The sequence below is a fragment of the Equus quagga genome, chromosome 12 (genome assembly GCF_021613505.1).
Source record: "Equus quagga isolate Etosha38 chromosome 12, UCLA_HA_Equagga_1.0, whole genome shotgun sequence".
Lineage (NCBI taxonomy): Eukaryota > Metazoa > Chordata > Mammalia > Perissodactyla > Equidae > Equus > Equus quagga.
Window position 1 is genome coordinate 84,739,627 of NC_060278.1, and position 69,833 is coordinate 84,809,459.

At 41.6% G+C, this 69,833-nt stretch overlaps 2 protein-coding genes across 5 annotated transcripts in view; both read left to right on the forward strand.

Annotated features, from left to right (window-relative positions):
* The first annotated feature begins 1,294 nt into the window (after positions 1 to 1,294).
* On the forward strand, positions 1,295 to 60,548 carry TPX2 (TPX2 microtubule nucleation factor). 4 transcript variants are annotated; one of them, XM_046679826.1, is made up of 18 exons: positions 1,295 to 1,671; positions 4,521 to 4,637; positions 14,033 to 14,209; positions 17,270 to 17,392; positions 23,469 to 23,595; positions 29,922 to 30,047; positions 30,944 to 31,072; positions 33,141 to 33,262; positions 34,240 to 34,391; positions 35,672 to 35,843; positions 38,293 to 38,434; positions 39,098 to 39,314; positions 47,856 to 47,951; positions 48,994 to 49,170; positions 49,552 to 49,698; positions 51,781 to 51,892; positions 52,574 to 52,761; positions 54,342 to 60,548. In XM_046679826.1, the coding sequence occupies exons 3-18, from the start codon at positions 14,104 to 14,106 to the stop codon at positions 54,450 to 54,452; spliced, it is 2,247 nt and encodes a 748-aa protein (XP_046535782.1). In that variant the 5' UTR covers positions 1,295 to 1,671; positions 4,521 to 4,637; positions 14,033 to 14,103; the 3' UTR covers positions 54,453 to 60,548. The 4 variants fall into 4 exon arrangements, with proteins under 4 accessions (XP_046535782.1, XP_046535781.1, XP_046535785.1 ...); XM_046679825.1 differs by having other exon boundaries at positions 1,295 to 1,666; XM_046679829.1 differs by having other exon boundaries at positions 1,295 to 1,666; positions 52,595 to 52,761.
* An 8,252-nt stretch (positions 60,549 to 68,800) lies between these two features.
* MYLK2 (myosin light chain kinase 2) overlaps positions 68,801 to 69,833 on the forward strand; it is a 14,294-nt gene continuing 13,261 nt past the window's right edge. The window contains exons 1-3 of the mRNA XM_046677997.1: positions 68,801 to 68,935; positions 69,033 to 69,132; positions 69,609 to 69,801. Coding sequence (XP_046533953.1) covers positions 69,081 to 69,132; positions 69,609 to 69,801 — 245 coding nt within the window. The 5' untranslated portion in view covers positions 68,801 to 68,935; positions 69,033 to 69,080. The remainder of the gene's footprint in view (positions 68,936 to 69,032; positions 69,133 to 69,608; positions 69,802 to 69,833) is intronic.

Consider the following 69,833-nt stretch of genomic DNA (forward strand, 5'->3'; position numbering starts at 1 on the left):
AGAATCAAATCAGATTAAGTAAAGGTTGGAAAGGTTAGAAGCCACCACCCTAAATCAGTTACATGAGATTGCCAGACAGCAACCAACTTAAGTTCTTGCCTTCCCCATTAAGAGTTTCTAGGGACAAGGTCATCTCTCTTCTTCTTCCTGGTACAGAGAGGGAGGGACCTTTTACAGACAGAGATTTATCTTACAAACGTAAATGTGTCCCAACAAGGGCAAGTTCCATTCCTCAGAGCCTCCCTCCCTGTCCCTGTGATCAAAAGCAATCAGCCCCAAACAATCCCGATGCCAAAGAGACATATCCTGGGGTGGCCAATTTCAGGTCCCTACAAGGTCATCCCCCGTTCCTTCACAAATGCAAATGTCTCTCAAAAGGGCAAGCAAAATTCCAGTCCTCGGAGCCTGCTTCTCATCTGCAGTTTTAAAAGTAACCAGCCTAAAATCCTCATCAGCTGTGATGCTGAAAGCTATACCATCCGGTATTTCTAATACTAGCAGGGTCATCCATGGTGGACAGGTTTCAGTGGAGCTTCCAGATTAGGAAGGACCTGACCACCCACTTCCAAAAAAATTGGCCAAGAAAACCCTATGAATAGCTGCCGAGCATTGTCTGATACAGGATGGGATGGTCAGAGTATGGTGCAAAAAGACTCAGCAGGGTTCCACTCTGCTGTATACAAAGTCACTAGGGAGTCATAACGGACTCAAGGGCGCTAACAACAATCCATTAATAGGATTTATAACCTCATTTAATTATCTTTATAGTTATTCGACGAAGTTTTGCAGTTTTCCCATAAAAATCTTAGGCTTGTGGTTTTTAAAAAACTTTGTAGTGTTTGTTGTTACTATGAACAGCAATTTTTTTTTTTTTTTTGCTCTTATTTTGTAATTTATTATTGATGATGTATAGGAGCAGACGTTCTTAATTCAAACCCCATTTCCTCAACTTATTATGTGATTTTGGACAAATTTACTCAAATTCTCTGAGCCTTTGTTTTCTCTTCCATAATATGATGACAAAACCAGGGGTGGACCAGTCTGAATCAAAACGGAGGAGGAAGTACCCAATAAACCACATTTCTAAGCCTGTAACACCAGGGTGTGGACGCGATAAAAGTTTGAAAGACTCCTTCACGTTTGGTAGAGAAGCTGAGGGAGAGTCTATGTTTCATACAGGGGACTCCATGTTAAAACGTAGTGAATTCCTATGAACATTTAAGGCACGATGCACAACTACATGGAGAATAATAAAATAATAAAATAAATTATTTTCTTTCGGGGAAGTTTTAGGGAGGCTCAGGATGCGCACCGTTCTGTTATCTAAATCAACTCCCCCATCTCTTCAGTTGGTACCACCTTTTCCAATTGGTTTGCAGCCGAGCATTCTGGGCTTTGTAGTAATTTCCTTACTAGAGTTGTTCCAATGGGCTCACGCAGCCGCGTGAGACTACATTTCCCAGGAGCCTTCCGGGCCGGCTGTTTGCCTGTCCGTCGCCCTGACTTCCGGCGTCGCTGCGATCTCTAGGGCCAATCGGAAGGCTGGGATTGGCCATTTCCGGCACCCTGATTGGTGCGTTCGACTAGAGCGCCTGGTTTCAAATTTTCAACGGTACTGACTGAATCCCGCGGCTGGTGTTGCGGGCGCCCGGTTGTCAGAGCCGAGGTGAGGTGAGCCGTGGGGAGAAACCGGCGCAGCTGGGGCGCGGGGCTGCCTCTCTCTAATTTTTGAACGGCCGGAGGTCGTCTCCAAGCCCTTGGCGGGGTTTGCGCCTCTAGGCCCGGGCTTCTCTGGCGGTTGGGACGCCGTCCTGGCGGGCGGAATGGGAGCCGGGCTTCGGGCCGCCCTTCTCTTCGCGACAGGATTTTCCCTGGAAGTCTGTCGGGCGCGGGTCTAGCGGGCTGTGTGGAGGTGGAGGCGGAGGCCGACCATGGGGAATAGCGGGAAGAAGGAGTTGCAGGAGGCTGTGGGCAGATAATAACGGCAACGACAGTTATTATAGTTCTTACCACGCACCCATGAACCAAGCACCTGCGTGCGTTTCTCGAGTAGTTTTCACACCAAGCCAACGAAGCAGGTGCTGTTCCTAGCCCCCCGTTATAGAAGGGGAAGCCAATGCCCGCAGTGTAGACCTGTTTCGAGAAATGGGCGAAACGGTAGCCCCGCCCTCAAGAAGTGTGGCATTTGTGGAGGAAAACAGATGTGGTCACAGACAGCTACATTTCAGAACCTTTGTGTGAGATAGAAAGGTCAGTGAGGTGGAATGAGAACATAATCGAGGGAGAGTTTAATGCCTCTTGGAGTTGTCTTTCTATTCGCGATTTTGAATTCATTCTGTTTTATCCACATCTGCTCAGCCCTTCCCTTTTGTATCGAATCACTAGGTATTATTGCCTAATTTACTATTATTTATAACATTTATAGATTGGAGAGGGAAGGAAAAGTGTAAATCAGATTATTATATGGTAGGATTGTTTTGCATCCCCTATTTTCCTGATATATGGGTTTTTTTTTCTCACATACAATTTTCTATTATAGTAGTTAAATACCAAGGACTTCCCCCAAATTGGTCCTCCTTAGGACAAGATAGCATCTGAGTGCTGTACTGATTTTGCTGTAAGGTCGTTGCTTGGTGTACTTCCAGGTTCAGCCTTGCCTTGTCTTGAAATCCTCTGATTTTTCTTTGGATCTGTCTCTCTCATCTCATGTCAAAAATCAAACTATTTGCTGCTGTAATAAAGATATTCTTGTGTTGTGGGCTCAGTGGATCACACCCCCTGTCGAGCCACCCCTGAATTGAACTTGAGTGCCCTTGGTTGCTTTGGAGTAGTACTCTCAGGTGGATCAGTTCAGTCTTTGTCACTCTTGGGATCAAAATTATTGTGGCTCCCAGCTCACTTAGTTAATTAATTGACCTTTGATGGTGTACTGTGAGCTCTGATTGGTGTGAGATACTGGGGGTGTACACACGTATGATGTACTCAAGGGGTTTCTGGTTTGCTTGAGGATGACAGACTGATTCAAACTGACAAGTGACAATCAGAACAAGACATGATGGCATCTGGCACCTGAGTGCTCTACTGTTTAGTATTGTAAGTGCCCTAGCAGTTTAGAGGTGAGGGAGGTCAGCGAGGCTTAGAACAGGCAAGGGTGGCTTTGTGAAGCAGGTGGGACACAAACTGGCTCTCGATAAGCAGCGTTTGGTGAGACAGGGACTAGAACAGTCCTGGTGCACAGAAATCACCCACTAAATATCTGTTGAATTGGATAAGCAGGAGGGCGTTATCTAAATTGACTATAAAATTGCAGGTATGGAAAACTGGATGTATTCAGTTAGGTTGGTAAATTTGTTTAAATTTTAAAATTATTTAAATAAAATAGAGTTATTTTGGCCAGCCTTATACTTAAGTCTTATACCTTGATAAAGTTTATTTATCCTATGGTTGCAGTTAAGCTTCTCCAGGAGACAGGATTATGTGGGAAAGTCCTTCATTTCTTGTTTAGGTACCAGGAGAGGTTCATAGTTCTATATCCCCTATATGTTTTTTTTTTCAGCCTCTCCTGGGTCTCCTTTTTTCACTTTGTGAAAAAAGTATAGATAACTGGAAGGGGTTCTGTTTTTGTATGTTTGCACAGAGAAACTTGATTAAGGGGATTAAGATTAGTGAGGAAGGTATAAAATTGTATGGGGGAGGGGCCCGCCCCGTGGTGCAGTGGTTAAGTTTGCACGTTCTGCTAGAGGAAGATGGGCACGGATGTTAGCTCAGGGCCAGGCTTCCTCAGCAAAAAGAGGAGGACTGGCAGTAGTTAGCTCAGGGCTAATCTTCCTCAAAAAAAAAAAAAGAAAAAAAATTGTATGGGGGAGCTTACTTTGGAAATTTTTTTTTAATGCTGTTTCTACTTTTTTAAATTAATAAAAAGTAGGCACAAATAGTGCCTACTATTTGTCTGGATGTTTGAATAGGATAGAAGTACATACTACCACCCTTGGTGTCAGTGTTCCTAAATTACAGGTTTTGAAAAGATTACTTTAAAGTGGGATTATGTAATATCAAAGACACCAGGAGACAGCAAATGTACACCAAAAAATTTAAGAACTTTTTTTTTTGAGGAAGATTAGTCCAATCTTCCTCTTTTTTTTTTTGGCTGAGGAATACTGGCCCTGAGCCAACATCCGTGTCCATATTCTTCTATTTTATACGTGGGACACCTGCCCCAGCATGGCTTGACAAGCAGTGTGTAGGTCTGCACCCGGGATCTGGCCTGTGAAACACAAGGTGGAAACTTAACCGCTATGCCACCGGGCTGGCCTTAACATTTTTACACTGGTGAAACAACAATCTGTTAAGAAGTTTGGCGTTTGGGGACAATCCATGCCATTTAGACCTTAGCTCTCAGAAGCACTCTTGGGTTTTGAGGGTGGGCATCCTTGGTCTTTTCTAGCCCCTTCCTGTTCTCTGTTAACCTTTGTAACTACAGAGAACTTGAACCTGTTTCATCACCTCTCTGCTTCTTTCAGATTCTTTACAAGAAGTACTTGCTAGACTTCAAGATTTCAGAAGAGAGGTGAAAGAGTAAATTGCAACTTTGAGTCAAGCCTGTAGTGAGGGGGACTGACTGACTGATTAAACCACAGGTAAGGCTGTGTCCACGGTAAATTACATTAAAAAGGAATGAGGAGGACATTAATATTAATATATCAGCTTCAAAAGTTTTTAAATAACTTTAACATCTTTATAAAGTAGCACATATTTTGGAAGAAAATTTATTTTATATGGAAAAGCAAAAGAATAATATTACCCACTATCCCACCTCTCAGATAAACTATGGCTAATATTCTGATAGATTTCTTTCCAATTTTTGTCTGTGCCTATATTTGATTTAAAAAATCATATACTAAAAACCATTTTTTTCCACTTAATAATTAGATTATGAACATTTTTTCACATCATTAAATTTTTTTACAACATAATTTTAATGGCCTTAATGGTAGTCTATCATATGGTTGTAGTGTAGTATTTTGCCACTGGTAAAGAAGAATGTGTATATATATATATATATATATATTTTTTTTTTTTTTTTGGAAGATTAGCCATGAGCTAACTGCTGCGGATCCTCCTCTTTTTGCTGAGGAAGACTGGCCCTGAGCTAACATCCGTGCCCATCTTCCTCCACTTTATATGTGGGGCGCCTACCACAGCATGGCTTGCCAAGTGGTGCCATGTCCGCATCCGGGATCCGAACCAGCGAACCCTGGGCCGCCAAAGCGGAACGTGCGCACTTAACCACTGCGCCATTGGGCCGGCCCCAAGAATGTGTATTTTTAAGACTTTTGATACATAATGCCAAACTGCTCCAAGAGAAAATTATGCTGATTTACATAATAGTGTATATTCACAAAGGCACAAATATATATATTTAAAATATGTAATATGTTTACATGGTGCAGAAATCAAAATAATATAGGGGCCAGCCCCGTGGCTGAGTGGTTAAGTTCTTGCGCTCTGCTTCGGCAGCCTAGGGTTTTGCCAGTTCTAATCCTGGGTGCAGACGTGCCACCACTCATCAAGCCATGCTGAGGTGGCATCCCACATGCCACAACTAGAAGGACCCACAAGTAAAACTATACAACTATGTACCCAGGGGCTTTGGGAGAAAAAGGAAAAATAAAAAACAATCTTTAAAAAGAAAAATAAAATAATATTAAAAGATTTATAGTTAAAAAAATCTTCCAACCCTGTCACTGTCTACCTCACTCCCTACTGCCCCATAGATAATCACTTTTTTAGGTTCTTGGGTTTGTGTTTGTGTGTCTGTTTCCCAAACTAGATACCTTTTGAAGGACATAAATTTCTACAAGATGGAGTGATTGAGATTTGAGTAGGATTGTAACCTCTTGCAGCCCCACCGTCAACCCTTACAAACTCTTTCGGCTTCTTACTAATAGAACATCAGAACATTTTGATATAAAACAAAGATTTCCTTTTAGTAGTCTACAAAGATCTTTGTCATTATTTGACCTGGAGGTGAACAGCATCATTGATTTCTATCCAGGTCCTATTGGTGGCATAAGAGTGGATTGTTGTTTATAGAGTTCTATGGATAAATTAAATACAGCAGAACTGAGTTTGTAATCTTTACGAAAGAGTGCTATGAAACTCACTAGTTTGGGAGAGAAATGATAGAAAAATATATTTGCTTGAGGTTTCTGGACAGTGATGAATTAGAACAAGTGTTCATGTGTCCTGTGCTGACTTCTGAGTGTTTGGACAGTGAGGGATTGTCATTGGATTTTAAATTGACCCAATTTTGGAAGCTTCATAGATCTGTTTCTGTAAACAGATCCAATTTCAACATAGAAGTTAGCAAACAAATGTGGAAACACAAAGTCCATTAACTTCCTTCAGACTTAGTTTGTGACTTTAACAGTTAAAATTGCACGCTGGATTATCTTGCCATTTACTAACTCCTGCTAATCCCTCATGTACAAAAAAAAAAAAAGTAGGTGTTTTCTCCCTGAGTAAGATGAAAATAACTCTATTTAACTTGTGGTTTTGTAACAGGATCTCTATCCCTTGTAAAAGTAGGAGAGGGTATCCCTGGGGAAATGGCACTGCTAGGATGGGACCATCTTAACTGACTACGGTTCTAATTAATAAAGTCTTCACTTACTCTGGTTATTCTCTCACATTACCAAGTGCTTAATTCCTGATTTTTCCTCTAATAGAAGTAGGCAAGTCACAGCTCATGAGCTGGAGAGTGAGCTGCTCGAGAGCATCTACCACACCAATGTCTTTGTTTTGCTTAGGAGCTGCTAGTCCACTGTTTGGGCCCTGCTTAGAATGCACCCTTTTGCAGCTTTCCCCCACCCCCTCTGACCCTGCACCTTTTGATTTATAGAGCTTGTCACGGCTAGTTATTTTTGGTTTGAGAGTGAAGAGAGACGTGGCAATGGAGGTTAATTTCAGATGAATGTGGAAACAGGTTCCATTGCTGCTTCTGCAATCTTCCGCAGTTGTGTACTCTTCCTCCATTCATTTCCCCTTTCCATTGATCTCTTCCCCTAGGAAAAGTCAACATTCATTCTTAGCCTGTGCAACTCTGCAGGTCTGTCTGTATCTTTAAGGTGTCACTTCCCCCAGGAAGCCTTCCCTGACCCTCCTTCACCCTGTTCCCCTTCTCTGCACTTCCATGGTGCCCTTTGCTTATCCCCCTTCCAGCAAGGATCACCCTCTATCATAATTGTCTGTATTCTCATTCAGTTGTGAGTCTCTTAAGGGAAGGAACTTATATATATCCTTTCAGTCTTTGTTTTTTGGAAACAAAAATGAGCTATATGATATGATGGATGGCACTTAATAGGCAGTTTTAAAAGGAACCTAACTACTTCGTAATGTATGAGAGAGGCTTTTTCCTCAGGTCTGTTGTAGGATTATTGGTCAGAAAGAGCTATTTCTTCACTCAGAATGTTTCTAGTTTTTTTAGGAGTCTGAAGCTATAGTGGATTGAGATAATTTTGAAATGTGAAGCTGATTCTCTTGCTTGGCAGCTTGATCTGTGGAGGGGAATGTGTTTGACGCATGTGCTTTTTTTTTTTTTTTTTTAGAGAGACCTGTTGACAGAAATTCAATCTTGATTAAGGGGTGCAGGAAGGCATCCAGTTCCCACCGTGCTGGGGCTCTCTCATTAAACAGTTGGGCTTGGCCCTGACCTGTTCCATTTCCCACTAGGCCTTGTGCTTTTTATTTTTTGAAGGTTTCACATCCAGATATTTATTATTTGTGGGAGAGGCAGGATGGTGAAATTGGCATAACCCAGTAGTTACTTTTGGTTTTGTTCATGTATTTGTGCTGTCACCGTTTAGTGAGGAGAGTCAGACTTCTTCGTGGATATGTATTTAGTTACTTATTTGTTTCCTTTTGGGGGGGGTAGGGGTGATGGGTATTGTCTCCTGAATTGGCCATATTAGGCCAAAAGAGAGCTCAAAAGAAGCTTTGTTAAAAAAATAGTATTTTGGTTTTAAAATTTCACCTAAATAAAGATTAGGTGTATTTAGGTTTGAGCCATTACCTTTTAACCTCTACCAATCAGATGCAGTTCTAGACCTCAGAGGACATCCCTCCTCTGGTCCTTGAGTGCCCTCTTCACAGTCTCTTCTACTCTAGAATATCCACTAAGAGGTTCAGACTAAGCTGCATCTTATATGTAGCAAAAGCTTTATATGCAAGAGTACAAACTTAAAAAAAGGGAAATTAAGGTGTGATGTTTTACTTTATGGGAAGATTGAGCTCAGCTTTCTCGGTATATTTAGAAGAGAGTTTTTAATTTTCCGAAGTGTTCTTTATGAACAACCTGTCAGAGAGCCTTAGTTTTTGTATAGAGCAGAGTTTACTTTTGCATTTGTCTAATAGGTTAGTATGATTTGGTTATCTATGTCATTTTTGTTTTTTAAAGATTTTGTTTTTTCCTTTTTCTCCCCAAAGCCCCCCAGTACATAGTTGTATATTCTTTCATTGTGGGTCCTTCTAGTTGTGGCATGTGGGATGCTGCCTCAGCGTGGTTTGATAAGCAGTACCGTGTCCGCGCCCAGGATTTGAACCAATGAAACACTGGGTCGCCTGCAGCGGAGCGCGCGCACTTAACCACTCGGTCACGGGGCCAGCCCCTATCTATGTCATTTTTCACGGAATATTTATGGAAAAACTCTATATTATAGTGACTCCAGATTTTAAAGTCCTATAGATCTGGTCTTAAAACTCATCTCTGCTACCCATCTTGATGATCTCAGAGTAGTTCAGCTTTTTGGAGCCTGCTTCCTTATTTGTAAAACGGTAATGATGATATCTATCTTCTATATTGTTAATGCAGTTTAAGTGAGATGATTTATGTGAAGTGTCTGGTAAGGTGCTTGGACAGTAGTAGACAGTCGGTGTTTGGAAGTTGTTATTATCCATAAATGGGTTTTATCTCTTACTCCTTGACGTTTGATCTTGATCTATATACATGTCTATTTTTAACTAAATATGAGAGGCAGTGGATAGTGCACTGGATGAGAACACACCCTTTAGGGCCTCTCTTAAGTTCAAGTCCTGGCTTGACTACTTCTTAGCTGCGTGACCATGAACAACTAGTAAATCTCTCTGTGCCTCAGTTTCCTCATCTGTAAAGTGAAGATAATAACAGTACCTACTTCATAGGATTATTGTGAGGATTTGGTGAGTTAATACTTGTAAAACACTGCCAACAGTGTCTGGCATGTCATAAGTATTCAGTAATTAATAGCTATTATTTTTAACTTCTTTTTTAAGTTTAAATACCTTTTTATTAAGTCAATACCCAGGAACATTTTGTTCTTATACAAAAACATTAAAAAAGAAAGAGGATGTGTAGCATTTGATAAGTGAAGTTAGCAGCCAGTTGACAGACATGTAAATGGAAGCATTATTTCCAAAAATCAAGAGGTTTAATAATTATTGCTGGATTATCAAGAATATTTAATAAAAATTCCAGAAAGCCCAGTAACTTCTGCACTGTAAACATAGATTTAGGGGGAAATAAATACTGCTTAACTAGTTCTTTAAACTGAAAAGATATGCATTTATATAATAAAACATATTCAAAGAATGTAAAAGTTCATATAGCGAAAAGTCTTCCCCTGACCCAGAATTCCCAGCTCTCTTCCCAGACCCAAATACTGTTAATACTTTTGTGTCTCCTTCCACAGTAGTCTATGTATGGACAAAGGGAGATATGAGTATATATTACCCCTTTCTCTCTTTTTAACATGAATGAAAGCATGCACTTCCGCATTTTGCTTTTCTCACTTAATAGCTCTTGGAGCTCATTCTGTACATATCACATATGCAAAGTTACAGTATATTAAAGTTATGTAATATTTTATTATATGGTTGTGCCATAGTTATTCAACCAATCTCCTATTGGTGGAATTTGGGTTTTCAGTGTTTTGGCTCATAAACAATGCTATAGTGAACTTTCTTATACTTAACATATGCATAAATACATATTTGTAAGATAAACTTCTACATTTGACAAGATCTATCAAAAAGAAAAATGTAAATTGCCCTTCAAAGAGGCTAGCAGTGTAGCTCCATAACTGAAAAAAGAAAAAAGAGTGTGAGGGGGTTAAATTTGAATACTTTCCAGGTGGTTTTCAGCAGCGTGCTTTGGTGGGATCATGGATTTTAGGAGGCTAAGTGGGGTTGCTGCGTATTACATTCTTGCCTCTTCCCTCCCCCAGCTTTAGTTGTCTTCATTACATTCCTGCCTGGGAAGTGTTCCCAGTGACCTGGGTTAGGCATTAAGATCATGGGAATCCAAAATTTTCCCATGTCTTCCAGCATGTTTGTTCACAAGAACAGGAAAACTTCCTCCTTGTAGCAGGGGAATTTTAACCACTGTCAGTCGCTGGGGAATCTTTCTGTGAGGGTCCTTTGAATACAAATGTTGTCAAGGAGAAGAAAGGTATCAGCAGGTCAAAAGGCAGTGATAACATCTTACGGTAGTGTATTTCATGGCACTTGAAATCCCTTGTCATTTGTTTGTGGGAAGTAGGTAGCCAAAAAGGTAGAGTAACTTGCCTGTTGTCATATACATCTAGTAAATGCCAGAGACTGGGCTAGAATTCTGGGCTTCTATATTAGTTGGGATTGTTTTTGGCTATGAGTGACAGAAAATGTGACTATAAGGGCTTATACAAAAAAAGTATTACTGTCTGGAAGTAGAGGTTGCTGATATTTGATCATCAATGATCAGTAGCTCATTGATGTCAGGACCAATGTCTCTTATTCTCTTGGCTATCCACCCGTGTGTACAATGGCTGCTCTAGCTCTAGCCATGACATCTGCCTTCAAGGCAAGAAGAAAGGTGAAGGGAAAGGGCAGGAACAAGGGCGATAGCTGTATCAGGAAACTAAGCGTTCTCCTTTGAATCCGTCAGCAGATTCCAACTTCATTGTCATTGGCCAGAACTGTCCGTGGCTACTCCAAAGCTTGCAAGGTGGCTATCTAGGAGGTGACTTTCGTTATAGCGTGCTTCCTACTGTTTTGATGATGTTCAATGAAAAATATTTAATCTTGGCTTGACTTAAGCTGTGTTAATCTCTAATTCTCTTTCTACTTATAGTTCATACTATGTAATTTAAATGTTGTATACTATGTTATCTTATTTATTGAGTGTGATAGGATTTTAGCTCCTGTCTAGATTTCAAATTCCTTTGTGTTGAGACTAGATCTACTTTTTGTGTGAGACATAGAGTCTCATCCTTGAATATCAGTGAGAAAGGAGCTCCGATCTCAAGCCCACATCTTATGGCTACTAGCAAGTGTATAATATGAGTAGACTGCTAGTAATAGGTTACTGAGTTAAGTTGCATAATGAAAGTAGAAATGGGGGAGAATGAAAAATTTAGAATGAGCATAGTGAAGAATCCTCTGTTCAGGGCAACAGATAATGGAGAATGGATCTGCTTGGAAATACATACAGTACTAGTTTCTGTGCGAATAGAGGCCTTAACTACATTAACATGCTTCTCTACTTCACAGAGTGAGAGAGCAAAATGATGTGGAAAGAACATTGTACGGAAGTCAGGAGCCTCAGTTCTAAATCTAGTTCTGCCTTTATGTAACTGTGTGATATTGGGCAAGTCATTTAATCTCTCTTACCTTCAGCTTCCTCTTCTATGATGGGGATAATAATCGCTGCTTTATAGGATTGTTGAGAGCATTAGAAATAGTATGTATTTAGTACTTTATGGTGCCTGGCATGCATAAGCGTCTTTAGTAACTGTTTTTACTATGATCATTAGTAATATTGTTGTGTGATCTTGGAGGACCCTTTTTGCTTTAATTAATCCTTATCTATAAACTGCAAAAATTAGGTATTATCTGAGATTCCTCCCAATTCCAAAATGTCGTGTTTCTACAAGTACCTCAGCTGGGATTGTAATAAAGGTATCTGTGGAGTGCTGGCTGCACTGAGTCCATAGGAGAGACCACGGCAAGGTGAAGTTCTCTGATGTATAGATTGATGTCACTATGTAAACCAAATATTTGTCAGAACTAATGTTTCTGAGGCACTGAAGTGCCTTCTGAATTACTCCAGTCCACTGAGAGAAGCTAATGAAATGTTGGCCAAACCACTGAGCAGCAATGAGGTTGGGTGTAACTAATCTTATGATTTATCTCAGAGTATAGGTATAGTGGTACAGTACAGAGAAAATGAGCACTGAGGACTGTTAGTGCCCAGAATTGGTGATGGTTTAGGGAACTGGCACACCTCCCTGGTAATTTAAGTGGATATTACTCTTCTTCTGAGGACCGTTTTCACAGTATGTATCAAGAGCTAGCAATTCCATCTTTAGGAATTTAACAAGGGAAGAATTATAGATGTGTACGGAAATTGAGCTACAAGGATATTCTCCCAGTAGTATCTTTAAAGTAAAAATATTGGGGGGCTGGCCCCGTGGCTGAGTGGTTAAGTTCCCGTGCTCAGCTGCAGGTGGCCCAGTGTTTTGTTGGTTCGAATCCTGGGTGCGGACATGGCACTGCTCGTCAAGCCACACTAAGGCAGCGTCCCACATGCCACAACTAGAAGGACCCACAACGAAGAATATACAACTATGCACTGGGGGGCTTTGGGGAGAAAAAGGAAAAATAAAATCTTTAAAAAATATATATATATATTGGGAAAAGCCTAAAAATAGGAGATAAGTAAATTATGATACAGCCATCAATTGATGATTTGTCTATATTTATCTACATGGGAAATGCTCACAATATGTGAAGCTGATTCAAAATGTCAATGATCCCGTTTAGAAAAAAAAGTTTGTGTGTGTGTATATATACAGAGAGAGAGAGTCTGGAATAGTGTGGCATTGTGGATTACTATTGTTTTTATAAAATTTTTTGTCATCTAATTTTTTTAATGAGCATGTATTTTTATAGTAAAATAAGGGCTTAGAGAAAGGTACTTAATTGAATAAACATGTATGCAAGTGATTACTGGTATCTGCTTCTCTTCCAAGATACAGAATACTTTAAGTACATGTCGTTCCCTGGATGAAGACAAATGGCTCATTGGGTTTCACAGGGAAATTATTTGCCAGTGAGTGTGGCCTCTGGGCTATTTTTCCAGACTACTTCCAGCTATTTTTTTTAACCATACAGGGCTAGAGTGGAGGCTAACTTTAAACCTACACAGGTTTCCACAGGAGAGAGGGGAACTTTGTACCTAGGAGTAGGGATGGACCCATATCTTTGACTTATTTCTTTTACCTAATCATGTTGTGCCTTTTATGTATTTTTTAAAGTCTTTTTCTTCATGCCCAAGAATAGTATTTTTATGAAAATATTTCTAATGAAAGAAAACCTATCCTTGGCAAAACTGTATTGAGCTCTTAGTATGTGTGAAATATTGTTCTGAGCACCTTGATGGATGAGGTATACACAAGTGAGTAAAATCCATCCTTGTCTTCAGGAACTTACGGACTACTGGGAGAGACATTTACATAGGTAACTAATATAAAATTGGATGGTAAACAAAGCACTATGGCTTTGGAGAGGCAACAATTGTGCGTGATAGGTGGAAATTGGAAAGAGTTTATAGAGAATTGAATTGGATTTTGAATGATGAGTAAGATTTTGGTTGGTAGGTATAAAATTTAATGGTGTGCTTGATAAATTGGATAATTCAGGGCAGAGAGAGAGTAAATTGGATGCAGGGGAGGCTAGAGATGAGAAAATGGTAGATTGAGGGAAAATAACAAATGGAAAACACCTAGCACAGTTGTTGCAGGTACTCATCAAACCTTGCCTCTTTCTAATTCTCGCATATTTACCTCAAGGGGTCTTTAAGTTACCAAAAAAGAAAAGCTGATTTTTGTTTGATTTGAAAAGTAAGGCATATTGTCCACTTGATTTTCAGAATTACGAATGTGATAGTCAAAGCAAAGAAATTGCTAGAGAATCAGTACGTTAATGTGCAGCCAAGTTTCTGAACCGTTTCTTTCCTTAGAAGGTGACCTGTCGAGAAGAGTGACACGGATACTGGGAAAAACCTGCTCTTCTGTGCCGAGGGGGGGCACAATGTCACAAGTTAAAACCTCTTATTCCTATGATGCTCCCATGGACTTCATCAATTTTACATCTTTGGATGATGAGGAAGATACCCAAAACATAGATTCTTGGTTTGGTAAGTATCTGCTTTCTCGGGCCATTTTAAGGGTTAGTGTCTTGCTTTGTTCTGAGGACTTTTAAAAAATAGAAGAGATTGTAAGAGAATAACTGAAATATAAATTCCTTTCTGCACGAAGATACGTTGTCATCTTTGATATGATAGAAATAATTGAAATGCCCAGTATTTGGGGAATGGACTATCAGTACAAATCAATGTTGTTTTGGAGTTAAGAATGACAAATATTTAAGGTTTAGGGTCATATGGGAAAATCCAGATGAAACTCCATTGAGTGAAACTCTAGGACTGTCTGTAGTGATGGTAGTCACATAAAAACTTGCTCTATTGTCGTTAGGCATAGAGTGTAATATTACACCTAGGATATTGACAATGATACAATTCACCAATCTTAGATCTCTCTAGTTTCATGTGTACTCGTTTTTGTTTATGTGTATTAATGAAATGAATTGAATGAATTTTATCACCTGTGTAGGTTTGTATATCCACCACCACAGTCAAGATATTGAACAGTTCTAGCATCACAAGGATCCTAATGTTGCCCTTTTGTAACTACACGCACCTCCCTCTTGCTACCCCTCCCCAATACGTTTTTAAATGGAGGGATTATGCTACTCAGAACCCAATCCCCAGACAGAGGTAGGATTGCCTGATGGTTTATGTAATATGGCATAAACCCTGATACCAGGCCAACAATAAATAAGCATATGCCTATGTTGTCATATTACTTTGGAATAATATGTCAGACCAATGATGTATCAGGCAAATAGCTGCTGGAGCCCCTTCATTTTATTCTTTCTTATGTCCTCGTCCTCCTTATCATTATTATTATTATTTTTTTAAGGATTGGCACCTGAGGGGCCAGCCCCGTGGCCGAGTGGTTAAGTTCGTGCGCTCTGCTGCAGCAGCCCAGGGTTTCACCAGTTTGGATCTTGGGCACAGACATGGCACCGCTCATCAAGCCACGCTGAGGCGGCATCCCACATGCCCCAACTAGAAGGATCCACAACTAAAAATATACAACTATGTACCGGGGGGGGGGGCTTTGGGGAGAAAAAGGAAAAATAAAATCTTAAAAAAAAAAAAAATTGGCACCTGAGCTAACATCTGTTGCCAATCTTTTTTTTCCTTTCTTCTCCCTGAGCCCCCCAGTACATAGTTATAGGTCCTTCTAAGTTGTGTTATGTGGGACGCCGCCTTAGCATGGCCTGATGACTGGTGCCATGTACACGCCCAGGATCCAAACTGGTGAGACCCTGGGCCACCAAAGCAGAGTGTGCAAACTTAACCACTTGGCCGAGGGGCCGGCCCCTTATCCTCGTATTAAGAGAAATCAGTATGTGATAGGGGACAAAAATGAGTCCATTGCAACTGCTTTTCACTGATGATGCAGTGTCAATGTGATGTGATGTGACAGCATATGCCATTCTCTTGGAAAAGGACTTTAATGTTATCCAGTGGGGATTCTGAGAGGAGGGGTCTGTTGGCAGTGGTGTAGGAGGAAGTGTGGATGAGAGGACTAGCTGCCGTATAGTGGTCTTCCCCATGCCCTTGCTTCACTGAAACCCTGAGGAAAAGGCTGGATTGTCTGCCTACCTCTTTTTCTAAGTTTTTTAAAACTAAAAGAGGAAATGCAGCAGTCCCCCCTTATCCCTGGGGAATACGTTCCTTGTTGATGGTTTAGATGATGCTCTTACCTTTTCACTTATATATAAACAACCATAACTTCTCTTTGGCCTATCCAAATTGCCAGCATCACTTCTCTTGCGCTTTGGGGCCATTATTAGATAAAAAGGGTTACTTGATGCAAGCACTGTGATACCACGATAGTCGATTTAATAACCAAGGTGGCAAATACAGAGTGGATACAAAGGGATGATTCATGTCCTGGGCAGGACAAAGCAGAACTGTGTAAGATTCATCATGCTATTCAGAACAGCATGCAATTTAAAACTTATGAACTGTTTATTTCTGGAATTTTCCATTTTATTATTTTTGAACTGCGGTTGACTGCAGGTAACTGAAACTGTGGAATGTGAAACCATGGATAAGGGGGGACTATTGTATTAGTATAATAGTACTATTAAATACAATTTGGAAGAAAAAAATTAAGTCCCACTGTTTTTTCAAAACCACCTTAGTTCTAATATATTACTTTCTAATTTTCTTCCAAATAATCACCTTTTTTTTTTCTTTTGAGGAAGAGTAGCCCTGAGCTAACTGCTGCTGCCAATCCTTCTCTTTTTGCTGAGGAAGACTAGCCCTGAGCTAACATCCGTGCCCATCTTCCTCCACTTTATATGTGGAATGCCTACCACAGCATGGCTTGCCAAGCAGTGCCATGTCTGCACCCAGGATCCGAACTGGCGAACCCCAGGCCACTGAAGTGGAACGTGTGCACTTAACCGCTGTGCCACTGGGCCAGCCCCTAATCACATCTTTTTACACAGTTGCAATCAGTGTATATGCACAGTGTTATTCCTGGGGCTCACTGCATTCCTGAAGCTTCTATCAGTAGGCTGTTGGTAGAAGAGACATTTCTCTGCTTTGTGCTGACTTTCAGGCACAGCTGACTTTAACCTAAGGTAAAAATCCTTGAGAGAGCCTGGTTCTATTCTGTCCTCACACACCCTCCACTCCCCTCTTACCACCCCAGCTGAGAAAGAACCTCACCTCAAATAGACTATAAGGTGTCCCTTGTAAGTCCTGTAGATCTTGGTGGCTACAGTTTGATTTGAGAGGAACATGATGTATTAGGTGGTGGATAAGGCCAGCTCGCGCTTGTATGATCCTGAACGTGTATCAGGCAAAGATAAGGAGCTGTTTACAAAGCAGAGTCTGCACTCCTCCTCTTCTAGAATACATTATTCAGTGTTGCCAATGTTTTAGTGAGAGTTTTTACAGTCTCTATCTCTGATGTATAATGTGTACTCATTTCCTTTGCCAAATGAGTTAGAAGTGCACCGGTAGGGGCTTTAAGGCCGCGTTTTAAGCGCGCGGCCCTGATTTATTTTGCTTCCTTGCTGATTGTTAGATGACAATGCTCTTACCTTTTCACAGAGGAGAAGGCCAATTTGGAGAATAAATTTCCTGGGAAGAACGGGACAAGAGGGCTTTTTCAGGGCAAAACTCCGCTGAGGAAGGCTAATCCTCAGCAAGCTATTGTCACACCTTTGAGACCAGGTAAGAAAGAACATCTTTAAAAAAAGCTCCTTGGCAGAATGATGGAACTAGGAGCCTGCCTGAGGGATCTGAGGAATTACCTGAATGCTGTATCCTTTGGTTTATTATTGGTGAAATGGGCTAATTTATTTCATGGTGAAGGTGCAACTAATGATGCGCTACACTTTTTTTTTGTTAAATTTCTTGAAACTTAAGCTAACATAGAATTTTATTGCCAGAAACATAGCTGTTTTCTTTTCATGACAAGATTTAATGTAACCTAACCTGGGTCTGGCTGGGAAACAAAAGAGCAGGAGAGAAGAATGTACTGCTTGCCATTGTACAAGAATTCTTTGAGTCATGTATCTGATTTTAAAAGATGATGACATTTAAACTGGTGGTTACTAAATCTGCAGGATATTGTCTATTTGGTCAGAACAAAAGAAGCATTGTTTAAGAGGTCATAAATCCTTGAAAATGGTTTTTTCTCGAAATAACAGCTATATTTATATATAATTCATGTATACAATTCACCTAAAGTGTACCTTTCATGTTTTTTTTATAGTGTATTCATAGAGTTGTTGTGTAACCACCACTACAATCGATTTAGAGCATTTGAAAATTACTCTTATGGGTAAATCTGAAATTGACCTCAGTTACACTATTAACTGGAGGAGCCATATCAGGGAAATAGCTGTGTTTTCAGTGGACCTCTCTAGTTTGCAGAGTCTGAGCAGCTGGGCTGACTTTGAAATAATTCATGAGTACAGATGATATCTGTTGGATTCAGGATCTGGACAAAGACCCTGAACTTTTGCATCCATCTTTTTTGCACGAGGGATTAGAGCTGTGTGGCATGTTTTACTTGATGAGCATGGAATGCCTGTGGCCTGTGGCCTGAGCACTGTATTCTTGGGTGAATTTCATCAGTTCATTAAGTGTGGCAGATTTTCTGTTGCTTTGATGGTCTTTGTGCTCTTCTTGAATTGAAAGGGGGATGTAATGTTACGTAGTTTTTCTGGACCACTTTCTTTTTAAGGCTGTTTTGTTAACAGTAGGCCCCAAAGCAAGAGACCTCTGCTAGGCCTATTCTGTGACAAAGACCATGCACACTGCTTATATGCATGCTCCTTAGACTCCTCAGAGTCTTTATGTTCTTAGTGCACATTCCCACCTGTCTATTAGTGCTGTTCAATCTGCCTAGAATACCCTTACTCTAACTGAAAAGTTCCTACTCATCATTCAAGGTCCAGCTCAAATATTCTTTTTTCTCTAATTCCTCTTATTTGTGTTCTTAGAGTGCTCTTCATACCTCTTTTTTTTTTTTCTGAGGAAGATGCATCCTGAGCTAACATCTGTTGCTGATCTGCCTCTTGCTTTTTTATGTGAGCTGCCACCACAGCATGGCCAGTGACAGATGAATAGTGTGATTCCATGCCTGGGAACTGAACCCAGCCCACAGAAGTGGAGCATGCTGAACTTAAACCACTAGGCCATAGGGGCTGGCCCTCATACCTCTATTTTAATTTCATTTTCCTACTATGTTGCTAATACAAAGAAATAAAATTAATTTTTATATATTGATCTTTTATCCTGCAACCTTCTTTTCTTCTTCTTCTTTTTTTTTCCCTTTGGTGAGGAAGATTGGCCCTGAGCTAGCATCTTATTGTCAATCTTCCTCTTTTTGCTTGAGGAAAATTGTTGCTGACCTAACATCTGTGCCAATCTTCATCTATTTTGTATGTGGGATGCCACCAGAGCATGGCTTGACGAGTGGTGTGTAGGTCTGCGCCTGGGATCTGAACCCACAAACCCCAGGCCGCTGAAGCGGAGGACACAAAGTTAACCCCTATGCCACCAGGCCGGCCCCTATCCTCCAACCTTCTAAACTCATTTATTAGCTTTAGTAGCTTTTTTGTAGATTCCATCAGATTTCTACATAGATGATCCCGTCATCTGCGAATATGCCTTTTATTTCTTTTTCTTGCTTATTGCACTGACTAGAACGTTTAGTAGGATGTTGGATGGGAGTAGAGAGAGTAGACGTGCTTGTTTTATTCCTGATCTTAGGGCAAAAGCATTCAGGCTTCCACCATTAAGTATGGTGTTAACTGTAGTTTTCTCATAGATACCCTTTATCAGGCTGAGAAAGTTCCCTTCTATTCCTGTTTTGCTGATAATTTTTATCAGTAATAGATGCTAGATTTTGTCAAATGCGTTTTCTGCATATATTGAGATGATTTATATGATTCTTTTTCCAGTCTATTAATATGTTGAGTTACACTGATTTTCCAATGTTAAGCCAACCTTGTATTTCTGGGATGAACTCCAATTGGTCATGATGGTGTTTTTCTTTTTATGTATTTTTAGGTTCAGTTTGCTACATTTTTGTTAAGAATTTCTGCCTCTGTTATTCATGAGGGATATCATTCTGTATTTTTCCATTCTTGTGATGCTTTTGTTTGATTTTGATAGAGTAATGCTGGCCTTACTCTATAAATATTCCCTTTTCTTCATTTTTCTGGAAGAGTTTGTGTAGAATTGATATTATATCTTTCTTAAATCCTTGGTAGAATTCACCAGTGGAGACATCTGGGTCTGGAGTTTTCTTTGTAGGAAGGTTTTTGACTACAAATTCACCTTCTTTAACAGATATAGATGATCTGTTTCTTCTGGAGGGAGCTTTTGCTAGCTTTGGTAATTTGTCCATTTCATCTAACTTGTTGAATTTATAGGCAAAACGTCATTTATAATGTTTCCTTATTATCCTTTTAATATTTATAGATTCTGTAGTGGTGTCACTTCTCTCATTCATGATGTTGGTAATTTGTGTTGACTCTTTATTTTCCTAATCAGTCTGGCTAGAGATTTATCAATGTTTATTAATCTCACAGAACTAGCTTTTGGTTTCATTGATTTTTTTTTTCCTGTTTTTCTGTTTCCTGTTTCATTGGTTTCCATTCTGATCTTTGTTATTCCCCTTCTACTTAATTTGCGTCTAATATGCTTTTTTTTTTTTTTTTTCAGTTTCTCACCGTGGCAACTGAAGTCATTGATTTGAGATCTTTCTTTTTTAATGTGTTTACTGCTATAAATTCCTCCCTAAGTACTGCTTTAGTGGCATCCCACAAATTTGATGTGCTGTGTTTTCATTTTCTTTCTACTCGAAATACTTTTAATTTCCCTTTTGAGATCTTTGATCTCCAGGACTTATTTATCTATTAGTTGCAAGTTACCTATTGTGTTACTTAGAAATGTATTTAATTTCCAAATATTTGGGCAGGGGGTTCCAGAAATCTTTTCTGTTATTGATTTCTTGAGGGATTTAATTCCACTGTGGTCAAAGAACATACCTGTGTGACTTGAATCCTTTTCAATGTATTGAGACTTGTTTTATGGCCCAGAATATGGTCTGATTGGTAAATATTTTGTGTACACTTCAAAAGAATATGTATCCTGCTGTCATTGGGTGGAGAGTTACATAAATGTAATTTGGGTCAAGTTGGTTGATTGTGTTGCTCAAGTCTTCTATTTCCTTATTGATCTTATATCTAATTGTTCTATCCATTATTGAAAGTGGGGATATTGAAGTCTTCAATGATTATTGTTGAATTATCTATTTCTCCCTTCAGTTTTTTCCGTTGTTCTTTCATGTATCTGGGACTCTGTTGTTAGGTACATATATGTTTATAATTGTTACATCTTGATGAGTTGAGCAGAACATATTTTTGTAAATGAAGTTTTATTGGAATACAGCCACGCATATTCACTTATATATTATTTATGCCTACTATATTACTGATTTTTCTGTCAACTTATTCCCTCTGTTAGAGAGAGAGGTATTGAAATTTCAGACTATAATTATGGATTTGTCTATTTCTCCTTGTAGTTTGTAATACATGAAGTATTTTGAAGCATTTCTCATTAGATACATAAATATTTAGGTTGTTTTGTCATCTTGAGGAATTGACCTCTTTATCATTTTGAAATGATCTTCTTTATCTCTGATGATATTCTTTGTTCTGAAATCTGCTTTGTCTGATATTAATATGGGCACTCCAGCTTTCTTTTGATTAGTGTTAGCATGATGTGTCTTTATATTTTAAGTGTATTTTTTGTAGGCAGGATATAGTTTGTTCTGGATTTTTTAGTTTAATATAATTATCTTTGCCTTTTAATTGGGATAAGCGCTTCTATTGTAGCCTTGACATAATATACTATCATTTTTTTATTTCTATGTCTTTTTCTCCCCTCCAGAAAAAAAATTTCTTTAGAGAATGAGCCAAATGATTGTTCTCTGGAATAAATAATACATGAAATGTGTTTTCATGGCCTGACTTTTCTTCTCCTTTATCTGGTTGGAGTTTTCATCTTTTATCAACGCTCAGTTTATAAGCTATACCATCAAATGCTATTTCCTCCATGAAGTCTTTACTTGATTGTTCCTTTTTATTATTCTCTTAGCACTTTTTTCTGTTTCTATTTCATGGTGGCCATGGTATCATCAGAATACTTTTTGATAAAATATCTCCTTCCCCTTCCCACCCCTATTACCAGTCCCCTTTCTCAAAGGCTACATCTTTTAACGCTTGCTGTTTTAAGTTGAACTGGCGGTTACACCCATAATGCCTGATAAAATGATTATATGAGAAATATTTACGTTTTTATGATTATGTAAATATTGTTCAATGCCCGGTCAGTTAGTGTGATGCAACTGCATTCCTTCTCAGTTCTGCTTGGTTCTCCTCAGTTCCATTGTCACAGCCCCTGGGCGACATAAAGATGATCCTGCCAGCGAGGTCAGGTAGATTCTCTTTTCTTTAAACTTTGTCAATTACTTAAAGTTTTGTCATACTTAGCTTGCTTCATATTGGACAATGATCCTTGGAAATATAACTGCTGTGTTTTTTTGGAGGGCATTATTTTCCTTGATATCTTTGCTGCCTAGTTTCCTGGATCTTATGTCTTCTTACTTATATTCTTTCATTTGTACTTCATTTTGCAGGAGTACATCCTTAGGGAACTTCCTTAGATTAGGTGCAGGAGAAGAGAACTTGGAGTTCTCACATGTTTGAAAATGGTTCTGTTCTGCCTTCGTATACGATTGAAAGTTTGACTTAATATAGAACTGTAGATTAAAAAATTTTTTTCTTGGCTACTTTGAAGGCATTGTTCTTTCATCTTCTATCATTCTGTGTTGCTGATAAGGAGTTCAGCTTATCCTATTTTCCTTACATCTTAGGTGACTTCTTTTTCTCTACGGAAAATTTCAGAATTTTATCTTTCTTTTTTTGGGGGGGGGAAGATTAGTCCTGAGCTAACATCTGAGGCTGATCCTCCTCTTTTTGCTGAGAAAGACTGGCCCTGAGCTCACATCCGTGCCCATCTTCCTCTATTTTATGTGGGGTGCCTGCCACAGCATGGCTTGACAAGCGGTGCATAGGTCCGTACCCAGGATCCGAACCAGCGAACCCTGGGCCGCTGAAGCAGAACATGAGCTCTTAACCACTTGCGCCACTGGGCCGGCCCCAGAATTTTATCTTTTTAAAATGTCGTGAGGAGGGGCCGGCCCGTGGCTGAGTGGTTAAGTTCCCACGCTCCACTTTAGCGGCCCATGGTTTCACCGGTTCACATCCTGGGCGTGGACATGGCACTGCTCATCAAGCCATGCTGAGGCAGCATCCCACATGCCACAACTAGAAGGACCCACAGCTAAAAATATACAACTATGTACCAGAGGCACTTTGGGGAGAAAAAGGAAAAATAAAATCTAAAAAAAATAAATAAATAAAATGTCATGAGGAAATGTTTGGTATTTTTTTTTCTGAGATAGTTTCTTAGGCTGACAAATAGGCAGGGCCCTGGATACTTCATTTCTGCTTCAACCAAAGTAGGTTTTATAAATTGGTCTTTTGTGTAAGATTCCACTGGAACTAAAGGTTCCACTGCTTAGGATGGCTATATATACAGACATACACACATAGATAAAATTGTTAACCTAGAATTCTCTATTAAGTCACATATATATAGATGTGTCTCTCATCTCCAACTTATTTCCTTGGGATTTGAGTGCTGACTAGTTTTTGCTGTCCTACAGTTGACAACACTTACTACAAAGAGGCAGAAAAAGAAAATCTGGTGGAACAGTCGATTCCATCAAATGCTTGTTCTTCCCTGGAAGTCGAGGGAGCTACATCAAAAAATATTCCAGCCCAGCCTCAGAGGTAAGATTGTTTTGGGGCTCAAAAGTGGTGGTTATATAAATAATGTTCAAACTGAACAGAGCACCTACTTTGTCTCATCTTTTGTAGACTCTTTATGTCACCTTATTTAATCTTCATAACATGTGTGAGTTGTAGGTTATATGCTTAATTTACAGACAAGGGCTCAGGGGTACTAAGTTGCTTGCCCAAGCCAAGTCTATTTTAGAGCCAGGATTCAAACTGATCAGCTTGGTTCCAAAGCCCTTGCTGTTTGCACCATCAACATGGGTTGTAATTTTACATTTATTCATGTGGATTTTGACAGATTTTTTTCCCCTGTTTATAGGTTGTCGGTAAACTTTATAAGGGCAAGTGTCATATATCCCTAGTGCCTAACAGTGTCCTGTAGGAGCAGAAGCTGAATAAATACTTGATGAATGAACAAATGGAAAGATGTGTGGGTTAAGCTGCAATCTTGGCACTAGCGATCTCAGAACATCTCATGTCTTTGTTGCATTTTGCATCAGTATCCTCTTTTTGATAATAAAAACACAGTGTTTGAGAGCTGTCAATCTTAATATTAGTTGCCTTCACAAGGCACTAATCAAAAGCTTATCTATTCAAATTAGGTTTTTTAAAACTTCTGCCGTCTAATAATTCCCACCACCATCATGTTTAAATTGCAGGACAGTTTATTGCTTTACACTTTAGTGTCACCTAGAATATCCTCAAGGAAGAGGAATGGCAGAGTATTTAATATTGCTCAGAAGTGATGAAGTTATCCTTTGCAAAGGCTCATGCTGCCACAAGGATATCAACTTTTGAGGATGGTATTATGCAAGCTTTTTCTAATCTTCTCTGGTAAAGAAGCTCATTTTAATCAAAGAATTTATGAAATTTCAACCAGCTAGGTATACATCACAGGAATCTTAAGAGATTGCTATTGGTTGATTCTATGATTTCTGTTCCATGTTTAGAGTTTGAAGTGAGACCTATGGAAAAGCGAATCAGTATCCTACAGATTCCTTCAGAATACAAAAAAGTGTTAGTGTCTTGGCATCTCCATTTTATATATGTATAAAATTGTCCCTCATCCTAAACGAATTCTGGAATGCTTTTTGGAAATGATGGTATGGCAGGAAACCAGGTGCTCTGAGAGTCAGAAGGCCTGAATGGTTTTTTTCTTAATTATTTTTTTTGTTGAGGAAGATTAGCTCTGAGCTAACATCTGTGCCAATCTTCCTCTACTTCATATGTGGGTCACCACCACAGCGTGGCTGACAAGTGGTGTAGGTCTGTGCCTGGGATCCTAACCCATGAACCTGGGCTGCCAAAGCAGAATGCACCAAACTTAACCAGTATACCACTTAACCAGCCACAGTGAGTGGTTTTTTGTTTTGTTTTGAAGGCAGGTACATCTACCACTCAAAAACTTCAGTTTACTGAGAATAATCATATTTCTCAGGCTTACTATAAGAAAGATCCAAATAAGATGATATGTGACAGTACTTTTTAAATGATACTGCATTATGGGAATGCGTAATAAGAGGTAAAAAACATTAGTGCCACTTGTCTCAGATCTGATATTTATCTTAGTCCAAAGATACGTAATCTAGAAAGGAACAGCGGATGGACTAGGAAGTGTAGATAATCATACAAATTCCCTACTGTTCTATTTTCACATAGTTTCCATGGGTAGGCTAAAAGATGGCCAAAACTTGTTTGACACAGAATAGTTAAGCATTAACAAGGCTGTAGTCTGTAGTAATAATTTTTCCATGGAGGTGTTGCTTTAATACAAATACATGTTTTAGTTTTTGGAATCTCATCCCTTAGCCATTTCTCCCTAAAGACACCAAGTAATTCTCTTGACTTTATAACTTCATTGTATGTTGAATTTAAGTAATGGTCCAAAATGGTCATGTCTTCATATGCTTTGCCTTCTCTCTAATTTTTATGATTCCCAGTCCGCTTTTTAAAATTAACTAATTTTATTGGGGTATAATTTGCATATAGTAAAATGTACAGATCTTGTGTACAGTCTGATTAGTTTTGACAAATGTATACCACCATGCACCCATAACAATCAAAATATACAGAACATTTCCATCACCTCAGAAATTTCCCTCATCCCTACCCTTTTACAGTCAATCCTTACAGCTCTTTCTGCCTTCTCACTCTCCCACCCAGAGGCAACCACTGTTCTGATTTCTGTCACGATAGATTAACTTTGCCTGTTCTAGGTGTTTTTATAAATGGAATTATATAGTATGTACTCTTTTATATTTGACTTCTTTTACTTGGCGTGTGCTTTTGAGATTCATCCATATCTCATGGCATGTGTTAGTATTTTATTTCTTTTTGTTGCTGATAATAAATTCTATTGAATGGATATACCACAGTATATTTAATCCATTCACTGGTTGATGGACATTTGAGTTGTTCCCAGTTTGGGGCTATTATGAATAAAGCTGCTATGAGTAGTTGCTTATACGTCTTTGGGAGGACATGTGTTTCTCTTGGGTAAATACCTAGGAATGGAATTGCTGGGCCGTACTGTAAAGTTTATGTTTATAAGAAACAGCCAGAATGTTTTCCAAAGTGACTGTACCATTATACATTCCCAGTAGCAATATAAGAGTTTGTTGCTCCATATCCTTACCAACACTCGGTATTACCAGTCTTTCTAATGATATTTCATTGTGTTTTTCATTTGCATTTTTCTGATGACTGATGATATCAGTCATATTTTCATGTGATTATTGGCCATTCGTATATCTGCCGTTTTTTCATTCTGGCTTCCTGAAGTCTCCCCTGTGCCTGTGAAGTTTCGTGGTCAGCCAAGATTTTGAGTAGAGTTTATACTCAGGTTTAAGTGTTCATTCTCTCTGTGGTTCTCTTGCTTGTGGAGTTTTGCCTCTAAATTTCCAGGTATTTTGCCAGCCCTGATGTTTGTCTTCTGACATCTCAAGCTAGTAGACTTTAGCTTTGTGCCATCCTACTGTATACACATTGGGGACTCACTTAATAAAAAAAGCAGCAAACTCACTAGTCTTCCTAGTGCAGTAATGTCTCTCTCTCTCTCTCTCTTTTTTTTTTCTGTGAGGAAGATTGGCCCTGAGCTAAGATCTGTTACCAATCCTCCTCTTTTTGCTTGAGGAAGATTGTCACTGAGCTAACATCTGTACCAGTCTTCCTCTATTTTATGTGGGATGCTGCCACGGCATGACTTGGTAAGTGGTGCTAGGTCTGCACCAGGGATCTGAACCTGTGAACCCTGGGCCACCAAAGCAGAGCGTGAACTTAACCACTATGCTACTGGGCCAGTCCTGCAGTAATATCTTTTAAGGATGGATAGCTCACGAGATTCTGCTTGCTTTTTCGTTGCGCCCCCTAGGTCTCTCTTAAACATGCATAGTTTAGCAGTCAAGCAAGAATTTGTGGAGTTTTTGTTCAGATTTTGGGTGACACCTTTTCTGTGCATCTTTCACTTCCAGAATTTTCCACCTAGATTTCCAGCTGCTGTCCTAGCCTTGATTCTATCTTCTGTTATCCATAGCAAGTGAGACTGAAGTTTTCTGCTGCTGGAGCTGCCACATTTGGGGAACACCTTCAGGCAAAAAAGCTACTAATTCATAATTCTTATCCTTTGCAGTTGCTGTTTTTCATGGATTCACGTTCTTCTGCTTTCTGCCTGCTTTTGGTTACTTTTTCCAGTCCCTTCAAATAGTCATTTTTTTCTATTTTGTATACATTTTGTAGTAAAATGCAGGTAGATTTGCCTGATGAATTCACTCTTCATTACTCCATATTTTTTTTATGACTACTTTCTTTTGGGGATTAATATGAAAATATTTGCAATTAAAAGATATGAAATTTGGGATTTGCTTCAAAATCTAGGGGAATGATAAAGGGAAAATTGATACATGATTGGCTATGAGTTGATAATTTTTGAAGCTGAATGATGAGTACCTGGCAGCTTATTATATTATTCTCTTCATTTTTTAATATGTTTGAAATTCTCCATAATAAAGATTTGAAAATTAGGTACTCTATGCAATAGCATAAAAATTTGAAAATCAAATAATCTCTTATAGTGTTTAGGACTTCTATACAGGAAGTGTGAGAAATTAAACAAAATCTAAATAAATGGCAGGATATACCATATTCATGGATTGGGAGACTCAATAGTGTAAAGATGTCAATTCTTCCTAACTGATCTGTAGATTCAGTGCAATACCCATAAAAATCCCAATGGTTTTCATTTTGGACATTGATAAGTTGATGCCAAAATTTATGCAGAAATGCAAAAGTCCAAGAATAACCAAGATACTTTTCAAGTGTCTATTAGATATCAAGGCATTTTATAAAGCTACAGAAATTAAAGCTTTGTGTATTACTTAAGGATCAATGACAGTAGTGGAATCAAAGAGTAACTCACTCTCCAGTATATGGAGATATATGACAAAGGTGGTACTACAGACCTATGGGGAAAGAATGTCCCCCCCGCCCCCCACCCTTCAAAAAATAATGCTTGGACAATGGATATCTAAATAGAACAAAATGAAGCTTGGCCCCTACCTCACTCCATAGAAAAGAGTTCTAGAGGGATTGTAGATCTAAATACGAAAGCTAAAACTCGTATAAGGAAGGGGCCGGCTCCGTGGCTAAGTTCGCGTGCTCCGCTGCGGCGGCCCAGGGTTTGGATCCTGGACGCGGACATGGCACCGCTCGTCAGACCACGTTGAGGCAGCGTCCCACATTGCACAACTAGAAGGACCTGCAACTAAGATAGACAACTATGTACCGGCGGCGGCGTGGGGGGGGGGGGGGGGGGGGGGGGGGGTGCGGGTTGGGAAATAAAGCAGGGGGAAAAAAAGAAAAAACTCGTATAAGGAAGTATAGGAAAATATATCTTCATGACCTTGGAATAAGGAAAGATTTCTTAAGTTGGATACACACAGCAAAGCCCTGGCCATAATGGGGGATGGAGTTTGATGTATTTGAGCACATTTATCTAATCAAATGATACCATAAAGAGAGTAAAAATCCTACCCCCACAGTGGGAGAAATATTTGTAACACATAAAATCTACAAAGGGTTCATATTCGTAGTACATAAAGAATTCTTACTGATCAATTAGAAAAGGATTGACAACTCAGTAGAAAACAAGCAAGAGACTTGAACTAGCACTTTATGAAAGAGGATAACCAAGTGACCAATAAACATGAAAAGTTGCTCAGGCTTACTGTTAATCAGGGAAAAGCAAATTAAAACCACAATGAGGTTCTACTACATACCAACTAATATGGCTAAAATTAAATCATCTGACAATACCAAATGTTCAGGAGGATGTAGAACAAAGCAGACTCTTATAATCTTGCCAGTGTAAGCATAAAGTGGTATAAGCACTTTGGAGACAACTTCAGTTGACATAACCAATGTCCTGTGACCTAGCAATCTTATGACTTAACATACCCAACAGCAACATGTGCACTGAGAGACATACAGAATCAACAGTAGACTGGGTAAATAGCAGTACATTCCTACAATAAATGTTAGACAGCATTGACAATCAGTGAATTAAAGCTACAAGAATCAACGTGGTTGAACCTCACAAACCTAATGTTGAGTGAAATAAATCAGACAGAAAAAAATACTTGTAGTAGTCTGATTTGTTATATAAAGTTTTCTGTTTGTTTTTTGTTTTCTGTCCAAATGAATATACTGTGTTTATGGAATGCATGTTTATATAGTAAAATGATAAAGAAAAAGTAATGATTACCATAAAACAAGTCAAGATAGCAGCTACTTCCAGTGTTCTGTTTCTTAGCCTAGGAGGTGATTTCATGAGTCTTCACTTTGTAATCATTTAACTTAATTGTTGTTTTGTTTACTTTTTGGTATGTGTTACAGTTTAACATGGAAAGGGGGGGTGTGGCTAAAAGAAAAAGGAGAAAATAAATATCTTAGTCAATTTCCAGGAGATCTGATATCTAATTTCAAGCCTGACAGCATTTAGCTATGTAACATCTTTTCTTACTTTTACCTATAAAAGGAGGGAGTTGTACTAGGTGATTGCCAGTGCCTTTAAAGAAAAAAAAAAATCAGCTTTATTGAGGTCTAATTGTAAACACCAAAATGCATTTAAGTACCAATATTTTATGATGAAATTTCAAAAACTATCAGTAAGACAAGGAGAAATTAGATTTTTAGAGTGGAAAGGATCCCACTAAACTTTGTATAGCCCTTTGCAGTTTGACAGAATTTCACATTTCTGAGGAACCTTATGTATCTGTAATAGATGTATTCATTTCACACAAATTTTGTCAATTCCTCTACCACAGAAGATCTGTTAGACTCTCTGCTCAGAAGGATTTGGAACAGAAAGAAAAACACCATGTAAAAATGAAAGCCAAGAGATGTGCTACTCCTGTGATCAATGAGATTCTACCCTCCAAAAAAATGAAAGTGTAAGTAGCCACAGCTTCTGTCACTTGTCAGTTGTTGGCTCCTGTAGTTAATAGCAAGCAGAATACACGGTGCTTGTTCTTATGCTTATCAGTTAGGACTGTATTTTACTGTAAGTAATAGCCTATTCAGCTAGAATGTTTTAAAGAATAGTGATTTATTTGCTTCACAGAAGTTGGTTTGCTGTTGGCTTTCGTTCAGTGACTAAAAATTGCCAGGGCAGCATCTCTGTGATTCTTAGCTTTTTTTTCATACTTGTTGCTCAAGATGGCTGCTCTATGTTTCTTAGCTTCTTCCTTGTGCTTATTGCCTCATTCTCACATGATAGCTGCTATATCTCTAGCTATCACATCCCCGTTCAAGAGAAGAAGAAGGAGACTATGGCAAAAGAAGAGGGACAGCACTCATGTCACAAAAGTGAAATATTTTCCAGAAACCCTTGTTACATATGTGTTGCCCAACTGTGTCACTTGGATACCCTCTAGTTGCAGTAGAGGCTATTGAAGCAAGTACAATACTTTTGCCTTTGTATGTTGCCACCCCTAACAAAATTGGAGTTCTATTAGTAAGAAAGAAAGTGGAATAGATATTGGGAAGGCACCTAGCTGTCTGCCGTTTGTGTATTTGATGATGAGCGGTTGGAATCCCTCCCTACCCTGCTGAACCATCAGCAGACAACTCTTACCTTGGCTTCTGATGGTGTTCTCAAAGTTTACCTGTGGTAGCCGTTGGTATGTGTGATCTGATGATACTCTTGGAAGAATCTTGCAGTTGAAGCATGCTTCTTGTCCTAAGGAATGAGAAAATTTAAGCCATATGTGGTAGATTTGGGGAGGAGGGTAGAGCTGGGCATGCTTTAGGGAATTGAGGGGATTTTTTTTGTCCTTTTGAACAAAAGTTCTAGCAATAAAAAGAAGCCAGAGGAAGAGGAAGAAGGCAATGCTCATCAAGATACTTCTGAAAAGAATGAGTCTTCCCCACAGAAGGTCAAGAGCAGACATACTGTGTCTTGTATACCACCTGTAAGGTATGCTTCTTTCCTGAATTTAACTTGAGAGTCAATAGAGTAAAATGACAAATGGGTACATCTGCAGTCTGTTTTGGTGCACGTGGAGCTTGTACCTAAGCTTTGGGAAACTCCTAAAACTGTAACCATGGTGAGGTGAATTGTTTCATGTCCTGGTGAGTACTCAAGTCTTAAACATTGAGAAAAAGATACTATTAAAGCAAATTAAAAGAAATATAAAAGGAAAAAGTTAGTGAAGGTTCTTACTACCAAATTGAACAGTTTTTATTTTGCCAAGCTCCCTTCTCGTCTTTACTCAAGTAAGATACATATTTTCACAATCATGTATAAACAACCTTTGAATTCTACTTTATTCACTTGCCATATTTTCTTTTTTTCTGTACTGCTACAAAATCTTCACATTTATCCTTTTTTGATAGATTGTTAATATTCTATCAAATTGTATTTAACCCATTTCCTGTTGAAAATGCAGTTTCCAATTTTTCTCTATTATAAGTAATCAGTGAATATCTTTATACAGAGCCTTTTCTTTGAGTTTCCTTTTTTAGTCTCCTCAAGATAAGGGAAGAGAAATTCCTTTATCAAAGGGTGAGACTAGTTTTATGGCTATTGATATTTATTGCCAATTTTATTTCTGAAATGAATGTATGAATTTACAGTGCCGTCAGCTTTTTTTTTTTAATTTTTATTTATTTAGCTTTTGAGGAAGATTAGCCCTGAGCTAACATCTGCTGCCAATCCTCCTCTTTTCACTGAGGAAGACTGGCCCCGAGCTAACATCTGTGCCCATCTTCTTTCACTTTATATGTGGGACGCCTGCCGCAGCATGGCTTGCCAAGTGGTGCCATGTCCACACTCTGGATCTGAAACCGATGAACTCTGGGCCGCCAAAGCGGAATGTGCGCACTTAACCGCTGCAGCACCGGTCTGGCCCCAGTGCCGTCAGCTTTGAATGAATATTTTATTTTCTTGTCTCATGTGCTTTGGATTTTTTTTGCTTTCAAAATTATTTCAGGGCCAGCCTGGTGGCGTAGCAGTTAAGTGCGCACGTTCCACTTCTCAGCGGCCTGGGGTTCGCTGGTTCGGATCCTGGGTGCAGACATGGCACCGCTTGGCAAAAGCCATGCTGTGGTAGGTGTCCCACGTGTAAAGTAGAGGAAGATGGGCATGAATGTTAGCTCAGGGCCAGTCTTCTTCAGCAAAAAGAGGAGGATTGGCAGTAGTTAGCTCAGGGCTAATCTTCCTAAAAAAAAAAAAAATTTCAAGTTTACTTGATATAATGTTGATGGCATCAAATTATTTTGATTTTTATCTGTTTGATTGCTAACAAGATTATACTACTGAAGATTATATTACTGTTATTATAAAGATCTTTTCCATATTTCTGCTTGGGTGAATAGTCTGTTTCCTTTTCTATTTATTTATAAGTGGTCTTAGTGATGTTGTCATTACTAAGAATGGCTACTCTCAATTGAACTTTTACTGTGTCAAGTACCTCAGAAATATTACCTAATTTAAGAGTCACAAATATTCTGTGAAGGTGTTTATATTCCTCATTTTACAGTGAAGAAAACTGAGGCTCAGAGAGGTTAAATAGTTTTCTCAAGATGACATAGGCAGAAAGTGAAATGACAGGGTTGCGATTTGAACTCTAGTTGGCTTTATTCCTAAGTCCTTTGTATCACAGTATATATTTTATGTACATTAACCTTTTGTCATATTTGTTGCTTATTTTCCCCATCCTACTGCTATTTTAATTTTAGTTTTTCTTCTGGCATAAAAGCTAATCATTTTATAGTCAAATTTGTGGCTCTTTTGTAATACCTTGTGTAGTCTATTTTAGCTAATTTTTCTTAAATTTTTTCAATATTTTAGTACAAGTTGTGCGTGGTTTTTTTTCATAGTGTTATCAAATTCGGTATTGATTTATTAGATATTACTTTTTGTTTTTGATGGTTATTTTGTCACAGGTTAAAAATCTAATCTAGATAATGCCTTTAGATTATTTTGAATCATTGAGACTCTTTCTCCTTTCCTCTCTTATCTCCTTTATTGATTTGCCCTTTAGGCGGAAGCTTCTAAAAAGTACTGAGGAGCAAGAGTTGGAGAAGAGAATGAAAATGCAGCAGGAGGTGATGGAGATGCGGAAAAAGAACGAAGAATTCAAGAAACTTGCTCTTGCAGGAGCAGGTCAGCTTGGCTCTGGTTGAGTCTGATTTATGAGGGGTGCTTCTGGTAACCTTGGTGTATGGATTTTTGAAGTCTCTAAAGCAAAAAACGGCTGTCTTGTCTGGTAGTCTGCATAAAAAGATGTGTTTCTTTAGAAGGCTGGACATGGGTACCATTTATATCCCAATTATCATTCCCTAGAATGTTTTACATACATTAGCCCTTTCTTACAGCATGCTGTTTCTCTCCGTCTCTATCTATAGAAGTCACATCCATCTTTTGAGGCCTTTTTCCATGAGGACTTCCTCATTTCTTCAAGTAGAATTAATTCCTTCTTTCTTTTTCCTCCCAATTCTTTTTGTTTGTATTAGAAAAAGAAGGGACTAGGATTGAGACAGAAGTAAAGCAATTGAGCAGGCCAGTTTTTTGTTGTTGTTTTCCCATTTTATCCTAAGCAGAGGAACAGAAAGCTGAGCAAGTCCAGTTGTAGCTGGAGGAAAAGTGTGACTGAGGGAGCAGAAGGGGTCAGAGTTCTGCTTTGCTCTGGCCTAGAGTTAGTGGTGGAGTCAAAGCTCTAAAGTCCTGCTTACTGGAGTGAAGAAGCACTTCCGGTGTTTGCAGGGTGTCCCTCTTAGAGATGCTTAGTTAAGTGTGCTTTTAGAGTCAATTGATGCCTTTTCCTATCAAAAGTATTCCAATTACTCTGTGTCTCCAGAGCTGTGACCACATTTGGGAAACGGGCTTCTTCTCCCCCTGCTGCCTCTTTATGGTTTGTGTCTGACTGAAGGGCCGCAAACCCAGTAGTGAATAAATGAATAAATGAATAAAGCACACGTATTCGTGTCCCTGAGGACTGTTTCAAGTTTTGCGTTATATGTAAAGAGTGAACAAAGTTAGATCCATGATAATAGAAATACCAAAAGGACTGAATAAAAGAGGATTTACTAATTTCTCTGTTCTTAGTGTCACATGTGTGTTTTACTCTGCTCCTCACTCAGGGCAACCTGTGAAGAAATCAGTGAGCCAGGTAACCAAATCGATTGACTTCCACTTCCGCACAGATGAGCGAATCAAACAACATCCTAAGAACCAGGAGGAGTATAAGGAAGTGAACTTTACATCTGAACTGCGAAAGCATCCTCCATCTCCTGTAAGTTGATGGACTAAATGAATATTCTTGTCACTAATTCAGTGAGGATTTCAGGTGGAGTATTTGTGGTCACTACTTACAGTAATACAATCAAGAGAAGCATATGTTTTTGAGTTAAGATAGATCTAAATCCTCTGTTAGCTTTGTGACCTTGGACAAATCACTCTATCTCTCTGAGAAGCATCTTACCAACTTGCTGTGAAAACGGAATTGAGAATGTACATAAAACGCATAGAATTATGTGTGGCAAATTGTAGGTATAGGCTCGTTACAGCTTGTGCTGTTACAAAATTCTTGAAAAACATCTGTGTCTGCAAAGTGGTGTACAAAATATAACAGAGTTTATGGGAAAAATGAGGTTGGGGCGGACCGCTTAAATCCTGTGCAGTTGTGTTACCAGAGCACTAACAAGGACAGTGACAGTCCTAAATAAAAATCCAGTACTGAGAATTCTCCGTGTGTTTGCAGTCAGCAGCGTTGTTTGTTGAAGTCAGTCCTTTGCAGTCTTAAACCGTGGGGTTGTGTTTCTTCCCTTGTGACATAGGTCCTTGAAGAGTTTGTTTCCAATCAGAGACCCGTTTTGTAAAAACTAATGATCCAAAGAATAGGCTTCTTCATCAGTCAGTTTTAGGGAGGGTGTGTGGAGAGATCTGACAGCTACCTTACCTGCTCCAGACCTGGAAGCCCAGTCAGTTTTTTTTAAAGGGATTTGGGGTGGGATACCTTTGCAGCTTTTTTCCCTTCTAATTCTAAGAATACTTCCTCTTTTTTTTTTTTTTTTTTTTAGATTTTATTTTTCCTTTTTTTCCCAAAGCACCCCGGTACATAGTTGTGTATTTTTAGTTATGGATTCTTCTAGTTGTGGCATGTGGCATGCCGCCTCAACATGGCTTGATGAACGGTGCCATGTCCGCGCCCAGGATCCGAACTGGTGAAGCCCTGGGCTGCCGAAGTGGAGTGCGTGAATTTAACCACTCGACCGGCGGGCCAGCCCCAGAATACTTGCTCTTGATTCTTCAAAACATTAACTTGCTTGGGAAAAATCACCTTATGTACTATTGCAGAACAGATAATTTGTTAAGTGCTAGATTCTTTCCCCCCCTTTTTAAAAGATGGGAATAGACTAGTTATAACTCTTGCTCAAGAACTGGCAAACTTAAGAATAATAATCTTGGCTTTATGTGGACCCTTTTTTTTTATCCTCTGTGCTGAATATGTGGCTTGTGGTAGCTCTGAGCTCTTCTGTAACACTTCATTTGGGAAAAACTCTTTCTTTACAGGCCCGAGTGATTAGGGGATGCACCATTATCAAGCCTTTCAACCTGTCCCAAGGAAAGAAAAGAACATTTGATGAAACAGCTTCTACGTATGTGCCCCTTGCACAGCAGGTCGAAGCCTTCCATAAACGAACCCCTAACAGATACCATTTGAGGAGCAAGAAGGATGAAATAGGCAAGTTTCTTACCAATATCATAGCCCGCTGGAGCCTCCCCTAGAATTCCCTTTGCTTACATCTTAGGCACAAATTTGCCTTTACTTGAAATCCTACTTTTGAACTAAAGTATGGCATATGCCTATGTGCAGACAACAATGTATAGTTGAGCATTTCTCAAACCACTCAGCTATCTGTCCACTTTTACCCATGAACCACCTTGATCCTCCTGGTCAATAATTGGCCATGGGGAATTAAGGTAACCTGAGATGTCATTACACATCAAGGCTATCTTTGCCATGTGTCAGAGTGTGAAATGCATTTACTCACCTACAGAAAATGAAGGCATTCCGTTCCTTCAAGGTTGTGTGCTTTTTGTTCAGCGACTCAACACATTTTTTAACCACTAAACACCAGGCACTGTGTTGGGTGTAGGGGATATAGAAGTGAACAAAATGGATTTAGTGCTACTCAACATCAAGTTCTTATTCAGTGAGAGAGGTGAACAAATAGATCATTACAGATTGTGGTAAGTGCTATGAATGTGGAGGGAGCTGTAAGAGTCAAGGGAGGTGGGAGATAGGTAGAGCGTGTCCATATGCTGAGAAGTCCCTGACAGAAAGGAGTGGAAGATACAGGAGAGAAAGGGGATAACCAATGATTAAGTCCCTGTGCAGGCAGCCAGGGGAGGGATAGTTAGCACAGGAGGAGTGGTGGTTCTTTGAAAGGAGGGTGGAAGAGTGAGAGGAATGGGTGCAAATGTAGTGGGTTGTAGATTTGGTGGCGAACAGATAAGAGGATTCTAATCTAATAGCTTCTACCTTTATAAAAGTAATCACAAGAAGGAAGGTAAAGAAATTTGAGAAATGGAAGAGGTGTAAAATAGTTGTCAGGAGCATAAGGCTGGTATTCTGGATAAAGCAGAATCTGGTTGTTTTGAAGGTCTCAATTTTTTCTGTCCTTGCATAGGCATTGTTCCGTGCTGTGGTAGGTAGCCAGACAAGTTCCTTTAAGTACAGCATTTCTTAGCATTGTTATTATGTTCCAGTAGCCATTTGTCAAATTTTATATTATGAAAATAATGAAATGGTTTTTTTATCCTAATGGAAATTTAAATATTAAACATGACTTTTCAAATAATATATGATTCTTAGAGTCTGATATGCCCTGCTCCTAGAATCCTGGTCCTGGCAAACAGAAAGGAGAATTATTTTCTGCAATTTTTATTTAAAACTGTACAATTCTAGCTAAATAATGGTTATATGTATACTTGAAGCCTGGCTTATTTATAAAATAAATAGATTTGGTTTCTATCTTCTTTTTTTTTTAAAGATTTTATTTTTCCTTTTTCTCCCCAAAGCACCCCAATACATAGTTGTGTGCTTTTAGTTGTGGGTCCTTCTAGTTGTGGCATGTGGGACGCCACCTCAACGTGGCTTGATGAGCTATGTCATGCCTGCACCCGGGATCCAAACTGGGGAAACCACGGGCTGCCACAGTGGAGCGTGTGAACTTAACTACTTGGCCGTGGGGCTGGCCCCATGGTTTCTATCTTCTCATCTTTTTTCTTTTTTTAATTTTTTTTTTTTTTAATTCATAAATTCCTTTTGTTTTGTTTTGTTTTTTTCGGAAGATTAGCGCTGTGCTAACTGCTGCCAATCCTCCTCTTTTTTGCTGAGGAAGACTGGCCCTGAGCTAACATCCATGCCCATCTTCCTCTGCTTTATGTGTGGGATGCCTACCACAGCATGGCGTGCCACACTGTGCCATGTCTGCACCAGGATCTGAACCGGTGAACCTGGGCTGCCAAAGTGGAATGTGCACACTTAACTGCTGTGCCACTGACCTGGCCCCTTATCTTCTTATCTTATGTGATAAGATCTAAAATAGAGGACTCATCCTATATAATTGTGAAAATTGATAAGATTGCCCCTGGCCAGGTAAATCAATATTCTCTATGAGCGGTAGTATAGCCTTAATATTGATGGTTTGACATAGTTTTTTTACTTTCTCCATTTGACTTTCTATGAGAGATGGTCTTGATACTTTGATGTAGATGCTTTTAGAGAGTTCATAAAATTGGGAGTTTTTACTTATTTTAAATAAGAAAGGCCTTATTTTAAAGCTAGAATAAGCAACAATCTTATTTATCAATAACAAGCAAAATAGTTGGCATTGTCAATAGAAGGGAAGTACAGCCCTTTGCAGTGATAAGGAATCCATCAGACATGAATAGATTTTAAGTTCAGAAGATGATAGCAGACTACCCAAAGTCTCCTCATACCCCTCAGTAAAGAGTGATAAAGAAGAAGGGACAGAATGTTTGTGAGGTTGACAGATGAGAGCTGAGCTGAGCAGAAGGCCAGTCACTGTGCGATTTGGCATCTCTGGGCTGCTGAGCTGAGTTAGCACCTATAGGGAAATGGGGTCTTGGGGAGCTAGGTAAATGTCTGTGATCTCGGTTTACAGCTCTGTTACCCTCCAAATCTACTGTGGCCAAGATATCCAGAGACCCACAGACTCCTGTGCTGCAAACCAAGCAGCGCGCAAGGCCTGTGACCTGCAAAAGCGCAGCGGATCTGGAAGCCGAGGAGCTAGAGAAACTGCAACAGTAAGTCCCATCGGCAGCATTGGAGGGAGAGTTCTAAGAATCTGCCTGCTTTCTTTTCATTTCTGTAAGGGGGACAGTTGCTCTTTTTCTTGCCATGGGAATTTATGGCATTTGAGTTAGAGGCTCTGCAGGCTATGCCCCTGCCTCTATGATTAAAGGATTGAAAGTGGGAAAATGGAGATGTCCTGGAGTGTAAACTGGTAAAAAACTAAGGCAGAGGTTTGAGTGGGAGAACTTCCTTAGGATTCCAATTAATGGTTATCCTCTGAGATTAGTTTAGGTAGACCCCACCCCTTCCGGCTACCCAAGGGATCGTTACCGCTGTTATCAGTGGAGGAAATTGGACTTAATGTGGTTGGTACTGAAGTTTGTCTCCTATATCCTTCTTCCATTCCTTTTTGTACTTCTTTTGAGAAGGTGGAGCTTCCTCTAGGAAGAGAAACCCCAATCTTTAAAGTATTGGGAATGTTAGGACTGTCTCATTTATTCTTTGCTCTAGAGGTAGAAATAATGGCTATGGAGAGAACTGAAATTTTGCTGTGCAAGATGGGTAATCTTAATGATTATTATTTTTCTGTTTTTGGCTTACTTTGTGTTTCTGTCGTTTTCATTTTATTAAAAAAAATTTTTTTGTGGTTGTCATTTAAACTCTCACCTTACCAGATACAAATTCAAAGCACGGGAACTTGATCCCAGAATTCTTGAAGGTGGGCCCATCTTGCCCAAGAAACCACCTGTCAAGCCACCTACTCAGGCTATTGGCTTTGATTTGGAAATTGAGAAGAGAATCCAAGAGCGAGAGTCAAAGAAGAAATCAGAGGATGAACACTTTGAATTTCATTCCAGACCTTGCCCTACTAAGATCTTGGAAGACGTTGTGGTAAGAATGGTTGAGGCTCTGCATGCTGGCAGAAGTGCCCTGCTCATGACCAAATATCCACTCATTCACAAATGTTCGAGTAGGTGCTATGATCAGGGCATCAGGTTAGGAGCTGTGGGTGATAAAAAGACATATCAGAAGTGGATTTTGCTCTGAGGAAACAAAGTCTCAGCAAGGGAGACAACATGTTTAAATAACATAAAATGAGACAGAAGTGTTCTAACAGAGATGACAGTTCAAAGTACTATAAGCATTCAAAGGAGATAATGATTTCTTCCCCATAGAAGGTTCAGGGAACGCTTTGTGGAGGAGGAAGCATTTGACCTGAGCCTTGACAAGGTGTAGTAGTCATTGTTGTCACCCTCCTGTTGTTGTCAGTGTCATAATAGCTGACACTTTCACTTTGTGCCAAGTGCTGCTCTAAGCCCTTTTCCTGTATAAACCCATTCATTTTGACCACAACTCCTTCGGGTGGTTTGCTCTAATTATCACCAGTTTTGGATGAGGCAATTGAGGGACAGAGAGGTTAAGTAGCATTCGCAGGGCACTCAGCTAGTAAAGAGGGGAGCAAGGATAAGAATTCAGGCACTTTGGCTCCAGAGTCCATGATGATCTTAACACTTCATTGTATTGCTTTTCTGCTACATGGTAGGATTTGGACTTGTAGAAATGCAAATGAAACGGACCGGTAGAGCATGCCAGGCAGTGGGAATAAGACAAAGCCTGAGTGTGGGGTAGCTATGGGAGCTGTGAGTGACTCAGTTAAATTGGAAAAAAGAAGTGTGTTAAGAGGAGCAACTGGAAACTAGACTAGAGAAGTGGGTTGTAGTTTGATGGTGGGCTCACAGTCATGATTTTAGAGAAAATATACAATCAGGAAGAGATGCCACGGTCAAAGATAAGTAATGGAGTTCAGCACCTGCATAAGTGCAAAGATAGGTTTTGGATGTATTTCTATGCTGATGGGAAAACACCCTATCCCCCTAATTTGGATTGATTTATGTGCAGATACTAGAAGAAGTCTGTTTTTCTGTCCTCTTTCTTTTTGCTCGCCCTTTAGAGTCACCATGGTTTTAAGTGAAACTGTGTACCAATATATTACCTTCAACTGGGGACTTAGTTTTGTATATTCTGTTTTCTTAGCACTAAGTCAGAAGCAATCTGAAGTTATATTTTCCAGGCTTTAAAAAAGCATGATAATGCTTAGAAATGATTCTTCCTCTCTTCTTTCAATTGAGGGCTTTCTCCATGTGAGGCCTCTTTTCTATTCACAATGCTTTTCTCTTTTTTTTGTTGCTCTGATGCACATGTACTATAGGCCAAACTCTGTAACATAAACTTTCAAGAAACCTCTTCCCACCCAAGTGATTAGTCTCCAAGAGCTGTGCCACCTTTGTCCTTACCTGCTGAGGAAGCAGTATTCTGAATTCGAGGGAAATGTGGGTCATAGGCAAATTCAGAATCCTAGAGCCAGAAGGGCTCTATGTTTCCATTTTACTCACTAGGAAACAGAAGCCCAAAGAAAAGAAATGACTTCCTGAAGGCTTCTGTAGCATTCATTTGGCACCAAGCTTTTATTTGTTTATTTATATTAAAGATTGGCACCTGAGCTAACATCTGCTGCCAATCTTTTTTTTTTCTTTCTTCCCCTCCAAGCCCCCAGTACATAGTTGTAGGTCCACACCTTGCTTTTAATAACATCTTTTTCTCCAAGCTCCTGGCTTTTCCTCCTGCTATAAGTTTTTGTTTTTTATTTCATTCACATACCACCTTCTTGATTTTTACTATATCCTTGTATCTCATATACCAATATTGACTTTATATAGTCTTAAAATCGACTAATTTTTAAAGTAATTTTAAAGGGAACATTTAAATCACTATATAAATGGAAAGCTGGTACTTTTTGCCATAAATAACAACAATAATAGCTAATACTTATATAAAGCTTATTGTATGCCAAGTTTTATTCTAAGCTCTTTATATAATAACTTAATTCTCATAATAATCTTATAAGGTAGACACTATAAGTACTATTATCAATCTGTTTTACAATTAGGAAACATACAGGTTAAGTAACTTGCCCAGGATCACAAACTAGCCAGTGATAGAACTGGAATATGAATCTGTGTAGTAGGGTTCCAGGGTCCATGCTCTTGTTTTAAAATAGAAGGTTCTGGGGCCAGCCCAGTGGTGCAGTGGTTAAGTTTGTGTCTTCTGTTTCGGTGGCCCAGGGTTTGCTGGTTCAGATTCCAGATGTGGAACTACGCACCGCTTGTCAAGCCATGCTGTGGCAGGCGTCCTACATATAAAGTAGAGGAAGATGGGCACAGATGTTAGCTCAGGGCCAGTCTTCCTGAACAAAAAGAGGAGGAATGGCGGCAGGTGTTAGCTCAGGGCTAATCTTCTTCAAAAAAATTAATAATACTTAATAAATAAAATAGAAGTTTCTTAGGAAAATATGTGATTATTAAGTAAAAATATCCCACCGAACATCCTCTTCCATATCACCAGTCATGCCTGAACTCCATTTTTAGAAACATTGATTTGGGAAATTGGTTTGGCAGTTTGTTGTACTTTGGAAATGCTCTGGTGAAGTAGGAAGTGGGGAAGGGTGACTTGAGTTCATTAGAGTTAGTTAAGTGAGGTCTTAGAGTAGCATTGTACCAGGTTATGCCTTGTTGAGAATTCTGGATAAACAGATCAGCAAAGCACTAGGTAAGTAAGTAAGATGCGACTGAATTGATGTGGTATGCTGGAGGGAAGTGTTTGCCAAATTCAACTGGTTCTCAGAATCCTCTGGAGATCTTATTACATAAACAGATTCCTGGGTCCCACCCCTGGAGTTTTGATTTGTTAGGTGCAGCGTAAATTAGAGCACCCGTGAAGAACTTAGTGTCTGACACACAGTAAGCAGTCATGTTGTTAATAGTAATAACTGTCATTTTATTGCATGCTTACATTGTACTGATTGTTTTATGTAGATTATCTTATTATTTCTCATAACAACTCTTAAGAGGTAGCTTCTATTTTTATCCTGCTTTTTCAGATGAGGAAAGAGGCACTAAGAGGTATCCACTATGCAGAACCAGAATTGGAACATCTCCTTAAACACTATATTATTCTACCCCACAATGCTAACTGATATCATTGTTTATTTTGGCAAACGCACTTTTTTGAGTTTGACGCTGGCTGTTTGCAGCTCTCCCTACTAAAATTTCGAATGATTTTCACTTCAGCTCTTGGTTTCTAGAGAAGCAGAGCATAGAAGGAGACATTAGATGTATTCTCGTCCACCCTCTTCACTCTTCAGAAAGGAAGCTTTGAAAGGGGAATGCGGTTTGCCCATGGAAACCTTTTTAAAAGTTGATGGCACAGCTGAGCCTATGTCTCTTGACTTCTAGTCTTGGATTCTTACAGCAGAACAGAAAAGCCTGCCTCCCAGAGCCCAAATGCAGCCTGTCTGTCTGCCACTGTTGTCCCCCAGCTGTGTCCCCCTGGTGCTGAAGCTCCCTTTCCATGTGTCCTTATGGTATTTCTTGCGCTCTCCCACTGTGGTTGGTAGGTGGCAAGGAGCCAACAGGGCTGATGAGAGATGGGCTTGGGCAGCAGTGGGCCATGAGGCAGAGATGAAAAAGGGCTCTGGGGGTAGAGGGGGAGTGATGAAAGCCTTGAGCTCAAGGGTGTGAAATGTGAACTTGGTGCCGACATCTAGTGGGGAGCTGGGGCACCACAGAGGTGGATGTGCTGTCAGTGAGGCCAGTGAGTAATTTTAGCAGCGATATTTTAGGGATGACTTGGGTAGACCAACAGGCTTTTTTTTTTTTCATACTCCCTGAGATAATATTGCTTCACAGTAATTTACTAACTGCTCTAGGACAGGCCCGAGAACCTTTGCCCGGGGCACTTGGGGGCATATCCTGCCTTAGGGAGAACTGCTCACCCCAACACCCCCATCTCCCCTCCTGGGGTGCTTTTCCTAAATGTGTCCTCTGTCTATCCACATTGCCCTCTTCTAACCACACATCACCTCTTTAGAGACACCTTCCCCGAGCTTCCCATCGGAGCTTCCCCCCATTATCCTTTAGCTCCACATTCTGCTAGGTTTCTTCAGAGCACTTGTGAAAATCAGGAAATACTTCATTTGTTACTTTTTCATCATCTCTTTCCTCCGCTAGAACGTGAGCTCCCTGAGAGCAGGGACTACGTATGTCTGCTTTGTTCACTTCTGTATCCCCAGCTCCTGGCATCACAGCATAGGCGGCCAATATTGGATAACTGAGTGAGTGGCGAAACAAGCTGAAATGCACCAGCCTGGTTAGACATGGGGTATTCAAAGATGGAATAAGACACAATCATCGTCCTCAAAGCTTTCACAATCTGCTAGTGCAGATTGACATGTAAACAAATAATGATGGTAATATTAATCAATGTATTTGGTGAACAAATACTGCTACTTGTAGATGCTGTGGAGAATGCAAAGAAACGCAAATGACGATATTCCCTGCCCTCAAGGAGCCTATAACTAAACAAACTTAAAATAGCAAAACAAGCAGCCTTCTCTGTTTTCTAGAAACTCAAATTCCTTTTCTTTATTCCTGATTGGGCCCTCAGTTGGCTTTGATTGCAGTGGAGGTGGGAGTGTCGGTGGATAGTTGCTGCAAAGTTGATTTTCATAAATCACCTTTCCCTCTCCCCCAACTAATTAAGAGGATTGATTGTGCATAAATATCTCTTTCATGGCTAACTTATTAGAGATTTCCATTGCTCCTCTTGTAAAACGCACATCTCTGCTGGGTGGATGCAGAGAAGACAGGAGAAAAATAGGAAAAGAGATTATTTTAGAACTAAATGAGTGCTCAGATATTTATTTTCATTATTTTATGAAAAGACAAAAACAAAAACCGAAGGCCTAGAAAACTATCTACTGTGCCCAAGTTAAACAGATTAGAATCAGAGCTGGACTAGAGCAGACCTCTGATTCCCTGCTCAGTGTTCTTCCTGCTCCCACCTGTCCAGGATGTTGTAGAACAACAGATTTTTGTTGTTTGTGGTAAGCATTATTTGAAAACCCGTTTCATGGACTTTTGTCACTCTGATTACAAGTTCTGCTCTATTGGATTTCACTATGCTAGTGACCTTGGCTTTCTTTAGAAAACATACAAGAACTTTCACAGCAGAATGAGCATCCCTTTACAGTGGTCACCTTGCGAGGGTATAAATTCTTTCCAATGATTGATATTGTACAAAGCATTTTGGAAAAGCCACTTGTCTTGGGTACTTGAGCACAGTCATTTGGGTCTCTTCAACGATGGTAAATCTTCATATTTTAAAGATTTGTTTGCTTTTAGGAGTTTGTCTAAAGTCATTTGGAACTGAAACTTCTGAGCAGTCCAGTATAATAGATCTGGAAACAATTTCATTTAATTAAAAGTAAAGATTGGGGGCTGGCCCCGTGGCCGAGTGGTTAAGTTCACGCGCTCCGCTGCAGGCGGCCCAGTGTTTCGGTGGTTCGAATCCTGGGTGCGGACATGGCACTGCTCATCAAACCACGCTGAGGCAGCATCCCACATGCAACAACTAGAAGGACCCACAATGAAGAATACACAACTATGTACCGGGGGGCTTTGGGGAGAAAAAGGAAAAAAATAAAATCTTTAAAAGTAAAGATTGAGCAACTACCTTATATGGCCTAAAAACTGACTTTGAAAGCCATGCCAGAAAGACATTCCAAACATGTTTTGAAGAGTTGCAACATTGTTGGGATTAAGAAGTCTCCCATGGTATAAATTAGAGTCCAAGAGACTTAGAGTCCAAGGTATAAATTCTGTTATTCATTCTTACTGTATTCATTCAGCAAACATTTACTGAATGCATTATACTTGCCAAGGTCTGGTTAGGTGCTAGGGATTGATGGAATAACAGTCCTCACTTTCAAAGCACTCATGCTAGCAGGAGGAGATGGCCGTCTAAGTAAACAAGTGCACTGAAATTTTGTATGTACTAGGATAAAACTATATACAGGAGAGAGAGGGCTCATTTCCGTAGGTTCTAGGAGTGGAGAGATCTATTGAAAGGCTTTATAAACGAGGGATGCTGGGCACCGGCCCCATGGCCAAGTGGTTAAACTTCTGCGCACTCTGCTTCAGCAGCCGGGGTTCACAGATCTGGATCCTGGGTGTGGACCTACTTCACTCGTCAGCCATGCTGTAGAGGCAGCCCACATAGGAAGTAGAGGAAGACTGGCATAGATGTTAGCTCAGGGACAGTCTTCCTCAGCAAAAAAAAGAGGAGGATTGGCAATGGATGTTAGCTCAGGGCGAATCTTCCTCACAAAAGATAAATAAAACAAAAGAGGAGATGCTTCAGTGGAGGCTTGAAAAGAAGGGCTAGATGCTTCCAAGCAGCCAGGGCATTTCAGAGGGAAGAGAGCACAAGCAAAGGTACTGAGCTGAGAACCAATGTTACATTTTGACAGCTGCCAGTAGTTCATCGTGGTTGGAGGGTGTTGTGTAAAGAGGAGCAAGGGATAAGGCTGAAGAGTCAGGCAGGGTGCCTGATTATGAAGGGCCTTGTACTTTATGCCAAGGAATTTGTTATACTTTCATAGGTAAACAATAGGAGCCTTTAAAGAATTTTAAGTCAGGAAGTGATGTGATCAGATGTGTTTTAGAAAAAATTCTGACTATATACAGCAGATGGATTGGGGGAATGAGAAGAGAAGCTGAAACACAGTTATAAGGCTAGTGGAATGGCACAGGCAGTTGATGATGTGGCCTATCTCAGGGCAGTGAAGAGTAGAGGGAGCAGAATAGGGAGCTTATGGGGCAGTGTATGCATGTGAGTATAACAAGGAAGGAGTTATTGAGGATGTCTCAAGGTTTTGATTTTTTTTTAATTGATCTGATCATACACTTCATTCAAAACAACAGCCCAAGAGATACTATTTTGCGGTTCGGATTAATTTCCAGATTTGTGATAGAGTATAAAGTCTATGAGAATCAAAAAATGCTTATGGAACAACTTTCTAAAATGTGCTGGTTTTGAATGATGTGCACGTGATGAAACATGTAATTCAGTCTGCAAGAATTTGAAGTGTTGGCAGTCTTTTGGAATCATGAAGGAAAAAAATCTTTGTAGTAGTTGAATGTATTAGAATTATGGAAGATAGAAAATTAAATTCCTCTCTTAATTCACTCTCAAAGAGATGTGAGAGTTAACAGTTTGGTGTTCTTTGCAGATTTTATTTTCTATGCTTAGGTTAATTATAACATTTTAAAAACACACAAAAATAATATTCTGTTTCAACAACTTATCCCTCTCTCCTCAGTATTATGAATACTGTTCTGTGTCAGTAATAAAGATTTGTTTTATTCTTTTTGATGGCTGCATCATATTATATTGTGTGGATGTGCTACAATGTAAGGAAGGATTTAACTGATCCTTTCTTGATAAATAATTTGAGTTTTTTGCAACTTTTTATTCTTTTAAAAAGTATTTTGAAATATACCTAAAAATTAAACTAAATGAGATCAGATACTAGAGGTGTAATACTGGATGAAAGAATATGACCATTTAAAAATTTAATAGCTAATTCCCAAAGGTTGTACCAATTTATACCCTGTACCCTTAGCCAGCTGTTTGTGAGTGCTCACTTCTCTTCACACATGCCAACATTGGTATTAGTCAGTTTTTAAAATATTACTCCCAGTATTATAGGTGAAAAATACTGTGTTTTAATTTATATTTTTAAAATTACCGAGATTGAGCCTTTTGTATGTCTTTGTGACCTGCTTGTTCTTGTTCTTTGCCCGTTTATTTCGCAAAAAGGAAATTAAACTAGCCCTTGGCCAATACCTTTTTTTTGAGGAAGATTAGCCCTGAGCTAACATCCGTGCCCATCTTCTTCTACTTTATATATGGGACGGCTACCACAGTATGGTGTGCCATGCGGTGCCATGTCCGCACCCCGGATCCGAACCTGCGAACCCCAGGCCGCCAAAGCGGAACGTGTGCACTTAACCGCTGTGCCACTGGGCCGGCCCCTCCCACTTGTCTTTTGAGGGTAAAGTTTTTGACCGTAAGTTATCATTGTAGTGCTGAATATGGAATAGGTTTAGGAGAATGGACAGTATTTATTCTGATCCTCGATACATTTGGAAGTCTTTGTGTATTTTGTTTTTGAGAGATTGGAGTATAGAAAGGAAGAGAACGATAAAATATTGGCATTAGTTTGTTTTCTGTTATGGGAGTGTTTCTCATAAATACCAAAAGAGATTTTGATGAACCTTATTTTCGCTGAACTTACAACTCAAACTATATCCTTGTCGTTTGCCGCTTGTCTGTCATAATAAGCCACCTTTGGGGTGCTGCTACATACCACATATGCCTTTGTCTTAGTTGGGTAAACAACAGCACACTGAAATACTAGTCTTTTTTTGATTCCTGGTATATCAACTTCCCTTTAAGAAAGGGATTTAATCATATCACAAGCCTAGTGGAGATTGTTCTGGCATGTCTAATTGAGTTGCTTACTCCTTCCAGGGTGTTCCTGAAAAGAAAGTACGTCCAGTCACTGTCCCCAAGTCACCGGCATTTGCATTGAAGAACAGAATCCGAATGCCCACCAAAGAAGATGAGGTGATTCCTTGGGATAGGGAATTTCTTCTTCCTTCTGCATAATCAATCTAAGAGTTATTCTTTCTTAGGCTTAACGGAATTCAGAGGCAATCACTCTTGTCTGGAGTTGTCTCTAAGAATGAGTATGAACATTTGATCATCTTTTTTGCTCCTCTAAGAGGAGCAAGGGTATGGGTAAGGATAATGTTGATAAGGGTACGAACTTTCTGGCTTTCAGGGGTAACTGGTTGCAACTTATTAGAGGCTTATCCATTTCTATGGCACTGAAAATCGGCCTGTTGTTGTAACATGGATCAAAAGTTGCCAAGCCCTACTCTCTGTTTTGCCTGAGCTATTGTCACCTTCAGTGAGGGACTTTTAAAACTCATACTAAGCTGTTAAATCCACCCTGAACTATCTCCATTAACCCAAAGGTTGTGTGGTGATGGTTGATGAAATTGGAATACAGAAACTGTCATTGATCAGGCTAGTTTCTTGTTACATCTCCCATTTTATCTATAAATATCCAGAGTTAGGGTAATTTTATAGCAGATCTCAAGCATAAGCCTTTTTATAGGTTCACTTGAAACTAAAATACACAGTAATCTTATGCTACCAGCTTGAACCCAAACAACTTACTTGGTCCTATTCTGGGTTTGGCAACCCTTAACTCCCAGTCACATGTTTCAGTGGACTCTGGAGGCTGGGTCAAAGAAGAGGCCAAGGTATATGCTTGGTTAGTAGCTTTCTTCTCTTCTTCATTTTATTCACACCGTTGGACCTCATTTAGTTTTTACAACCTTCCTGTGAAAAACATTACTTCCTTGAAGGGTAATTGTGTTAGTCCTTTATCAAATGCTTCCACATTGGTCTCACCCCTGTGAGTTGGTAGGTGACTTAGGTATTATCCCTCTTTGATAGAAAAGGAAGCTAAAACACCCAAGAGGTCGAGTGACTTGCCTTAATTAATGACTTCTTTTCATATAATGTCTTCTGACTCTACAGTCTGAGGAGGTGAGACAGAGTGAGGAGTCTTGTTTCTAGACTGCACTTTTTCTCTTAGGAAGAGGAAGAGCCAGTAGTGATAAGAGCGTTACCTGTGCCACATTATGGGGTGCCTTTTAAACCCCAAATGTCAGAGGCAAGAACCGTGGAAATATGCGCTTTCTCTTTTGATTCTCGAGACAAAGAACGTCAGTTACAGAAGGAGAAGAAAATAAAAGAACTGCAGAAAGAGGAGGTAGGTATTTCCATTTCGGCAAGTAGCGGAACACTATTCTTTGATCCCTCAAAGATAATCTTTTATTTTTCACTTTTAACTAGAAAATCACTGACTTCCTTCGATTCCTCTAAGAACCTTATGAAGCAGAAATAGGGCAAGTAATTTTACTAAGCTTTCTGGTACAAGGAAGTGAAGTGACTTGCCAATGATCCTTCTGGCTGCTATTGGCGATATTGGAGGGCAAACCTCGATTTCCTTTTGAGCCCATTACTCTTTCTGCTACACCATGCTGCTTTGAAAACTGGCCTTTCCTAGTTTTCAGATTCATCCAAATATTCTGGAGCAGGTATTGCTTTCTGGTGAGAGAGGCCTTATCTTAAATCTTATATTTTCTCTTAGGTGCCCAAGTTTAAGGCGCTTCCTTTGCCTCATTTTGACACCATTAACCTGCCAGAGAAGAAGGTGAAGAATGCGACTCAGATTGAGCCTTTCTGCTTGGAGACAGAAAAAAGGGGTGCTCTGAAGGCACAAACTTGGAAGCACCAGGTGGGGGATGAGGAGAGCAGCTAAAATGTTAATTGCTTGATTGTTGATTTGTTAGAAAAAAGTAGGGGCCGGCCCCATGACCAAGTGGTTAAGTTCACGCGCTCTGCTTCAGTGGCCCCAGGTTTTGCCAGTTCGGATCCTGGGTGTGGACATGGCACCGCTAATCAGGCCACGTTGAGGCAGCATCCCACATGTCACAACTAAGAAAAATATATACAACTATATACAGGGGGGATTTGGGGAGAAAAAGCAGAAAAAAAAAAACAAGATTGGCAAAGATGTTAGCTCAGGTGCCAATCTTTAAAAAGAAAAAGAAAAAACTAGACTCACTACACTGAAATTCATCTGGGAATGAACATACTGGATTATTTCAGGGGCTGTCACTCTAAAGCAGGGGTGAGTAAACTTTTTATATAAAAGACCAGGTAGTAAATATTTTAGGTTTTGTAGGTTACATATGGTCTCTGTCACGTGTGTTTCAACCCTTTAGAAATGTAAAAACCATTCTTAGCTCACCGGCTGTACAAAAAGAGGTAAGCTGGATTTGGCCTGCAGGCTGAGGTTTGCTGAGTCCTGCTCTAAGTGATCTGATCATCTGGGGAACGTGAGCACTGACAGGCTTTTTTCTGTGTCAGGAGTTACTTTAAGATCTCTTCTGTTTTATCTGTTAGGCTTGTTCATTAACTATTCACGTCTTTCTGTAGTGATAAGAAGCAGTGTAATAAGAATAGATTCTCAATATGGTTTGCTGTTTTCTCAACATTGTGTGCTATTTGCTCTTTATAGATGACAGGTGATTAAAAATAATTAATTTGTTATTGGCTGGTTTAATTGGGATCTGATTCTGCCCTACCTGAGAGAGGGTGGAAAAAATTCCCCTGAAACCCACCCTCAGTGTGTCAATATTTTTGTATTTTTGTCACATCCTAGACTCTGTCTAAAAGGAGCTCTGGGCTAATCTCTGTTTATGGGAAGTCACCCCTCTTGAAGCCCAGGAGATGTGATTTCCTCCATCGATGGATGCAGGTCCTTTGTTGCTGTTGTTCTCTAGGAAAACTTGGGACTGTTGCTTTGGAAATGGAGTATATCTGTCTTTCAGGGACCATGACACAGAATGTCTGTGTTGCATATTTTCCATAATAATATTTTTAAAAATGTTTTTAGACATATGCAAAAGTAGAGAGAATAGTATAATGAACTTCCATGAGCTTGTCACCTGGTTCTATAATGATCAAAACACGGAAAGTCTTGTTTCGTCTATACTTCTACCTACTTTTCTCTACACTGGATCCTCCTACCTACACAGGGTTACCTTGAAGCAAATCCTAGGGATCATCTCATTTCACCCAAAAATACTTCAGTATGTATCTTTAAAATATAAAGAAAAGATTAAAAAAAAAGCCATAACCACAATAATATTTTCACACTCAAAAAGATGAGCAGTAATCCCTTAATAGTGACAAATAGTCAGCATTCATATACCTCTAAATCTCTGAAAATTTTTTAAATAGTTGAATTCTTCAAATCAGGGTCCAAATAAGCTTCACATATTACATTTGTTTGATAAATCTCTAAGTCCCTTTTAATATAGGCTCCTCTACTTGTGTTTTATTTGTTGAATAAAGTAGATTGTTTGTCCTATAGGTTTTCCATCATCTGGATTTTGGTGATTGCATTCCCATGGTGTTCTTTAATATGTTCCTCTATCTCCTGTACTTCCTATAAATGAGTAGTTAGATCTAGAGGCTTGATTAAATTCTGGTAATTTTGGGGTTGGGAGGGAGAATACTGCATAGGTGATCACATCCAGGAGTATATAATGTGTGCTCGTTTATTTTTGTGATGTTAAGATAGGCCTTAAAAGTATATTAAAGATACTTTCTAGTTCTCGTTGGGTTCAGATGTTGTCAGTCTAACCTACTCAGTGCAAAGTCTATGTGAGGGGTTTTAACTGGGGTTTGGATTAAATCATCTGCTGTCTTTATTGATGAAGCACTTTAGAAACATGAGAACTCAGTCATTGAGGTGGCAGTCGTGGAGAGTCGTGTCGTTGCTTATCTGACAGACTTTTCTTTCTAACAGCTGGAGGAAGAACTGAAACAGCAGAAAGAAGCAGCTTGCTTCAAGGCCGGTCCAAACATTGTCATCTCCCAGGAGCCCTTTGTTCCCAAGAAAGAGAAAAAATCCTTTGCTGGTATTATTATATGTACCCTTGGGGGTGGGGCAGAATTGGCAGACTTCCTATGGGGAATGCCTTGGGACTCACTTGTCAGTATAATGCTGTGTCAATCAGAAGCGTTTGCCTTTAGAGGATCTAGTTTATCTCCCCCGGATCCACTCTTTTGCCTTTGTTGTACCCAGCAGCTATGTTGAGTTGCAGAATGTGTTAGGGCCAGATTCATAGAACAAGAGCCAGGGCAGAGGCAGCTGGCATTTCAGCAACAGTTATAGGCTTTCCCCACCCAAAGAGTAGCAAGTAAGTAGGGGAAGGAGAGCCAGGATTTCTTTCCGGAGTTCGCCCTGAAGCAAGCCTTAGATCCAAAATAGTTGATTCCTTAAGCACTGGACGAAGTGTCAGAAAATTGGGATTCTTCTCCTACATCTGTTTCAAAGTCACTATATAGTTTTCAGCAAGCTATTTCACATATGGGTTTTGCTTTTCTCCTAATTAGATGATTAGATAATTAGGGACCCTTCCTACCCCTAAAATTCTAAGACTTTGTGTGTGGTTTACTTCACCTTTGTCCCAACAGGGCTAGCTTAGAGCTCAGCCTTTCTGTGGCCACGCGCGTCTGTGCCACTTGCTGGATCCATGGGGGCTAAGTTTCTGCAAGTCCTCCTTGAGCACCGATATTCTCTCTGTTTCTGTACTCAGAGGGCCTCTCTGGTTCTCTAGTTCAGGAACCTTTTCAGCTGGCCACTGAGAAGAGAGCCAAGGAGCGGCAGGAGCTGGAGAAGAGAATGGCTGAGGTGGAAGCTCAGAAAGCCCAGCAGTTGGAGGAGGCCAGGCAGCAGGAGGAAGAGCAGCAGAAGGAGGAGCTAGCCAGGCTACGGAAAGAACTGGTAACTGAACAGCATGAGCGCTGACTAACCCACTGTTGTCTCTATTTTGTTTTATCTGTACCTTGCCTTACTCCAGAAAGGATCTAAGGTGGCCTACGTGACATATCAAAGATGAGTGAAAGCAGGAAATCACACAAACCAAGGGTGGTCACAAAGCTAAGACGTGAACAAAACTGAAGATGTGAACATTGTGATCCACACACATATCTGCTACGTTTGAGCCATAATTTTGGCCCTTTTAAGAAGCCACCCTGTTGCTTACAAAACTTACACTGTTCATGAGATATAAACAAACTAGTTGTTAAAAAAAAATAAATTATCCTTGATATTGAATTCAGACAGAATTTCTTCCAGGAGTTTTCGTAAGGATATCATGTGGTATAACTATGCGCAGTGATGCATTCATAAGACTCTTTTTATTTATTTAACTTATTTTTATTATTTCCTTAAGGCTTAAGAAAGCCAACGTGTTTTACAATTAGACAGGAAAACCTAGGTAGGGAAGAGCATAGGAATTGTGTGGCAACTGTATTTTCATTTTCCTCTTAATACTTGACTCAGATTCCTTGGGTTATGGTGCATATTGGTCCAGGTGACCCTTCATGCTAATACTAGCATAATGATTTAGATATTAGTTATCCAAAAAGAAAGCTTAATTCACATTAAGGACCCTTCTATTAGGAGGGCAGCAAGCCACTTTAACTGCATTAATGAGGAAGAACACAGTTATAGATGGAACTTCATGTGATTAATAAAAGGATGAATATAGAAATACGTAAGTTGAGGCTTTGTCTGAAAGTGCTAGGCCAGCAGCTGTTAAGCAGGGTGACTATGGCTGCAGGAAAGCTCTAGGGACAAACTATTAAAGGGACTAGCTTTTCGGCAAAATCCAAGCTACCATTTGCTGATTGGATGAAAAAACAATTCAGTCCCCACTCTAGGTATACTCACAAAACCAGCCTTTTTTCTAGCCTCAAGTTCTTTGATTTTTCTTCAGCACTTGGTAGCTGTCTTTTGTCTGTGTCCCCATCATAGAGCTGTTTCTTACAGCGAGTCTCACTGTAGGCTGATGGCCACAGCCTAAAGCACAGCTCAGTCGGTGCTAGTTAGCTCTCTACTAATCCGTCTTGATTCAGGATTTAGACTGCCCAGAGGATGGCCAGGATCACGCCTTCTCCCAGCAACCCTTCCTGGTTTTTGTGTTTTTTGTCCATTCTTTTGGTGAATATTAAGACTCAGTAAGCTTAAGATTGTACTCTGGCAAGTTCTTACCGTGTATCTCTTCTCTGCTGCAATTGAGTACAGCCCCATTACACCCTAGGAATAAACAGTCAAACTGGAGATAGGTTTGACCTTCTTCAGTGTAAGCTGAGAGACCCTGCAAGACCTGAATAGAAACCTAGTTGGGCTCCAAAGCTCAGGTGCTTTTTCATGCTAGTGTTGCCTTTTTTCTTCCTCTTTGAATTAGTGAATGGGATCTGTAAAACTACACCAACATTTTCTCAAGAAGAAAAAAACAGTTATAAGTGTAGTTCTCTAACCTCCTTATCAGTGGTAACTTTATTTTCCTTACTCGGCAGGTGCACAAGGCAAATCCAATACGCAAGTACCAGAGTGTGGAGGTCAAGTCAAGTGACCATCCTCTGACTGTGCCCGTATCTCCCAACTTCTCCACTCGATTCCACTGCTAAACTCAGCTGGGAGCTGCAGACACCACCTGGGAACAGGAGCTGCTCTTTCCATCAAACCAGGGACCTTCTTTCTTTGTCACTGGGGCATGGAGAGAACCCATTTGTCCAGACTTTTACCTACCCATGCCCAACAGAGCATACCTGACAAGTGTGGACTCCAATTCTGTTGAGAATTGTTTTCCTACATTATTGAGGTTAATGATGAAACTCAACTCACGTGTGTCTCGATCAGACTCCATGTAGTTATTTCCTTTGAACCAGCAGCTAACCTTTATTATGGGTCTTAACTTTAACTAGCATTTAAAGTCTCTGTATCAGCACAGTGTAATTTCTATTGCCCCTTCCCTGCCTCCCTTTTTTTCTATTTTAATCAGAAAATAAAGATAGTTAAATACAGAGATAGTATTTAAGTGATGGCTTAAATGGGGGACAATCAGTATCTTAGATTCCTTTCTCTGCACACAATGGGGAAGCCTCATTAACTGCATATCAAGGGAGAAGTCTGCGTGACTTGGGACCTCAGTCATCGGCAAACTTTGGGCAGAGCTGCTGGTAAGGTACATTCTTCCCTTCTCAGTGCTGAGAATAATAGGGAATGCCATGCAGCACATGCTCGAAGTCCTCCAGGAACCTGGACTAGAATAAATATGTTTGTCTTCCCCTCCTTGGTTTTGTCATTTGGTGTTTTTAAATCTGTCAAGCCCCTTTGGAGGTCATATCTTAATGGGAAAATGGGTACTTTGAGAAGAGGGTCCAGGAGCTTTTAAAAGCACAGGCTCTGTCTTTAAAGGAAAGTGCCTTGTAAATTTTTTCTGTCTTATTCAGAATAGCATTCCATATTTTGTTAGCTCGCTCCCAGGAACTCCTCTGGAGGGAATCGTGTGTGTTAGACCTTCACACAGATTATGCCTCTCCCGTAAATGTGCTTTTCCTCCTCTGGTGAACTCTTGCTGAGAAGACTCAGCTCAAATGAAATCTTTTTCGTAAATTCTTCCTTGACCATCTGACCTCCTCAGGTAAGGATGATCACCTCCTTCCCTGTGCCTCCCAAATGTTTCTTTTTTTCTTTTTTTTTTGGTGGCTTAAGATAATAGAAATTTATTCTTTCACTGTTCTGGAGGCCACCAAATGTTTCTTATGTATATCTCTAGTAGAACAATCATACTGCTGAGTTACTTGTACTTGTTCACAAACTATAGAGATGCAGGTATCTAAAATTATTTTAGTCCTTGAACAAAAATTACCGTAGTCATCTCTGTATTTGTCATAGCTGGTACAAATATGCTAGGTCCATGTTAAATAGTGTATTTTCTTTTAGACTTAACGTAGTTTATGAATTCTATTCTGTACCAGTCATCTACTCCTGTGCCAGGAACTATAAAAGCATCCATATTCTGCCCAGGCCAGTCCTAGGCACCATACGTGATATTAAACTTGTTTTATATTCCTTTAATTTATTCAGTGAGCATTATGTACAAGCATTTGTAGATTGAGTAATGTGTGACAAAGCAATATATGATTTGCAGATCCCTGGCCCTCCTGAAGGCCTACAAACTGATGCAAAATGTGGGTCCTTTATTCATTTCCTAGAAGTATATGGTACACAGTTCCATAACTACTTATGTAGTTCATTTAACAAATATTTATTTGGTGCCACCTATATATACCTTGGCACTGTTTTAGTCTCTAGGAATACAGCAATGAACCGAAATCGAAGACCTTGGCTTCGTGGAGCTTACGTTTTAGGAGGGGAGACAGACAAGAAGCAAGGCACTGTCCTCTTCTGTCGGGTGATAAATGTTTTCTGCCTGGCTGCTGTGTGGGGAATAGCCTGGCATGGGGAGTGAGCGGGCGTGTGAGATTGGAAACAGGAAGGTGAGGAGGTTTTTGTTGTCCAGGTGAGAGCTGATAGTGGCTTGGGCTAGGCTGGTAGCAGTGGAGGTGTGAGAAATGGTTGGATTCTGAGCGTAATTTGAAGTTGTACAAGACTTGCTAAGAGATTGGACGTGGGGAGTGAGAGAAAGAGGGTAGTTAAGGAGTGCACCCAGGTATCAGCCCCAAAGAGGGACAGCGTTCTCTATCCCTTGTACGGTGACAAATCTAGTTCTACCCCAGACTTCATATCTCTTGTCACTTGTCGGGAGGGCTTTCATTTCTTTTCTGGTCTTGCTTTTGTTTTTCCACTTGTGTTCATCTCTTGATCCCCTCTCTGCACCTGTCCTATGTTGCTTTTCTCCCTCCCTTGTATCAGCAGTTCTCTAACAGTTCACTATCATTCATATATTTCCAGCTGGTATCATTTTTTTATATATTTCATCCATTTTTTGTTTTTGGTTGTTTCCAATAGGAGAATAAATCCAGCCCTCAAGTTGAGGGTTTTGGAGAGAGTGTTACTGAGAATTATGGACCTACGGGATGCTTCTATCCCATTCACTGTATTGTAGACACACCCGAGTCAGGGCAGTAATGTGTGGCAGACTGTTAGAGGCAACAGAGAAGGATTACATTACTTCAGAGCAAACAGCTCAAAACTGAGACGCAGACATCCATTACCTCTTGCTTCCCAGAGTCTCTCAGTTTCTCGGTGGCTGTCTACGCCTCCTCACCACAGTCAGTGTGTTACTGAGTCCTCTGTTTTGGGCCACCTGACATGACCTTCATTTTTCTAGCACAGCCTCCCATTTCCCGCAAAATTCAAACTCTCTGCTTTTATTTTAGAGAGAAATTCAGGTTTTTTTATCCCCTCAGGCCATGTCTTAGAGAGAGCCTCTCTTTCAACACTCAGAGGTCACTCCAGAATTTTCCTAAACAAAGAACATGTCCTCTGAGAGGAATTTACTGAATTCTACTGAGAAATCTGACTGTCACAATTTGCTTGACAATTTACAAAACTTCTAGCACATGCACTCATGCAGATTGTTGGAATTCCCACAATTTCTGGGAAGGACTCTTCGTTTTCAGTGTGATTGTGACTTGGTCCTGGTTGCCCATTGCTAATAGTCTTGTGCTAATTAATAACATAAGCTTACTGCTCAGTCTTACTTTGGTTGATGCCTTTGTTCTTGTGTAACTGCCTTGTTGCCATCTTGACTGCTCTTTTATTCCTCACTGGTTCTTTTCCACAGAGTTTTGTCTCTGGAAAGTGGAGCTTGAGTGGTAGACAGGCTGCAGTTGCTCGAGCATTTAACAGAGATGAGACCTGTGCACAGATAATTGTAACACAGATCGGGTGTGATTGAGTGACATGAGATAGACAGAAAGCCCTGCAGGAGTTTAGAGATTCTTCTTGGAGGTGAGATTGCAGTTCTTAAAGATGTTTCTTTTTAAGTAAAAAATATGAAAGTAGTACTGCCTTTTGGAAACAATTAAAACAATATAGACTATATAAACTAAAACATGGAAGTCTCCTAACTGCCCCTCCTCCCATTCCCCAGGAGGAAATCCTTGTTAACAGCTGTGTTCTTCCAGAATGTTTTTTATGTACACACAGATTTATAGAGCATTTTTCTTTTTGTATAACAATAAGATTCTAGCATTCTGCATTTGTTTTTAATTTTAATTTGTTCTTTGAAAGGTTATAGATTCACGTGGTTCAAAATTCAAACACTGCAAAGGTAAAGTCTTCCACCTTTTCTCCCAGCCACTCAGTTCCCCTCCCCGGGGGCAGTCAGTGCTGCCAGGCGTTTTCCCTCGCAGAGATGGCGTCTGCATATACGCATTGCCACCTCCTCCTTCCTTTCATTTTTCCGCAGATAGTGTCATACTTTACACTCTGGACCTTGCTCTTTTCATGTGTGTTCTGCCTTGAATGATGCGGTTCAGGTGCTAGCTGGGGTGTGTCCTGGCTTCTCCTGACTGAAGTATGAAGCCGCTTCTGAGAATCTAGTGGCGTGGAGGGAGACCTGTAGTGGGGTCTAGCTCCTCTGCATGAAGTCCTGCGCTGGTGACCTGAGGTCCCAGGGACTCAGGGCAGCTCAGCAACACCTGGTCTTTTAGCTCCTCCTGGCTTAGCGGAGCCTTGGGGGCTTATTGGCTCAACTATCTGGTTAAACCTGTGTATCCCCTTGGATAAATCTTGACATTGCTTCCTTTTCAGTTCTCTTCTGAATCTTATCTGCTTAGGAAGTTCCTCATTGCTGAGAGTAGCAGTTAAAAAAGCTGTTAGCCACGTGGCTGGGCTCCTGTTTCTGCACAGCAGGCTGAGTTACAGCTTGGTGGTGCAGATCCAGGTAGGAATTGGTCAACATTCTGAATCCTGAGCTGCCATCTGCCTTGCAACCTGCTGGGATGCTCAGTTTAGACAGCATATAAAGTTTCCTGGATACGAGACAAACCCAGGCCTATGGAAAGAGCAGGAAGGTTAAAGTGCATGGTACTCTGAGCAGTGACGAAGGCGTAACCAGGGAGCTGACGTGTTTGCTCCAACGCCAAGAATTCCAGGACAATTTGTTATCCAGCTGAAGCCAGTGTAGTTGCTACAAAAAAGCCCTGGGACAAAAACATATTTTTTCCTGTTTCCTTTGTCTTCTCACGCCCCTGATCTATTTTCTAATGCTGTAGTGAAAGTTACTGACATTGAAAACGTCTGATGGTATTTGCTCCTCTCTTTCTTGCAAGAGAATAAGAGGCTGGGCTCAGGTCAGAGCATGGCTCTGAGGTGCTGAAGGTATCAGCTTCCTGAAAGGGCTTGACAGATGCTGACTCTTCACTCCGAGAAACCACAGTTGGAGGGGCAGGGGTAAAAGCTTTAGGAAAATACTAGGTTTTATCAGGAAATATTTCACCAGACTAAACCTGACCTAAAGGCATCGATTACCCTCTCCCTTTTTCTTAAAATTTTACTAGACAGAAAGGCAGTAAAAGCCTGGCCTGTCTGATTTGCTGAGACCCATGTAGTTGTGGGATTGATCCCAGAACATCATGGGGAGGTGTGTGAAGGGGCTAAGAATTATGGGAGACGTAGTTTTCAATGGTTGTAAATTGTAATATGAAAAGCAGTTTGGGGCAGCATGGTAAGGAGAGGTGAAAAGTCTCTAGCCTGACACTGATCTACGTCCCCTCACAGGCACACACGCACACTCAGTCACACAGATAACCGACTAAATGGCCAGAAAGTGACTTTGAATTTGCTCTATGCAAAGATCTCAACTGGGTTTTGCAATATTTTTGTTTTCAGCTTTTAAATTTGGATTTATTGTTAATTATATACAATTAAGATAATACCTGGTAATAGGAAGAAAGAGAGAAAAAAATCCATTACCCACCTTGAACACTGGTGTTTCTTTGAATAATCTGTTTTTTTCTTGTATAAAAAACAGCCTGTCTTTCTACATTGTAGGGTTTTTCTGTGTATATGTATAGATATACCTTGCTTTTTTCACTTAGCATAGTAGTAACTCAGATATTTTTCCTGTATTCCTGCATACTTTGTAAATACCAATTTTAACAGCAGCATAATGTTCCACTGTTCTGAGTTTGCTTCTCCCCATTGAAAATGCTTGTTTTGCAAAAGATTTTTCTAGACTCTATAGGATAGATTTGTTCACCCCATAATATATCATGTCTGGCTCTAAATTTTAAGTGGCTGTTTCAAACCACATATCAGTCAATTTTTGTAATTAAAATATTAAAAGGATATATAAGCCCCTGAAAAGCAGAGTTAATGACATTATTCTTGCATACACATTTGCAAAATGGAAAGCTCCTTTTGGCTGATGTGATATCAGTGTTACTGGCACTCATGCCCAACAAAAGCTTCAGTTTGTTGGTCTTTAGCAAAGCCTTTCTGGAGAGAAGTCTAGTTATGTTATCTTAAAGTCTTGGAACTCTCCATTTTCAGATGACTTATACAGGGATTGTTGTCTCGAAGCCTCAGATCAGATTTGGAGGAAGATGCCCTTTGTCTTTTTTAACTCTATTCTAGGGCTGTGATGTGTCTTTGGGGACAAATAGGGGCAGGGAATATAATCTCGCTTCTGTCACCAACACACTGGCTGACCTGTAACAAGTCACTCGCCTTTTCTGGACCTCACTTTCCACATCTGTCAAATGAGAAGATTGAACTGGAAAGATTAATAAAGCTCTCTCCAGCTTGAATATCTGCAGAGTTTTTCCTGTAAATATAAATATGCCACACCAGACATATTTATATTTTTCTATAGCCGGCTGCTCGATCACTGCAAGAGGACACCTCTAGCAAGCTCTTCTGCCCCTGGATTGCCATTTGAACTTCAGTGAAGTATGTTGGAGACCAGTGTGGTATCTCGTTGAGGACTTTCCAAGGGTTGTTCTGGGCGCGGAAATCTAGCCCAGATCACTCCAGGGGACTAATCCCTGAATAATGTCCTCTGACACACACACATATTTTCTGATGTTTCTCTTGACCTTGGAACCGGTTAAAGACTGCACAGAATGTTCAATGAATTCTTATACATACTACAAGGAAGTCCCTCCTATCCTCGGCTTTTCTAAGATATGAGGCTGCCTAGTTGTGGTTTTCTATTGTTGGAGGCAGTTTAAGGGCATCCCAGTAAGACCTTGCCTGGCTGCTCTTGTCTCTCTCCACTGCAGTTCAAGTTTTCCAGGGTTCGTGGTCACAGGGACTTGGATTGTTTTGGGATCACTGTCACAGGCTTCAGGAGGAACACAAAATTATTTAGTGGAATGAGCCCAAGATTGGGAATTGGGAGAGTGGCTTCTGGCTTTGTGACCTTGAGCATGTCATTTGAAATCTCCGGGCTCAATTTCCTTATCTTTGAAGTTAGATTGCTTTCTAGAAAGGATCTTTCCTCCAGCTCTGTGGATGAGAATTTGCTCCCAGCTTTAACATGGCCCAAGGGCACTCTAGGCAGCAGTGATGATTGTCACATCGGGTACTTACCTATTCATCCCTGTTGGCCAATGTGACTCAGGGTGACCATGCTTGAGTCATATAGTCAGTATTGACAATGGGTATATGTCACCAGGGGGTGCCAGAAGGCCCTACTGTTTACCCAGAGCTAACAACCAGACAGGACAGGGCCAGCAGGTGCTAGTTAACAACCTGCGAAAGGATCAGGGAGACCTTAGGGCAAGGGCTTTGAATTGAGCTTGTGGAAATCTCATTCTTACTGGCTGGAGGTTGATGTCTGTGCTGTGGGCTCACTGATTCTTATTTGCTCATTAACCTTTTTCTCTCATTTGAGGAAATTTGTTACTGCAGCAATAGAAAACTAATACAGGAAGCAACACAGAGCAAGCAGCTAGTCAGATTGGAGCTGGGAGGGGCTGCCAGTACCCACCGCCTTCACGAAACAGCTTAACTTGAAACCCTAGCTGTACTGACTGGGTCTAAGTGTTTCTGTGTTTTCCTCACACATATATCAAAACACTTCTACTACCCAGAGGTCTCATAAAAATGGGAAGGAATTGGCGGGCTGGAAGCTCAGCAACTTGGGCTAGGGGACTTTTCTCTAGAATAGTGGTCCTCAGAGTGTGCTCTGTGGACCAGCAGATGAGCATCACCAGGACTAGAAATGCAAATTCCCGTGCCCACTCCAAACTTCCTGAGTCAGACACTGGATGTGGGGCCCAGGACTGGGTGTTTTAGCAAGCCCCCCAGAGGACTGTGATGCATGCCCAAGGGTGAGGACCACTGTGCCAGGAGAGGGGCCTACAGGTCCTGATAGACAACAGGTCGCCCAACTCAGGGGAGCCGGCAGCCATTTTCTCCTGTGACTCAGTGCCCAGGCCAAACGAGCTGGTCTGGAGGGCCAGAGCACTCCTCCCCTCCAGAGCTCCCTGGGGAGTCATCTTTGTGCAGTCTGTTCATGTTACACGGGAGAGCTGCTGAGTGTGTTGAGTGGGTATTTATTTCCTCAGCCAAGACTAAGAAGATGGAGGGTAGAATGCTTTTCCATACGGCCTTCCAACAAGTCACATGACAGATGAGGAAACTGAGGCTCAGAGTTTAAGTTACTTTCCTAAAGTCACACTGCTAGTAAATGGCAGAGTCAGAATTTGGCTCCAGGTCTGTCTGCCCTCAAGTGCCCTTTCCGGCACACCAGTTGCATCTGAGTAGAGCCAGCTGTAAGAGATGGGCATTCTCAAGAGCTCCTGGCTCTTTTTGGAATTGAGTGACACTTGATCAAAGACCCCTGGATGAAGAAGAGATTGCTTCTGTCACCCTACAGGGCCAGAAACTCAGGACTTTGGAGCAAGTGTCTTGTGAAGGTTGCAGTTTGGGCTGGAGCCCTCACTGAACTCTTGACCTTGCTATGGGAACCTCCAGCTAAGCTTCCCAGAGGCTGGGAGGCAGGCCCTCTCCTCAGTTTCACACAGCAGGCATCTCCTCAGACCGTGCCCGATGCTTGGGTTCCTGTCAGAGATGTGGCAGCTGCCAGTCAATTAAGTCACAAGCCACAGCAGGCCTGAATGATAGCCTAGGTGGTCAAACGGCCAAGCAACTGCACCCAGGAGTTGCTTTGCCCTGGCCCACTTCTCATCCTTTAATCTGGATGCCCCCCACCATGCCAGACAAGACCCTCTTCCAGCAGCCGCTCAGAGCATGCCATGCACCCCTGGTTGTTATGGTAACACAATTTAGCAAATGGACGTGAAGTTTTATAAATAGCACAATTGTAGGCCAGGAAGCTGTCCTGTGCAACAGGACAGAACACACATTCCCTGCTTTTTGAGCCGTTTCCTGGGATCGTGTGACAGGAGTGACTTCTTGTGCAGATTAAGTCGAATTACTCTCAACTCCGGAGTCTGTGTTCCTCACTTGGGTCTTGCGTCTGCTTTTTTATGTGTTTGCGTTTGTCTCCTGCCCCCACTGGCCCTGCCTTCCTGGGGTGGTGCTTCCAAGTCTGTTCCTGGGACGTTTCCTGTTCTTGGAACAGCTGCACCAGCCTGGGGTACCCTCCTGCTACTTGATCCTATAGGGAGGTGTCCAGTGGCCCTTGGCAATTTTCAGATGACCTTGTTCCTCTGACGTCATTAGATAGCTATTTTTGGCTTTGCTGTTTATGCTGCAGAGAAGTTGGGCTGGAATGGGGGAGAGGGAGAAGAGTGAAGGAGAGGCTGGTCTGGTTTCCCATTGTCCCACGGCCCTACCAAAGTAGGAGCATTTATCCTTCAACGTTAACAGAGCACCTACTGAATGTCAGGCCCTGGAGCTACCAAGTTGATGTCATAGTCTAAGTATTCTTCACTCACTCTCGAATTCCTTTTTCAGCCAGCATTTTCTTTGGGGTGTGGAGTAGTAATTAAGCACGAGGGTTCTGGAGCCAGACTCCACTCCCACACCTGTTGGGCTTGGCTTTAAATTCCAGCCCCACTGGAAGACTCTCCCTGAAACCTTGGGCGGGTTACTCCTCTGTGCCTCAGTTTCCTCTTGGAAATAAGAGTGATAATAGTATCTACCTCATAAGTTTGCTATGAAGAGTAAAGGAGATAATACCTGTGTCTAGCACATAGTAAAGACACAATAAATCCTAGTGGCTATTACTATTAACAGCAGCACCCCTTTCCGCACTAGGTCCTTGGGATACAAAGTTGGCCAACATGGTCTCTGTCTGTCTTGAGCTGCCATCTGGATCTCTAGAGCCCCAGATACTGGGACAGTGCGCACAGTCAATGCAGCAAGTCAGAACAGAACACCTGCATGTGCACTGCTTTACCCTACATTGTAGGGGCACTCCAGGGAAACAAGGTGAATTCCCTGCCCTGGGAGAGCCTCAGAGCAGTGGCTCTCAACCCTGACTGCACAGCAGAATCTTCCGGGGAGATTTAAAAAATACCAACATTCTGGGCCCCCCTCTTGGAACTGGTCTGAGCTCAGGAGGGGCTCAGGCTTCTGGAGTGGTAAGAGCTCTCCAGGCACCTCCCATGTGCATCAGGTGTGAGAAGCATGCCCAGGCTCCTAGGGGATATGTGACCTGGAAGTACTCTGCCAGCTGCACAGGTCGGACTCTGTCAGGAGTGCCTCAAAGCTGGCCCTCTGACTGGGGGTTCTCAAACATGGGTGTGCGTGAAAACCACCCGAAATGCTGGTCATTGAGACAGATTCCACAGTGATATGTTTCTAGTGATTAATCTGCTCAGAGTTACAAAGGGTCATTTAAAAAAATAAAAGGAAAATCCAGACACAGAATGAAAATCATCTCCACTCCCATACCTGTTAATATGTATATTTATATCCCTCCAGATATTTTCTCTATAAATGTTTTTAACAACAAAGGATCCTACTTCATGAATGATTTTACAATCTTTTTTCACCTAAAATGCACTGGGTGATGATTCTATAGCTTTTCCTCAACTTCATCTCTGTGTCCCTAAGGTGACCAGTTGAGTCCTGGCCACAGAGTAGAGCATTCGGTAAATAATCTTAGCAATAAAACTCGACAATTCTGGGACAGAACAGTATGTCATTTGAGCTCCAAGAGAAATCGACATCCAGTTTGTCACACAGAGTGTCCACAGACCTCCGCTTAGCAGCCATGGGTCTGCTGTAAAGACAAGGCTTCTGCAGGGCTTTCCCAGAGACCTGAGAGGTTCTGCCCGGGCCCGGGCTCTGGGGTCCAAGGTGGGAGAGGGCAGAAGACAGCCCTGAGCGGCTCCCGTTTCAGGACCAAAGGAAAGTTGTGAGGGGAGTTGGCTGGCTGCTCCCTGGAGTCAGGTCATTGCTCAACTCCCTGGATTTTCCATCACAGACGAGCCGGGAGAGGGTCAGGCCGGGAAATGTCTCCTCTGAACAGGTCCTTTTAAAGCCTCTTGGCTGGATCAATTTCCTCCCTGGAGCCAGGGAAGCAGTGCCCGGGTGGAGTTAACCCCTGCACTCCCGAGGAATTCTCTCAGAGATGGGTGAGCCTGGGAGCGCAGGCTTCTGGAATGCAGAGCCATCCAGGGCAGGAGGCCTAAGGAGCCGTGAACTCTGGCTGGAGAAACCTTCCCTCTGGTCTTGTTAAACCCAACAGCATAATTGCATCCTGCTGACCTTAATTCCCCTGGCGGGTTTAATTGGTCCTGGCATGGCCCAATTTCCTGCCCTGCCTCTGTAGAGGCAAAGAGGGTGCCTGCACAGCTGGTGCAGGGAGGGAAAGCCCCCTTTTAGGGGTGGGCAGGGGCTCTGGCAGCCCCCAGCTGGGTGGAGGAGGTTTCCCTGTGCCCCACCCCTGTGCCTCCAAGGGACCGCTAAGAAGAAGTGCGGGGACTCCCAGGGAACAGCTGGCCGCCTGTGGGTCCGGAACCAGGCCAGCCTCTTATCCCAGCGGGAGGAGCCTGCAGGGATAGCTAAGCCCTCTACCTGAGGTGTCCACAACATTACTGAGACCCCACAGTGCCGTGGCTACTGTGCCAAGCACTCTACGTACAGGTGCTCGCTAAATGCTCCCAGCCACCCCGGGAGAGAGGCAACCAGGCAGAGCGGTTATGAGTGAGCCTTGGGTTCAATGGTTCACACCCAGCTCTGACTTTGCCCTGTGAATCAGTTTTCCTGTCACATCTGGGAAATGGGGATGAAATAGCTGACATTTCTACAGCACTTACTAAGTACCCACACACTGTTCTAAATGCTTTATCAGCCTCCCCCTTCTAAGGAGGGTCTCGCCCTACAGATGAGGAGACAAGCGAGGGCATTTGCCCAGGCCTCGCAGTTAGTCTCAGAGCTCCACCCACAGTGCTCCTCGGCCACTCCTCCGGAGGAATGCTGTAGGTGTGAATGGAGGACACTCATGAGGTTGCTGACCCCAGGGCCTGCCCCATTTAGGAAAAGTTCAAGAAACGCTAGTTATCTGGGAATCGTAACAGTAGCAAATGTAGCAAAGAAAGCCACTTATATTGTCCCAGCCTGGACTTTGGTCTCATTGGCAGGTGGCTCTGGATAGTTTGAAGCTATGCAATAGCTGTGCAACTTCAGGGATGAGCCTGTTACCCTCTCTCAGCATCAGTTTCTGCACCTTCACAATGGTCTAACACTTGGCCCCCAGAGTCCCTTGTGAAGATCCGATGAGCTGGGTAAAGGCTTTGGCAGAGCCAGGCCTGGCCCTTAGCGGGCACTCAATAAATGATCGGTATCGACAACCACAGTGATAAAAGGGGACGTCTGCCAGGGCCATTCTAGTAGAAAACTCCCACAAACCCAGTCCACAGCCTTGCTGGTCCCTCAGTTATTTACTCACCAAACACTGATTGGCTGGGGACACACGTGGGCATCATTGAACAACCTCTGCCCTGGAGAGGCTCCCAGACAGTGTCAGTGGTGGGATCAGCCTGGAGCTAAAGGAGGCCAGAGGAGGGCAGTCGACATTTCAAGCTAAACCAGAATATGATGTGGGGACCACCAAACAGACGGCCAGGGGGTCAGGATAATAGGCTTGGACAGGAAGCATTTCAACCTTCAGAATGCCGTGAGACCCATAAAGGGGGTACCCAGCGGGGAGGGAAGGGCGAGGAAATTTCAGGGAAGAAAGAGGACTCTGGGCTTTGAAGAAGGACCTTTTTGGTTCAAATCCCTTCCCTGTGGAGTGACTTTGGGCGACTTACCCACTCTTTTGATCCTCTCCATCTTCACCTAGAAAATAGGCTGGAAACTCCTCACAGAGTTATTATCAAGACGATGTTTTAAGAAAACATGGATAAAGCTAATAGCAGGCACTGGGAAAATGGGAGCTCCCTTCCCTTCAGAGAGCCTGGGTTCAGATCCCAGCTCAGTCCCTTACAAGCCAAATGGCTTTGGGTAAGTTACTTAACCTCCCTGTGCCTCAGTTTACCCATCTGTAATCATCCTACCCCATCAGCTTGTTGTGAAGATCATATGAGGGAATCCACATAAGAGCACTTAGGAGGAGGCCCGGTGCATGTGGCGAGTGCTACACAGGCATTAGTAAGTATTTTGGCTTCCTGGAGGAGGCAGGCTGTCAACCAGACCTTGAAGGAGAGAAATGGAGGAGGGGAGGGCCAGGCCCGAAGAGGAGGGCCAGGCAGAGCAGAAGTCGATGAGACGGGAGAAGGAGCTCCAACTCTGGTTTTCAGCAGCCTGTACCAACATGCCCAACATTTGCTCACTTAAAAAACAATCTCTCATTTTGCATAATCTGTTCACATAGTTCACGGTTCAAATAAAGAAGTAAAAGGGTGTGTAGTGATGTCTCCCTCCCACCCCTGCGCCCCAGTGTCTCACTTATCTTGCCAAAGAAGTTCTTGTGCATACAAAGTGAAAATTTCTATATTATGATGTCAAATATTATCTATTTTACCCCCTTTTGCTCAAATGCGGGCACACTCTACATGCTATTCTGCACCTGGATTTGTTTTTGTTTTTTTCCCCTACTTTGGGGGTTGCCTCCTATCTGTTCATTCACAGCTTCCTCAGTCTCTTTTACAGCAACATAACTTCCCATCGCTGAGACGTGCTGCGTTCTTGGGTCATGTCCCCCTCCCTTCTCCCATGGGAGGGCAGGGGTTGTTTCCTCCATTTGATACTTAGAGGGTCTGAGGCTTGCCAGAGTCAGGACTGAACCCAGACGCCCACTCCAGAGCTATTTCCAATGCGCTGGGCTCAGGCTAGTTTTCAAGGCCCCCCTCAGAGAAAAGCTCTGGGCAGACAGCCTCTGGGTGATGGAAGGCCCTTTGGGTCATACCTCACCCCATGCCGTCTTGGCTTGAACACCTCAGGCTGGAGCAGCCCTCGGGTCACCGCTGTGGGGGACGACCCTTGGAAAAGACTCCTTCAACTCCCTCCTTCCAGGGCGGCCACTGGAGAGACCCGGACCAGCTCCAGGGATGGACGCAAGAGCACTGACCCTCTCCCACAGGTCCTTGGGGCAGCCTCCATCTCCCCAGGAGACCAAGAAAAACACATTTTCAAAAGAAAAGGCTTTCAGGCCCAAGGGCATGTTGAGCAAGTGCCCCCAAGACAATTTCTTACCCAAAGATGCTCCAAGTAGGTCCAGATGCCAGGGCCAGGGATCGTGGGCACGGAGCTGGGCCCTGGGGCTAGGGTGATTATCCCTGGGCCTGCGGGGCTCTAACCAGGTTCTGGGGGACCCCAGGAGATGTAGCACACAGGTGAGCAGAGCCAGGGCCCAGCCTGGGCAGAGTCTTGCCTGTGAGCCCTGCCCGAGAGCCCCTCCTCTTGCAGGCCCCCTCCCTCACCCCTGTCCAAGCTAGCGATCCCAGGCAAGGCCTGCAAAAGGCTGCTCCCCCAGGGCCCCAGGTGCCCCCTCCCTTTTCTCTTCCTGCTTGTTCCAACACCACTCTCTCCCCAGTCGGTCCATGGGAAGAATGCCATGTCCTCTGAATAGGGGCCAAGAGTGACAGGTGGTGGCAGTCCAAGCTGCATGGCCCCTGGTGTAAGAGATCCTCTCCCCCGTCCCCGCCTCCCCTGCCTGCGCCCCTGCCTCCGCCTCTGCCCACCCGGCCCAATCCTTTACAACTGCCCCAGGACTGCTCCTGGGCAGCCGCCGCAAGACAGACGGCCACCAGGTTGCCCCTCTCTGCTCCAGGTACCTCTCTCCCTTCAGTCAGCTGGCCGTGGCCTCCTCTCAGCCAGACAAGAGGAGGAATCCAACAGCCCGACACACCTCACTCTTCTTTCCGCAGCTAGAAATACTTGAGTTAGACAAGCAGAAGCACACGCCTCCCTACCTCATGGCGACAGAAAACGGAGCAGCCGAGCTGGGAATCCACAGCCCGTCAACAGGTGCTAAGCTGGGGCAGGAGATGGAGGGTGGAGCTTGGGAAGGGGTGTTTGAATCCAGGGTTTGGCCAGGTCCTCAGTGGGAGTTCCGTGCCTGAGGCCTCTTCGTATGGCACATGGGGGACCCAGAAATCAGAATTATCTCTGGGTAGGGTTGGGCTGGGCCAAGGGTCTAGAGGAGCCCTCCTGGAGAGACTGGGAGAATGTGAAGCCCCCATGGATGGTATCTAAACACTCAGAGCAAGGGATGGGGGGCCTCAATGCCTACCAGAGGACCAGAGGCCTCCCACACAAGGCCTCCAAGGCCCTGGCAGCCCATCTCTAGATCCCACCAAGTGGCCCCAGGGGCTCCGAAGGAGAAGCATTTCCAAATTGTTGCCGGGGTGGGGATCTGGGCCCAGAGTTGGTCTCTGGCCAGCCTGGCTGGGGAAGGAGGGGAAGGTGGGTGGATCCTGACCGGCGTCTCACCTCCTTTGCAGACGAGGCACCTAAAGGGGCAGCAGGAGAAGGACCCCCAGCTCCAGAGAAAGACCCTGGTCCCCCAGACCCAGAGAAGGAACCTGGGCCCCCAGACGCCAAGAAAGAACCTGGCCCCTCAGATGCAAAGAAAGAACCTGGGCCCCTAGATGCAAAGAAAGAACCTGGAGCCCCAGAAGGAAAGAAAGAACCTGGAGCCCCACATGCAAAGAAAGAACCTGGAGCCC

Coding starts and splice junctions, on each gene's coding strand:
- TPX2 (XM_046679826.1), top strand. CDS start 14,104: ATGTCACAAGTTAAAACCTCTTATTCCTATGATGCTCCCATGGACTTC. Junction 14,210..17,269: donor AAACATAGATTCTTGGTTTG/GTAAGTATCTGC, acceptor ACCTTTTCACAG/AGGAGAAGGCCAATTTGGAG. Junction 30,048..30,943: donor CCCTCCAAAAAAATGAAAGT/GTAAGTAGCCAC, acceptor TTTGAACAAAAG/TTCTAGCAATAAAAAGAAGC.